Genomic DNA, 72,089 nt, shown 5'->3' on the forward strand with positions numbered 1-72,089 from the left:
TATATAAAATATACCAAGCATTAATATTGCATTTATTTATAAAATTTTAAAATGTATATTAATAAATAATAAAATAATGTATACTTTATAATAAAATAAAGGTAATGTAAGGAAATATAGTATAATATATGTAGTGTACAACATAATTTACAAATAAAAATATATAATAATATAAATTATATAATATAAAATGTATATATAATATAATATATAAAAATATTATGACAGATAGTAAAATATAATATGTAATAAAAATACATAAATAAATATAATAAAATATAATATGAAATATGTATAATAATAATAATAATGTAACAAATATTTTACATATATGAATATAATGAAATAAATAATAATAATATATAACATATAATAATATATATATATATTGTTACAAGTGATATAAATAAAATAATATATTATTATATACATAATTAATGTTTATTAAAATATATATAAAGTATTTTAAATAAATTAAATTAAAGGTATATAGGATTAAAATTAAATTTAATTAAGGAATTTAGGGTTAATTACAAATAAAAAATTGGGCCAAATTGGAACACGGACTAAAGCGAGGGACTCACTGGGCAATTTGCTTTAATCCCAAAATGACATCATTTTCTGGAATTGATTTTAAAAGTGCGCTAGGATTAAATTGAAATAAAATTAGAAAATTAGAGCTAAATTAAAAAATAGATAAGATGAAATTATAAAAATTAAAAATGCGAGAGGACCAATTGGGCAATTAACCCACTCTACGAAAACACGCGGATTCTCCCCGAGTAATTAGGTCAACACGCAGATCCTAGGCCCAGAAACGTCGTCGTTTTGTGCTTATTGAATTAAACTAAAACGCCACCGTTTCATTTAAGCTATATAAATAAAATTTTAGCTCAAAATTCATTTGAAACCCGAGTTTAAAAAAAAACCTAAAAGAATTCTCTGAGAGAGGGGAGAGGAGAGGCCCTCTGGGCTCTGGACTCCGTCAGGCCAAGCTCTGACCATCGGGCACACATGCGCCCACGCGCCGTCGCCGACTACGCAACACAGAGCAGTCGGGATCCGAAAAGCTTTGCTTTTCGCGACGAATCTAAGGGTACCTTTTTTCCTCTGTTTTTCCATGTATTATATGCATGAACTTGCAATAAAGAGAATGAAATAAAAAATATATCACCTTTGTTTCCTGTAAAAATCTCTAGTGTATTATTGCAAAAATATTCTGTGTACAGTATTTTGGTATATCTCTCTGGTGTTTTTTTTCTCTCTGTGTGTGTGTTCTTTTTTACAGATTTGAGAAAAGGCTTTATAGCCTTAATCTACTGCCTATTTTGGAAAGAAATATTTTGATTTCTTTCCAAACCCTGTTCTAATCTATTTGCTACAATTTTGCTTTGATTTCTTTCCTTTTCCTGCAGGTGACCGCGAGGATCTCGGTGATTCAAGGGCCGCTGGCGTGATGAGTGCTGAAGCGCCGATAGTGGCACAATCCAAGGCTAGGACTGCTACGGGGGCAATGATCTCGGTAGCGAAAAGGTCACTGGAACAGAGTCGATCCGGCCTTGATTCAGGAGCTGGACGATCGTGAGAGAGACAAGCTTCTGGACAGCGCATTAATGGTGTGTCAACAGTGCATTGATGGCCTCGATTTGGGGAGTTGAACAGATGCTCCCCGAGGCTTCCAGAAGATCCTGCGACGCTGCAATCTTCAGGAAACCCTAGGGTTTCCTGTTTCTCTTAAGTCATTTGGGCCTTTTGGGCTGCTTTTAGATTTGGGTTAGCCTGATAGGTGGATCAAGTGTTTTTAGGGGTCTGCTGTGTAACGGGTTTTAAAATTTGGGCCCGATGTAGGGTTTGGGTCAGTCTGTTATGTTTAGACATTGGACCCCAATGTTTGGGCTTTGTAACCTGGACTTCTTAATGGGCTATTTAATAAATAAATATTTATTTATTTATTTTCTTTTGTTTTATTTGAGCCCAGTCAAATTTGGGCTACTACAGTAGTCCTTAGTGAATCTCAAAGGAGTTAAATAATTTCAATACATTGTAGAGATCCAGGCCAAACACGAACTCTTGGCTTATAACGGAACTCTAATAAGGGAAACTCCAATAAACACATCACATAACCCAATACTCCTCTTCTAATCCCCCCTAACCCCTTCAACTCCAAAATCATCTTATTATCATATATCATATTTCCTCTGAGTTCATCTTATTACCACATGCACTACATTTTCACTTTATACATTGATTCACATAAACACTACCATATCACATATTGACAATACTTTACACTATATTTTAATTTTCTTTCATATAACACTTTGCTTCCATAGAACACTTCACTTAAATATTTATTTCACTATTTTAGCACACTTAAAAATTTTTGAACACTTTACAATTAATCCCTAAATTCATGAAAATTCAGATTTACTTTTATAACACTTTAATATCACTTTTCACTTCATTTAAATCTTTAATCACAATATTTATTTCACATGTTCTACATGTATTCACTTATCAATCAATGATAAATAAATAACTTTTCACTCTTTATAATTTAATCTTTAGTTTCATAAAATTCACTAATAACTAAATTCTCACTTTATCATTCCTTACATTAATAACACACATTTAATTACATATTCACTTCTAAATTTAATATACATATTCAATAATCTTAACAATATATTATTTAATTATTTCATATTAAAATTTAAATACTCAAATATTCAAATTAAAATAAACTAACTTGAATTCAATTAAGAACTTACTTATTTCTTCACTTGAAATTAGATGTGTCTATGGGCCGGGTTCAGGCCGAGCCCAACCAAAATTTTAGGCCTATTTGCTAGGCCCATGTTCAGTCCGGATCAAAAAATGGACCTAAGATTTTGCCCAAGCCCGGCCCAAATAAAAATGCTAAAACTCGGGTCCGACTCGACCTGCCCATATTAATTTTTTATATTATTTGTTATATGCTTTTTTTTAAAAATAATACATCAAAAATATTAAAAATATTAAAATAAATATTTCCCAATAAATTCAAAATAAATATATTTGTATATTTAAATAATACTAAGATAGGCGTAATTTAACGAGCAAATGCCTCTAAAATAGTAATAAAATTAAAAATAAAACAAGAGTTATACAATATCTAAACAATAACAACAAATTAGTACCAACATAAGAGTGAAATAGTGAAAAAATAACAAAAAATAGCAAAAAAAAAAGCAAGGAAAAGCAATAGTCTTTCTTTTTTTTTTTTTGCATATTCAGGTTGGACTGGGCCCAGGCAAAAAAAGGTCTTACTCGAGGCTTGGACTATTTTTTAAGCGGGCCTTATTTTTTACCCAAGCTCATTTTTCGAGCCTATATTTTTACTCATACTCTCTTACTTTTCGGGCGAACCTTCGAGTCAGACCAAGTCATGTACAAATCTACTTAAAATTAACCTTTCTCTTAACTTTTCCAAGCTTTTCTTCACTTCCATTTTCATCTAAGTTATTTCCATGATTGAAAATATTCCCGTAACATTTTAAGATATAAAATTAAACCTTGGTTTTCAAAAAAAAAAAAAACCCAAGAAAAATGTATGAGTGATTTTTTTTTTCTTTTTCCCTTCTTTCTTTCCCTTGCTACAGCCCCACTTTATCTCTCCTCTAGAAACTCCTCCATTTTTCTTTTCTTTAAATTTAATCCTTATTTCACCAACCAATCAAATTCCTCCACTTTTCATCCATAATTACTACATTTTTCCTTAAAACTTTACAACTCATGCGCTTAGGTGTTTTAACATCTTCATTGTGTCTCCAAATATCATTTAAAAATAGGAAATTTTCATTTAGGTCCTTCCTCTATAAAATGGGAAAATTACACTTTACTTCTTATACTTTTTCACTTTATTCAATTTAGTTCTTATCTCAATTTTCCAACTTCACATATCAATATATCTCCATTCACCCCTTTTCCAAAATGGTAAATTTACTTTTAATCCTTTTAAATTTTAAAATTTAAAATTAAGTTCCTACTAAATCTTATTATTCATACTTTCTCTCAAATACTTAATTTACCTTTAAAATACTTGTAGTTTCTAAAAACCAAAATTTTGAGATATTACACAAAACTACAATACATAATATGTAATATATTAAAATTGTAAATTAAATCAGTGATATAAACTATCTCCTTTCTCATTGCAAATCATACGTATGATCTTTTAAACTTCTTTGCAGGAAACAGAACATTGTTTCCTAAAACTGATCTTTCACACCATGCATATTTATTTATGCCGATGATGAGGCCCTACATTGTGATTTTTTTTTCCTTTTGGTCTTTTTAGAATATCATTTTTATATAAAAATAAATATTTGGTTAAAATATGCCATACGTCTCTTACTCTTTGCAAATTTTAAATTTAGTCTATATATTTTTATTTCTAGAAATTTAATCTCTTTATTTTTAAAATTTCAGGTCCAATTATTAATCTTGTTAAGATTATTTTGTTAAATTCATATTTGTTATAACGCCATTTTTAGTTGCATTTCTATCAAGTGAATTTTTTTATTTGAAATATCACATCAACCAATTTAACAAAAGAAAATAATGTTGATAATTAGACTTGGATTTTGAAATCTGAAAATAGAGTGACTAAATTTTTAAAGTAAAAGTTCAAAAATTAAATTCTAAAGTGAAGAGAACATGAAGTCAAGGACCTATGACATATTTTAACCTAAATATGAATGATAATTTTCATTTTTTTTACACATTTGATACTATTTTAAAGTAGATTTTTTATTGTAATTATAAAAAATTCTAATGATTTAGTTATTATTTTAATAGTTACTCTTTTTTCAATTGTAGTAGTATTGTAATAGCTTAATTAAGGGTGCGTTTGATAAACTAAAATTTTAAGTCTTGAAAAGCTAGATATTAATTTTTACTGCTGAATTTTATAAGTGCTAAATTTATATTAAAAAATTATTTAGTAAATTAATAAATATAAGTATTGAATATAATTATCTTATTTAATAAAACTAAATATTGATTCTAAAAATATTTATTTTTAATTTCAATTTTATTAATATAATATTTTATATTACGGTGATTTGAATATCTCATTTAAAAAAAAAAAATTTATTTTATTTTGTAATAAAATAAAATCAACTTAATATTTTTACTTAAGCACTACCTACCTATTCATTTTATTTAACACATTTTTTGTTGAAAATTTTATATTAAATAAAAATTAAAATGATTATTTGAAATAAAATTATCAATGGTTTTAAAAACACCTAAATCATTTTTATGATTTTTTCTATTGTAGCAAGTTATTATAATCTATTGTTTTAGTATTTTTTTGGAAATTATCTAATTAATTTTATTTAATTAAATATCTATCTAAATTTTAATTTATAAATGGATAATAAAAATTATAGAAATTATTTTTAAAAATAGATATTACCTAAAAAATATAATTACGAAATACTAACATTTAAAATAAATAGGCAATATATGCAATTATTTTTTTTTGTTATTGGTCAAACAGATTTTTTTTTAATTTAAATAAATAGGTCGATTATGGAGAGAAAGTGTGAAAGCACATCCAGTTGAGCGTGCTTTTTGCACAGGTGGTAGTAAAAGCACACATAACTGGATGCGCTTTTCCTTTTAAGTCGTATTGTTTTTTTACTTTTTTTAATATAATTAGTTTCTTTAGTTAGATGGTTAAATGAGTGATTTTGTCCTTAAGTCTTGAGTTTGATTCTCTCATACTTACATTTATATTTTTTATTTCATGTTGTTTCAAGGTTTTTATTATTTTAATTCCTTCTCTTCTAAACACATTTGTAATTTTTATTTCATGTTTGCTTTTTTTAATTAATAAATATATAATTTTCAAATTTTTATTTATAATTAATCTTTTAATTAATAAATATTTTACTTATAAAATCAAATAATTATTACAAATACCACTATTTTAGTAAATATAATTTTTATGTGTAATATTTATTTTTCAATCCATATCATGAGTGTAGTAAATTTCAGTATAATATATTTTTGTATGTGTATTTAAAATATTTCACATATAAAAATATTTGAAATATCATACCCACAATGTAGATGAAAAAATGATATTTGGAATATTTTTCATATAAAAATAATAATTATTTTATTTTATAATATTAGAAATCACGATACCTACAATACACATGGAGAAAATAAATATTTGACATATAAATATTATAAATATATATAAATAAATATACACAAAATTACATGATGTTTATAGTATATATAAACGAGTTATTAATTTCAAATATTTTTAACATAATGATATATGTAAAATACATATTTATTATATAATTACTTATTTATTATTTGATTTTATAAATAAAAGAGATATTAATTAAAAAATTGAAAACAATATATTTATTATTAAAAATAAAAACTTAAATATCATGAAATAAAAATTACAAATGTGTTTAAAAGAGGAGGAATTGAACTTAGAACTCAAATATAAAATTATTATTATTTAACTATTTAACCAAGAAGCTCGAATGTTAAAAATATTAATTAAAAATAATAAAAACTTAAAACAACATGAAATAAAAAATACGGATGTAGGTGCGAGAGAAATTAAATACAAGATTTAAGGACAAAACCACTAATATTTAACAATCTAACTAAAGGAATTAATTATTTTAAAAAAAGTAAAAAAATGCAATTCGAAGGGAAAGCGCGGCCGACTTCTCTCCATAATCAACTTATTTTTCTAAATCTTCCAAAAAAAAAGCGACTTATTTAACCAATTAATAAAAAAAAACATATATTACCTATTTAGCCCCCAAATACACCCTAAAGCAAGAAAGGTAAACTACTAAAATAATCACTTTTATTTATCTTAGGTTACATTTTAGTCACTTTTGTTTGAAATATTATGTTTTAGTCACTTACGTTAACGCGTTATAACATTTTAGTCACTAAGCCGTTAATTGCCGTTAACAATATAACGGTAAGCTGACGTGGCACGATAAATCATCATTTCAAACAAAAAATTTAGGTTAAATTGTACAATTGGTCCCCATAATTTTCTGTTTTGAGCATTTTTTTGTTCTTTTAACTTTCCCTTTTTTTTCATTCTCTTCTACTTCTTCTTCTATTTTTCTCTCATTCTCCATATCTTTTAATATAGTTTTTCTATGTTTTTCTTTTGTTAAACTAAGGGGGAAGAAGAAGAGGAAAAAAAAAATTATTCAAAAAAAAATATAGAGACTAGTTTTAATAAATGAAAAACATAAAAAAAATAACGTTAAAAAAGATGAAGAAGAGAGGATAACAAAAGGAGAAGCAGAACATAATAAAAAAAAGAAAAAAAAGTAAATAGAACATAAAAGAAAAAATTAAATTACTTAAAACAAAAAATATGGGGACTAATTGTACAATTTAATCTAAATTTTTTGTTTGAAATGATGATTTAACGTGTCATGTTAGCTTACCGTTATACTGTTAACGACATTTAACGATTCAATGACCGGAAATGTTAACACAATTAACTAAAACGTAATATTTTAAATATAAATAATTAAAATATAATTTAAAGTAAAAAAATTACTATTTTAATAGTTTATTCAATAAAAAATATTAACTAACCCCTCGTAGTAAACCTTCAAAATTATACACTAAATTTACATCCTAACCATAAATCTTAGAAATAATAAAAATAAAATAAAAATAAAAATAAAAATAAAAATAAAATCTAACGGTAGAGATTTGTCGGTGAAACCTAAAGGAAACACTGACAGCGAGATAATGTTTTTTTTCCTATAATTTGAAAAAAGCCTCTCCCCTTCGCTTCGGAGTCTGAGATCTGATCCCAATAACACCCAAACAAGCAAAGGTGAGCCTAAGAGCTAAGCTAATATTAAGAACAAAAAAGAAAAGAAAATCTCTCATCATTTCTCTCTTTTGTGTTTGTTTCTTGAGAAAATGGGTGTTTTTTCTTTTGTTTCTGATGTAACATTGAGTAAAGCTCTTAAAAAGTTTTAGGTTTGGTCATTCGATTCATTTTGAATGCCATTATGTAAAACTGCATGTTGATTTTTTCTCAGTGATGATGCTTTTGAATGTCATTATGTAAATTTGCGGTTGTCCGGCTTTATATCTTTTATCGACGATTTGCTTTGTTAGTTTCCCATTAAACTGAAAGTCATCTGAGTGTGAGATTTTATATCTTTCGCTGTCTCCGCTCAGGGTTTTGAGTTTGGGTTTTTTGCTTTGCCCACTTATGATCTATAGCGTTACTCTTGGTTGCTTAAACAATGGATGTTTTCTTTGTTAAATTGCATATCTTTCGGGTTTCAGAGGATGAAATGGGAGAATCCCCTGCATTATCTGCCGCGTTTTACTTGATCTAAAATGTAGTTAGGTTCATTTCATCAGATTTTTTTTTTCTTTTGCTTCAATTTCATTAGTGGAACTGAAATTTGGAAACTTTACATGGTATGGTACTGAGCTATGTTACTGGAATCTGGTGACTGTAATACAGATTTGTTTTTGCATGTTTGAGTATGTGCTGGGCTTGGGTGTTTTAAGCAAGATGAATAGTTTTAACATAGGTGACAATTACTTTTGGGATTCATGAATCATACCCATAGTAGTTTTGTTATTTACTGGAATATTTGTTCCTTTAATACTTGCTTAGAAGTCCAAGATAGATATCATGGGCCGTGGAGTTAGCAGTGGGGGGGGACAGAGTTCTTTGGGTTACCTTTTTGGGAGTGGAGAATCCCCCAAACCCACCCCCAAAAATGTCAGTCCTAGCACTGGCACCGTCAATGAAGTCCCTCAGACACAGAATGAGGTTGTCAAGGAAACCCCACCACCAGCTGTTGTCCCTAAGGATATTCCTGCAGGCATTCCTGGGAACAACGCAAACAATTATTTCCGTGCTGATGGCCAGAACTGTGGCAACTTTCTTACGGTAGGAACCCTAGTCAGAGTTTTTTTCTAATAGTAGCTTGGTAATGTTTGAACAAATGTCTACTGTTGATCTAAACGATATCTGAAATGAACTTGTGATAACTTTTTGCTTATTTTTCTGGCTTTTTAGTATCATGCTCACATTCAGATGATGTTAACAAAGCTGTCACATAGAAACATTGATGAAGAATTTTATTATACATGATTTACCTTCAGGATAGCAAGTATCATCTGCCTTGTTTATAATGTAATTTCAATATATGAATGTTGTCAGTTTTGCAACCAATGCTTGAGCTCCTAGATGAGTCTTTGATTTGGCATGGCTGGAAATAATATGTTGGTATTTTGTGAGAGCATTTCTTTTCCTTTGTCAGAGTTCTGAAAGTATTGTGTCATTATCTTGTTGGGAGCTGTTTGATTAACTCTTCATTTCTCTTAAGCACTTCTGTTGACACATGTTTGTATGTGGGTATCGGGACATGGCCTCCAAATATGTTGAAGTTAAAAAAAATTAACATATCCACGTCGGGACACATCTGGCACTTACACTCGAGTCTGAGTTACATAGTTAGGGAGATTAATCTCTTTTATTCTAAATTCTGCAGCTTGAGTTAGGGAATCAATTTTCCTTTCTTAAGCTGCAATTTATGTTGAAGCTAGTCTTGTAAGAACATGAGCCTCGAGTGAATCCTTTGCATGTATATTAATGTCATGTGAATTATAGGAGATAACATGCTGGGATGTTCCTTTGAATTGTATGTAATATTTTCTTGTTGAATTTCTTCTGCAAAATCATGCATGCATCCATGTGTTCAAATAACATTTGTCCTTCAAGTTTAGACATGTCTGGACGAACTTTTTATTTTCATCCCTATCCCAAGTTGCTGTTGAGCCTAAGTGGCCAAACTAAATACTTTGATAAATTTATGCTAACAGGATCGGCCTACAACAAAGGTTCATGCAGCACCCGGCGGAGGATCTTCCTTGGATTACCTGTTTGGCGGCAACCCTAAGTGAGGCATTGAATCTTAAATCTTGGAACTGCTTATAATTGTTGTCCTAAAGCCCCAGAAGTTTATGGGACAAGCAATATTACCCTCTATTGTTGAATGTGAAGACATTTAGTTTTAGTGCAGTGTAATAGTGCTGGGCAAATTTCTTACTTGTTCCTATGTGGGGTCTTCGTAAATTAAGCAACTGCTTACTGTCAATTGGACAAACAAACTTATGCTATACTTGTATTAAATGTCTTATTTATTTATACAAGTGGAACTATTTTATGTTGTAATAGTTTATTTGTTACTTTTCCCCCTCTAATGTGGTTTTGTAGGCCCTTTTTGGAACAGCAAGAATTAATCAAGCAAATCTCATGTAGGAACTCCATTTGTGCTGATTAACATAGGGCAGCATTTCTCTTAGTGCCATTTGGGGTTTTTTTGAAACGTTTTTGGTTTTTTGGTAGATATGCATTTGAATATAAATAATAGAGAACAATCTTCCAAAATACGAGATACCATCAATGGTTTTAGGCGAATTAGTTGGGTCATCCGTTTGGTTAACTAATTTGAGTTGTTGGATTAAAAATTATTAAAAATTGACTTAATTAATTCAATTATCAATTCAATTGATTTTTTAGCTAATTTGTTTGGTTTGTATTGGTTTTTTGTATAATCGGTTCAATATCATTCTTTGGACCATTAACTTGGTTGATTTTGATTCAATTGATCCAATTGGTCGGTTTTTGGTATTCATATATTTGTATTTATATAGCTAAAGAAATTAGAGGTATGAGTGGCATCTTATTTCATTTTGGAATTAATCTAAATAAAAATAAAATATGAACTTTACAAACTTATTTTCTGAGGGTTTGTTTATGAAAATATTTGCATTATGTCATATTTTAAGAATAAAAATGATAATAAGAAGCCAAACTTTGTCTATTTATTTTTCGTAGAAAAATCCCAACGGTAAACCCTAATCAAAGTAACTTATAGGCTCATTCCTAGGAAAAAAAGTTCGAAAGGCTGAACAATTTGGTACCCGAACTCTCAGAAACAGAGTTGAAGTGGGCAACACTATCTACGAACCATGCAACTCAAACCAAGGACGAGTCATCGAGGAGCGTCACAAGCATAGTCATGATGAACGGCCAGAACCACCATGACAAAACAAACAAGATCATAAATAAGGACTGCCATTACATCGCCAAGAGAAAATGCTTGACGGCCGAACAACCTAGAACCCAAGCTCCTTCTACAAATAGCTATTAACGCATTGGGATTGAAATTCAAGTCAAATCAAATTCAATTGATGTTAAAAATTGAAGTTTAGATTCGATAATTTAATACTTAAAATTATAAATTCTTAATACTAATTAAAACCATGCATTACTCAATTCAAATATTATGATTTTTAAATTCAGCTAGCTTGGTGTCGGTACATAAGGTTGGAGGAAGAGGAAAAGGGATGGTGTTGAGGACAGTCACTTGCCTAGAATTGGAAAAGTTACATAGTATCAATGAGGATGGAGGATGAGAAAAAGGGATGGTGTTGAGGACAGTCACTTGCCTAGAATTGGAAAAGTCAGGGATTGAAGAGAAGACTATTAGAACATGTAGAGAAGGAAGGAGAGAGTCCTCCCTCTATATTGTGTTTCAGAGTGTTTATAGATAAGTCATGGTCTTCGGGTGATCTCCTCTTGAGGAGAACACACCCATTAATAGTGGGTGGCCTAGAGGATGATCTAATTGAGTGGTTAAGGATGGATGGTCCCGAATGGTACGAAGCACGCAGGTGATTTGTCATTAAACGACCATTTGGACAGTATAAGGTGAGGGTTATCGTGAGCCTCTTCGGTTGGTTCTTATGTCCCAATTGGGGCAAGGGTATAACAATGACTTGTCTTATGCCTTGATTGGTGGTTCAATCCATATTGCACAGACTTCTACAATTTATTATACATGTGTCCTTTAGGTACGTAATCTCTTCACCAATCGAGGCGTTCCATACTTTGTGAACTCATTGGACTTTTCGTAGAGTTGGGAGACAAAACCCGAGTCTTGGGACAATACCTACGGTTATTGGGGGTCATATCAACTACCTGATGGATGGCACTTTGGAGACTTCTCCCTAAGGGATTAATCCCCCTCAACAAAAAATGCTAGTTTCCTCAAAAAGGCTAGTTATGCCTTGGTTGGTGATTCAATTCACATCACGCGCAACTTTAACAATTAGTTATCTATGTGTCTTTCAGGTATGTACTCTCTCCACCAATCGAGGCGCTCCCACTCCATAAACCATCGAGGCTCTTTGCAAAGTTAGAAGACAAAATTCAAGTCTTGGAATAATACCTACAATTGTTGAGGGCTGTATTGACTATTTAATAGACAACACTTTAAAAACTTTTCTCGAAAGAGTTAATCTCCCTCAACACTTGGTAACTAAAATTAGAATGAAAATCCTTTATTGTTGTTATTATTATTATTATTACCCACTATTTGTATTGGGTTAATTATTGATTTTTATTAAATTATAAAGTAAAATGCTACAATATACTTAAACTTTTGTACTGTTCGTGTAACGTTTTGAAAAAAAAAACACTTGAAATCATTTAACAAAAGAAATCAAATTTAATAGAAAATTTTGTTAATAATTTATAAAAATTCAAATGAATATTTTAATAAAAAATTAAACCACTTAACGAAGTTATACAAATTGAGATATCAATTTATGTAAATTAAAATATAAAAATAAATCTCAAATTTAACCATTATTTTTTATCTTCTCGGTACTTAGAGCTTTCCTTTTATAGATTATTATTATCTTCTCGGTACTTAAGCAGAAGCCGAAGCCAAATGCTCTGATAAGAACACCTAAATGCTCAAACATTTTTACACTGAAATCAACGAGGAAAAACCATTGGATTGCCATAAAAAAAGATGAGGTAGTTTCCAACATTCCACAGAAAAGACAAAGTAGTTAAAACGATTATGCACAGATCATTTATGCAAAGCTAAGTGTCTTTCTCATGCCGAAAAGGTTACAAACATCAGAACAATGTGACCCCAACACAGTTCTCCGATAGAATCTGCATTGTCCGCATTGTATGTCAGGAAAATCAGTAAGGTTTCTTCACAATAAGGTAAGATGCATTCTGCAGAAACTCGACCGATCCTTTTGCCAACTATTTCCTCTAAACCAGTTCAGTTGGAAGCAGATAATAAATTCTAAACAAACTACGCCAAACAGCAAAAGTCAATCAAGGATTTCAAGGCAGATATTAGTCGTTAGACAGCAAAAATGAAGAGTGAAAGTGGATTGGAGGCTCGTTACTTGTTAGAAACTAAGCTGAAGATCCAGTATTTATACAGCAGTAACATAACATGCATCAATTAACCACCTTAAAGCAATAAATGTACACATGGCTTGCTCGTTTCGGTTATGTCTTGTAGTCAATAATGGAGTTAAAGATTGTTCACTGGTCATATCGGTTTCTCGGGATTGTTGTGCTCCAAGGTTTTTGGTCTCCTCTCATCTGCCAGAAAAATATTATATGAATTAGTGATCAGCAGAAGATGAACTACCTTAAAATATGTAATAACAAATTTAAATGAGTTGCAAGAAAAATATTATTACATAGAGAATTCACAATAAACTTTAAATCACTCTTAAGAGGGAAACTTGTTTTTCCCTCTTGCATAGAGAAATCGCAAAAACAGGTAGTTTTAGATGATCCAAACGTAAAAGCTATGAACTAAAAGAATTTAGTTAAAAGCTATGTTACCCGGACACAGGTACTTGTTCAATACAGGCATTTTCAAAATTTTCAAAGTTCGTTTGGAAGGATCATATCTTTACGTCAAATGAAGAGTTGGAATAACAGAAAGGAAAAGAGAAAAAAAAGGTGCCACTATAATTAGCTGTAAATCAAATGAGTCTTCCATTCATTCATACCTTGCTTTGGAGAAAAGTTTACAGAGAAACCAGCACTCACAGCTTCAATTCCTTTCAGAACTTCAGTGCCAGAGTTCAATGTATTGCTTGCCTTATCATCGTTTAAGTTTAGATGAGCTGCCGATTGAGAAAAATCTTGTTTCACGGATTCCTGCTAAAACTCCAAAAACACAAACTTGCCATATCATACTTAAATATTCGGTGGGAGAGCTATATACTGACAAACCAAACCACATAATGAATAGCTATACTTGGACACAGATGTGTTAGATACAGATGGATATGTTCAATATTTTTACCAATACCCGATATGAGTTGGACAAGAGTATTGGACATGGGTAGTTCAAGAAAAATGAACAGCTGAAGTCACATAGGCTATAATCGGAACAACGATGAAGAGCCCTACAGAAACTAAAGATGGAGAACTTAAAACATTCATCAATGATTCTATGACAAAATGAACATAGAAATGCAGAGACTATTGAAAGGCCTAGCTGCTTAAGCAATGTCTGTTATGGATGGAAAGAATCATTAGAATCAAGAATGCAATCAGGAAGAAGATTGATTTGGATTGTAATTGTGATCACGATTTTTATTTTATTTCCTAAAGTTTTTCTATCAGCATAAATAAAACTTTCCTAGCATGCTAGAAAATTAGGGTTGCTCTTATTGTGAACCTATATTTAAGAGGAAAATTCACTAAGGGCTAAAACAAGTTGAATTTCTAGTAAATTAAGGTAGGCTTCTCTCTTAAGAGTTCCAAGGGAGGCAGCTCCCTTGGAGTTCCATCACCATAGGCAAAACTCGGAATCGAAACAAGGGCAAAGACACTTTCGTTGAATCTGGTTTTCTCGTTTATCGCCCAGTAACTCGATCTCAAACCTCTGATCATAACAATTTGGCCTCAGAGCCAAGTTCTATGGGAGATCCAAGCATCTGGATGAATCAAATTATGGAGATGATGAAGCTCATGTTGGAGGAACATAAAGCCCAACAGGAGGCTGGACTTGCTGCCTTGACCACTTGAATTGACAGTCTATCCCAAAGTCGGGAAGCATTGTCAAGCCAAAGGCATGAACTAGAAAACAGCAATAGCAACGCGCCAATGCTTGCGCGACCAGAATCTGTATTAGGGGGACAACTGGACAACAACTTTGTTCCTTGATATGCACAGCTTGATTTTCCCATCATATGATGGAAAGGAAGATCCACTAGGATGGCTAAACAGAGTTTTTTTGCAACCAGCAAACAACTGCAGAGGATAAGGTTGGACCCGCTTCATTCCACATGACCAAAGACGCCCAACTTTGGTTTTTTAATTTATTCAAAGAAAACCAAGATTTCTTTTGGGAATGTTTCAAAGGGTTATGCTATCTTCGTTTTGGACCACAAACACGAAGCAATCCTCTTGGAGAACTCATCACTTTGACAAACTGGGATGGTAGAAGAATACATGAGCAGCTTTCAGAGTTTGCTTGCGTGGGGCCACCACAATGCGTGCTAACCAATGTTTTTAAACTGGACCGGTGGTTGAACTCATCAAGCCACCGGTTCACTGGCCCGACCAGTCCAATTAAAAAATTAAAAATTCAAAAAAATTAAAAAACCTGGTTCAACTGGTTTTTTGCCAGTTCAATCGGTCCGAATTGGTTCCCAATCTAACCGGTTCAGAGCCACTCTCCGAATCAGTACTCCGGCTAATTTCTTGGTCCAATTAGTCCAACCGGCCAGGCCGATCCAGTTCAAATAACATTGGTGCTGACCAACACGTGGATATTTTCACAGCAGCGCTGTCCAACTCCATTCGCCTCAATGCAGAAATTCACCACCCTACAAATTTGGTGTTAGCCATGAGCCTTGCTAGAGCATACGAAAGAAAGCTCCAATCTACTGAAGGGGCACCCCAAATTTTCAATGAGGCAACATCAAGATGAACTCAGAATATTGTAGGAATTAAAAAAGAATACAAAAAAAAATAGCAATACAGAGGAAGGAGAACAAGCTCAACCGCCATTCTTCATCAAACGCTTGAACCGAGCTGAAATGGAAGGACTCTGGGACTGTGCTATAATTGCAATGAGACATAGACAAGTGGTCACAAATGTAAACGCCTCTTTTGGATGGAAATGGTAGATATGGGGCAAAATGAGGATGTGAATAATGTTGTCACTGCATCGGAGCTTTAAGTTTCTCTACATGCAATTTGAGCTTGACAACAAACTCGGGCTTGAGGAGGGTAGTAATGTTACGGATGGAGAGAATCATTAGAATCAAGCATGCAATCAAGGAGGAGATTCATTTGGATTATGATTTCTTTTTTATTTCCTAAAGTTCTCTATTAACTTAAATAAAACTTTCCTAGTATGCTAGGAAATTAGGGTTGCTTTCACTGTAAACCTTTATTTAAGAGGAAAATTTACTAAGGGATAAAACAAGTTGAATTTCCAGTAAATTACAGTAGGCTACTCTCTTAAGAGTTCCATCACCATAGGCAAAACACGGAATTGAAACAAGGGCAGAGACCCTTCCGTTGAATTTGTTTTTTCTCATTAATCGCTCAGTAACTTAATCTAAGACCCGCGATCATAACAATGCCAGTCAAGCAGATGTTTAAAGAAAACGACAATGGAAAGTGGACAAAGAATAATAAGCACAAGCATGTACCACAGATTCAAGTTCCAGATTTCCAGTAGCCAAACTGGATTGACAAGAACCAATATGATGGCTGTAAATAGCAAAATAGTCCAAATTTTGACAAAGAAATACTAGGATTTTGCTACAAGTTGTTGGCTGGTTAAAGGAAAACCAAATTCCATTTCTTGTGCAAGTTTTAGGGTGCCGTACATAAAGGAAAGCAAGTATTAACCTTGTGGGTCGATAGATCAGACTGTGCTGGATCCCTCGAACTTGGGGCAGGAACTTCTGTATCATGCAATAAATAATCCTTCTCATGGACATCAGCTTGTTTATGATCTCCAGAATCCTGCCTCACACTTCTTGATTTACTGTCGCAATCACCGTTTAGTACAGTACCCCCAACTTCCACAGAAGTCCTTTTTCTGAAATGAGTACGTAATATTAAGACAAGCCAAGAGGACCATAGAATTTATACAGCACCTGATGCTGGTTAAACCAGAATTATCCTAAAATAATGTTGCATCAATGACCAATGCTGGTTAAAGGAGAAAGGATTCAACAAGAAATTTCTACCTGCTGGGATTATGATTGTGTACATGTACAGAGCTAGGTGTGTTTGCAAAAAGTATTCCTCGAAGCGGCTTCCCATCTATAATAGTCTCAATAGTATATCCATGTGGGAAGCTCTCAGTAACCTTAGCCCGAAATGTCTTCTTTCCTTGATGCAGGACTTGGTTTAATGGAAAATTTTCTCTTCCTGCAGAATTGGATAGTACCGTAAGTGCACAGAAGATAACACTTTTCATACTAATGAGGCAATGTTCTATTGGCTGTTTACCAACTAAATAGAAACTAATAAATTGTTCATTGAAACCAAAGTTTAGGTTAGGTTTACAAGAACATCTCACCACCATGCAAACTGCAGAGTATAGCACAAAACATAAGTAATAAGTAATAACTAACCCAAAAGTCTGGAAATCTGTTTTTATAAGTAACAAGTAATCCAAAAGTCAGAAGGTCTGCTTTTTTTTTCTAAAGCTTATGTTTGGTGCTAAGTACAAGATAAAACATAAGTAATAAGTAACCCAAAAGTCTGTTTTTATCTTCTAAACTTTATTTTTTATGCAAAGTACAGCAAAAACCTAAGTAACAAGTAACACAAAGTCCGTCTTTATTTTCTATTATTACAGATGAAAAGACAAGCAAGATACAATAGCCAACCACACAAAGGCACGTCCATAGTTCAAAGACTAATTTCTTTGAGTGTCTGAGGTGAGGGCTTAGTGATATATGGATAAGACTAAGATATTAATATAACTCGGAGAAGAGCAACATAGTTCAAAGACTAATTTCTTTGTGTGTGCCTGGGTGTTTGGAGGAACACGGGGCAAAGTGAGGGCTCAGTAATATATGGATAAGACTAAGAACTTGAGGGAAAAAAAGCTTAAAGAATGTATTAATATAACTCTGAGAAGAGGAACATAGTGGTTATAAAATATACAAATTGGTCAGAAAGTGAGAAAGAGTTCTTACTTGGTTGGCCATAACTAGATAAAGGAATGGGTTGGTTCACGTCATTGCTGACTTCAATTCTAACAAGAGCTTTATCTTGTGCAAGATTGCTAAGATTTTGTTCTTGACACTTAAGCTTTAGCTGCTTTCTCAACGATAACTTCTCTAGCTTCCTTTCATCTCGTAAAATAAGTCCTGGGAGTCACATTAATCAGAACTTATATTCAGCTGAAGGCTGGCAAAAGATTTCCGGAGTTCCCCGAACCAAATCAAATATAAAAAGCAGCTTAGAATGAAACGTTTTTAAATCAAGGTAAAAAGCATATTTAGATTAAACCTGTGTGCAAGTAGTACATGTCATCCAATGCCTCAAGGGTCTTATTGCAGCCACCAATAAACACAAGAACACCGCTCTTCAGGGGATCTAAACAATCCCCAGCAACAGAAAATCGAGCAGAAGGGCCATCACCCATAGTTATCACCTTGGTCCAAATGCCAGTATCTGCACCATTAGAAACATAAATTATGAACAACTAACCACACTTGCACATTATTTCATCACAAAGCAACCCTTTTGGACCACAAAGGAAAGAAATATAAACAAATAAATAACTAAAATATTGCAATTTCCTACAACCTTCAACCTTAGATTTCTAAAATAGACTCACTAGATGATTTCAAGAAATAGAAAATTTGATTGAAGATAACACAATTAACAATTAAGACGTACCAACATCAAGCATGTAGAGATCGTCATAAAGATTCTGAGCGTCTGTAAATCCCCCAAAAACAAACAAGTTCTTGCCAAAAGCAACAGTAGAGTGGCCAGCACGAGGTGTCAACATCTGGCCTGAGGTATTCAACTCTTTCCATGCAAGAGTGTCTGGCAAAAATAAGAAAAATTCCAAGAAAAAAATTAAGCAGACATAAAAATCCAAGATTCATGTATTTTCAAGCAATGAAAACATGTAAAATGTACAGTAAGTTGAATATAACAAGGTAACAACCAAGGGCGTGTATGAAAGCATAGAAGAACAGTTAAATGCATGGACTCATGAGAAAGAAGAAAAATCAAACCTGCATCCAGGATATGGACATCAGACAAATAGTAATCGTGCCCATCTTCACCACCGATTACAATAATTTTATTCTTCCAAGATGAGCAAGTATGGCTATCACGAGCAGATGGTGGGTTCCCCAATGTTGCAGCACGTTTCCAGACAAAGGTCTCTACAAGCAAAAAGATGAGGGGAAAATAAGAATTCATATAAAACCCCAGAAAGAAAGAATAATAATAATAATAAAGAAACTTGTTCCTTCAGCCTAAGCTTTTCAAGACATTTTCAAAGCAAAAAAGATACCAAACAAAACTCAATTCCAATTTTTCAAGTGCAACAAGGAGTTCTGGCAAATGCATGAATTTGTAATTTTACCCCTCTATGTTGCATAAATGGAGATCACATTAATCAAACTGAAATCAGCCAATGCAATAAGAAGTTAAGAATAAAGCATTGTCAAGATATTTACCTGTATTTAAAATATAGAGGTCATTGTAATAAATTTCATCATTGTTATTAGAAGACTTTCCGCAGCCACCAAATATGAAGAGTCGTTTACCAACAAGAGCTGCGCTATGACCCTCACGTGCCTCTGGCCCTTCACCTCTTACACTTGGACAAATCCATGTGCATGTTGCTGCAAGAAAAGCATGTAACGAGTTAATGTATTTCACTATTGATAAGAAGCCCTCTGATGGTTTTCAAGGACGCCTTGGGCAAAATAACAGCAAACCACTTAATTTTATTTCCATGAAATGACTGAAAGGCAAAGGATTGTGATAATTTAATAATTAAAGTAACAAAAAGAAAGGGAATTTTAACGTCCTGGAATCGCTTCAACAGCCATCTAGTAATTGCCCTTAAGTGCCTCCCTATTTCTCTCTAACACTCCGAATATATATAGGGCTTCATTTTTAAATATATAATAAAATAATCATTAATTCATAAAATTGGTTCTTTATAAACCCTGTAGGATAGAAATAAAGAGCTTCAGAGTACATGACTGAGAATACAGTTCCCTCAGAGTTATGAGTGTCAAAAAATTACATGAAGACCATCTCAACAAGTTTTGTAATTATCTCCAAAGAACATTACTTCCTATAACAAAATTACATGAAGACAATCTCAACGAGTTTTGTGACTATCTCCAAAGAACATTAATTCCTATAACAAACTTAAAAGGGAAAAATATGTTGATTCTGTCACTGGTTCTAAAGTAGTATCACCCAACCATTCCACTTAAGCAAAATGATATCTTTCATGGAATTTGAAAGGAAAATCAAGGCAAATGCGGATAATGGGTAATAAGAGGTGAACAAAAGGAAATCGAATGTGAGGAATAACTCACCAGTGTCTAATATATGCAGATCCTTGAGAGGATTCATCCCATCAGTACCACCAAAGACAAATAGATTGTCACCAACAGTAGTACAACTATGACTATCCCTTGGAATTGGAGGTGTGCCTTTTGTTGCTAGTAGGCTCCATGTCAGACTAGCTGCAAAATCGCAATATCATAAATATAAGAGCCATTAAAGAGCCTCCAAACAAACTCCCAGGATTATAAATGTTATGAAAAAAAACCCACGTACCAAAATATAGATACAGGCAACTGAATTAACTATTATGAAAAATCAAGAAATGACATGTTATGTGGGGCAAACTGTTCCACAAAAACACGATAACAACAACTAATCAAATTTTTTTTAAACCAAACAAAAAGGGAAGCAAGAAAAAGTTTATGCTGAACCAGAAACCCAACAAATGTGCCTATGTAAAAATCCACCTAACAACTTTTTGAGTAGCACATGCCTATAATCATTAATACCGGCAATAAATGCTAAACCAAGCACATATCAGAAGCATAAATGCTTATAAAAAATTGTACCACAATAAACCCATAAAAACCCTAAGAAATGAGCTTCAATAACATACCCACTAAAAGAATCAATTAGCAAAACACATAAAACACATTCAAAATCCAAATTATATCTCAAAATACCAAATAAAAGTCAAAATGTAAAACCTCAAAAGTTCATTTGGAGATGAAACAAGTGAGAAAAATAATTAAAAATGAGAAAAGAGAAAAGAAACCCAGATTTTAGAAGACCCACCAGTGTCAAAGACATGAACTTGATTGGTTTGGCAATTATCTTTGCCATAACCACCAAAAACATAGAGAAATCTGCCTCCTTTAATGGCGTTACATGTATGTCCCCATCTTTTCCCTGGCCCCGCACATGCTTCTCCCACACCTCCTTCTTCTTTTGGGTATAACTGAACCTTTTCCCACCTCATTTTTCCTGGGAAAAGATGAAAAATTTTCAGTGGGAAAGTGAAGGAAAGTTTCAATATTTGAAGACAAAACAAAGGTTTTCTAGTTTCTTTTTTCAAATATCTTTTTGGGGTTTGGGGATTTGAGACCGAGTGGATTAAGAGTTCATGCAAATAAATAAAATGAAATATAAAATTTTCAAATAAGTTTTGTTTAATGAAAATATTTGAAAGAGGGATTAAGAAATTTTAGAACTGTAGAGAGAGAGAATCTGGTGGGCTTTGCATAGGAACTTGAAATACAGCTTTTGGACACGTGTCATTTGATGTAGGTCCACATCTTGGTGGGCCTATGATAGGATGGGTATCGAGACACGTTGCAAAAGAATCAGCCGTTGGTTTGGACACCTCTGAATGGTTTATTATCTGCCTTTTGTGCCTGTTTGGGTTTCCAGCTCTCAATGGCCCGGATTTATTTTGGGGAAAAATATTAATGAAACAAAAATTAATACATAAAGTATATACTACTTTTTATTTGATTAGGAAGGAGGGAAGGTCGTGTTTTCACCAGTATGCTTTGACACTCTTCAATCACTTAATAATTTAAACTTCTTTTTGTACTAACACAACTACATTATGATACAATAAAAATATCTATAGTAAGGTTATAGATTTGAGTTTTGTGGACAGGGGCGTAGCCAGGAGCTGGCATGGCCACGGCCCCCTAAAATAAAAAATTTTATTTTTGATTATTGAAATTTTTTAAAAATTTTAAATTAATAAAAGTAAAATTGCTCTTTGACCTCCCTAAAATTATAAAAATTTAATTTAATATTTTACAAATTATAAAAATATAAACTATAAAAAATTAAAATTTTATCCGGCCCCTAAAAAAATTTTCTGGCTTCGCCCTTGTTTGTGGACAATGAAAAAATATTATGAAAATTTATCTTCTATTCAGAGTTTCAATCCATTTTGACTTTAGATTTAATCAAGATCCAATATACTTATTTAATATCGAAAGGTTTCAAACTAAAAAAAAAATATTGTTATAACAAAACAACCTTAAGTTTGCTAAGGTAACCTCTCGACAGCATAACAACTCACCTCTGCTCTAGCAATGATTGCCTCCACCAAAATTCTAGTGATGGAGAACTTCTGTAATTGTGTTGGAAGACATGAAATGTGAAATATGTTTGATTTATTTTGTTATGATGTGTTTCAACGAGCTAGACATAGAATTTAGTTTGGCTAGAGTCCTTACTGATCAATTTTAGGATATGTGTGATTACTCACTTATGAATCTATTTAACTTTTGATTGATCCAGGTAAAACTTGAGGAAAATCCGAAAATGAACTAATTTGGTCTACTTTAACAATTTTAGGTTTAAGAGTTTGGTTGCGTGCCGGGAAGAATCAATACCCCTACAACTTATATTCTAAAGATAACATTATTTAGTCTTGAAGTTAGGGTTTTCCTTAATCATATACTTTATACAAATTTGGCTCTATTTTTATAAACTAGAGTTTCGTATAAGTTGATTTTACTTTGAAAATAAAAAGTTGTGATCTAATTTTATCTAGGTAAACTTAATTTTTGAGTCAATTTCCAATTAATTCGAATTCTATTTTGAGTTTAAAAGTTGACAAAATGCAAGTTATAAAATTTTGATATGTTGAACTTCAAATTTAATTTTGAATTTTAATTTGTAAATTTATTTTACTTTTATTTTTTCTTTTATTTCAATTTTCTTTCACAATACCAAACATGAATCTTATACTTGAAGTCTTATTAATGAGACACTGGGTGTCAATTTATTAATAGTGTTGGGCACAACTATTTGCTTCAAATTTATTCGATGAGGCACTGGATACTAAACTGATGTGCTGGTTGGATTCGTGTATTTGTTCGAGTTTAAGTCATGTTAATAGGGAAATAAATGATAAAATTGAAATATATGACATTGAAAAGGCAAGTGATGAGAAATGAAAATGAAATGTGAAATGGAATATATGTTTGTGAACTAAGTTGGAAAATGGAAATAGAATGTTAGTATGAGTTGAATTATTAAATGTCATATGTAATGGGATTGTTATATCCTATTGCTAATAAGATGTGTTATATGTGAGATAGATTATGTGACTTGGCATAAAAGACATACTTATTGCATATTATCATTCATCCTTAAATTATGCATCTAAATGTACTTACATTATGAATTATTGTTTGGATTATAAAAATATCGTTGAGTTATACTTAACGTACGGTTTTGTTTTTCCGTGCACAGGTTAAGTACTTAACATTTCGATCAACGATTCAGCATCTAACGACAATCCTAGACTCAAGAGTTGGTGATGTGTTCATTTTTGTTTTGGCATATACCTATGATCATTTTGATTATAATGCTTTAGTTTGGAATATAAGTTGGTATTTTGGAGTTCATGTAAATAATGTATATGGTAGGTTTGAAAATGGTCATGTTGATTTTGTTTTGCTAAAGTAGTTTTGGTTAATTGCATAATGGCTTGATGATTGTGGGAATAATAAGCTAGGTGATAGTTTTGGTTGTGCATGATTATAGAGTGATAAATGGTATGCATATGCTTACTTTGAATGATTTTGCTAATGCTTAGCTCCTGAGTTATATGATTGATAGGGAGCTAAATGTGAATTTATTTGAATGGTTGAATGAATGCATGTTTGGTTGTTGTTTGAGGAATGGTTGAATGAATGCATGTTTGATTGTTTTTTAAGGTGTCATTAAGAGCATATTGATATTATATGAATGTGATAAACTTTGGTATAAATAGTGTTGATAATGCTATAATAATTATTTCCAAAGGGTACCATTCGAGTTCTAGGTGCTTTAGGCATGAAATAGACATTTTAAAGGGATTTTTATCATTTCTAAACTTTAGTATCGATATTTTAGCATTTGGTATCTATACCTGACCATATGAACAGTTTTAAAACAAACAGAATGCCAAAATGGTATAGATGTTTATATGAGTATCGATAAATTTTCATAAAAATATCGATACCAGAAAATAAATATCGATAACATCGTTTTACAAAACAAACAATATCATGATTTAGCATGGATCTTAAACAATGTATCGATACGACATCAATACTAAGCTATTAAATATCGATACCAACACTAAATTTTAAAAATTTACATATTCAATCCTAATTCATGCATGAACTTCACAAATAGGTTCATATAGATTTTAAACTATTATTATATTTGATTACAAGTAATATGATTAAAGATTTATTTAGATTTTGATTATTAAATTGCATATAATTGATTTGTATTTGCTTGTACATCCTATTACTCGGGTTTGACGACCAAACCGAGTAAAGGGTGTTACAATCTAATCATCGTCACTATTGCACCACTCTCATCACTTACTTTTGCCTATCATTGTGCTACAACCACCTACCCATCATTCTCCCTTCTAATCACCGCCAATTACCATTGCCACAATCCCTCTCAGATACCACATTCTCCATAAAACATAACAAATAAAAAAATAGGGAGGCTTTGGAGGATCTCTATCTCGAATCCAACCTTTCATCTTCATTCACTTGCCATCGCCAAGTGCCATCTTTATCACTATTTCCCCCCTCTCTACTGAATGAATATCACATTTCTTTCACCAACTACACCTTCACAACTCCCTCTATCTTATTTTCACAATCATTAAACCTCGTCATTTCCACAAACTAACCTTACTCCTAGATCCACCAAGTTACACCTTCACAAAACCAAGTATTGCCTCTACTTTTGTCCAAGATACCATCACCATCAACCCATTACCTAACCACCACCTTTTTTTTTGGTAAAAACGAGAAAAATCTCTTTAATGTGGGTGTTTGTAAATTTAAGTTTTCTCAAATACACAAGTGTTTACGTACAAATTTTGAATATAAGAAAAATAAAAGAATAAATTTTGGAATATATATTATTTGATCTTTGAAATTTGTCTCATCTTCTTTGGAATTTTGAAGACTTTATTTATAGTCTCTCATTGATTTTTAGTTGTATGAGGTGGTTGAAGGATAAAAATAGTCATTGAAAGCATTAATTATTTATGTGAGTTTTAAGCAACCTTGCATAAGGGAGATCAATCTCTTAAGAACCAAAAGTAACCATTACAAAAGAGGATTGGTTTAGGGATCCCTTTAGAACATTTTAGCTATTGACTTTTTTCCTTAAATAAGGGATCAATCCTACATTGGGGAGATTGATCCATTTATATTTATATTTTGAAATTATTTTAAAACGCTTTCAAGACATTTTAATTAGCATAAAATATAATATATGAGTAAAATCAATTTAAACAAGTAAAATTTTAATTTGTTTTGGACTTAAAAATATTTTCTAAGATATTTATTTTTTATTGGGAAATGTGCCCATATTGTAGTAAACACGTAATTGTTTTCTATGTATTTGAACTATGAATAAATAAATTTCACATTTCACTGTTATGTCTTTTGTATTTCTATTTTTCATATTTTGCATGCATAGCAAAATTGTGACAAACAAATATTAACTCATTGATTGTCTAAGTTCAAATTGATGATAAGTGGCATTGTAAGAACATTTACATTGTTAGAAAGACAACTTACTTCAGTAGATAATCTAAACGAGTCTGTAATCCCGTAAAAGAATCAAAGTGAATATTTGATTCAAATACTGAGAAGAATTATTATGTCATTTACAATTCCAATTGAGGAGATGGCTAGTCTTAGCTATTAGAGTAGATGACTCCACGGGTAAATACATAGATGTATTCATTGGCGACAGAATGGTACATTGGATTGAAACTAAAATGTATTAATTCTGAATCCGTTTGTGAATTAGTTCACTTGTGACATTTATGGTATGATTTACCTAAATCCTGATTTAGTCATTGACCATGCGTATGTAACTCATGTGCTTTGATATAAGTGGAGGCTTATGCTCTAAACATGATCGAGTTGATAGCAGTATGTTGGGTACATGATTTGTGTATGACATGGCTTTACTAGCAACAATGAAATTCATGGCTTAATTAAAGAGTTAACGATATCCTCTCATTGGCATTGTGTAGATTGATAAATATGGAATGTGACCACGGGTTGCTTATTCTTGAATGAACAATTTATCATAGTCATTTGTTGACAGTGGTCATATTAATCATTAAGAAGACATAATGGCGACAATGAGATAAAATAGGATTTTATTAAGTGAACAGATTTAACTTAAAGGAATTAAGGATATCATATGAGGGTAACACACACATGACAAAGTCATTGGACAAAACAGTTGGATGAATTGTTTTCGTAAAGAGTATACAATAAGGAGTTTTCAATCATGATATTTCTTGTGGACGGACTCCATGATTATGTAATTGCGAATTATCGAAATGGTGCTTATAGACATAATTGCAATTATTAGAGCCTAATTGTTTTAAGTCTGATTGGTCCCTCCGTTAGCTCAACAAAAGCTCGATCGAACTGCATTTGAAATAGAAGAAAATTCTACGATTTTGGAAATAATTTAATTGAGTCGATTTATTCAATGTAGAGTTAAATTGGACGGTCGTAAGAATTGTTCAACTAGAGAATTTGATTAAAGATTTTTCTTGAAAAATTAGTTTGGAAAATCTAAGTGATTTTTGATAAAATTAATTTTGATAAAATAAAATAAAATTAATCAAATTAATTAAAGTTAATATGATATTTTTAAAATTAATTTTCAAGTTAGACAATTGGTCTAATGAATAATTGAACTTGAAAATTGGACCAGTAATTGTAAATTCACCCAATGGATAATTTGTTTTGGACTTAAAAATATTTTCTAAGATATATATTTTGTTTTCAACATAAATGAATTAAGGAATAAAATGAGTAAATAATATTAAATGTTGTTATATTAAAAGCTTTATAAATCAAAGCTAACAAAGTTGAATCAAAGTTAACAAGTACTTATGTGGTAATAAGAAATAAATTATTTCAAGAAATTTAATTATATCAAAGAATCTAATAATTAAAATATTAAATTAAAATTTTAATAGTGAAATTTTATATATACAAAATGAAAAATATAAAAGGATATGTTGATGAATCAAATTCAATAGTTTTGAAGTTCTTGATGTCCATTAAAATTGAACAAAAATCTCTTGTCTGTTTATTATGTCCCTATACTTACCTCTTTAATTTAATACTGACATGTGGAGGAAAAATTATCTTTAACTTTTAACCGTAGTTTTTGTTTACTCGACGTCAAATATCAAAAACATGTTAAACCATTTACTAAATGTTAAGATAATATATATACTAAATCTTGAATGGGATTCTTTTTAGAACCAATATAGTTTTCTTCGTTTTACCTTTTACCCGTTAAGTTCATAAAAATGTAACCTTTTTTCCTGCATTTTTATTGAATGAAAACTTTTTTATAGATAATTTGAATTAGAAGCTAAAAAAGAATTTGGGAAGAAGATTTATTGATTTTTTTGAATACTTTTAGAGCTTTTAACTTAATAATACTAAATGTAACACCCCATACTCGATCTAATTACCGAGTCTAAATTATGAGATGCCACATTCATTGCGGGAGCAACTATGACCAACTATAATTCAATTTCAGCCATTTACACATGCTATTAAGTATATAACACATTCACCATATGTTTTACAATCATATTCAAGTATTATACGAGCTTATGAAAGCTCTTTTGCTAACCCAAGGTTGAATAAGGACTAAAATGTAAAAATTTCAACTATCAAATTGACGTTGCGAGTTTAGGGATTTCAAGTCACGATGCAACTCACTGACTTATTCTTATCGCGACGTTAGCTACTTTGGATAGCATTTTTGTGAGTTTATTCTTGAAGTAATGTAATTTTTTTACTTAGCATAAAATATTTTTGATAATCAATGCAATTCTCTTTTTTTTTTTCCCTTTTTTACTTTGAAAAATGTACTAAATTTTACAATTAATATCTTAGATTTGTAGATAAACTTGTTAATAAGAAGTATAAAAGATGAGTTTGTTATTTTAGTTGTCAAATTTCTCTATTTCTTCAAGTGGTAGTGCTTACAGTTGAGATATTGCTAGCTTTGTTTTTCTGCACCTTCTCTAAAGACTTTATTATTTTGGATAATATTTACTTTATCAATCTCATTAGTTGATAATCCTTTTTCTTCCATAAATTATAGTACTTTTCAAACCCATTAATCATTATGAATTGATCATTTGCCATGTATGATCCAAAATCTTGGACTTGGAGAAAAAAATTGTAACAATCAACCTACATATTCTTTCTAGTAGGTACAGAAATAAAATATTAAGTGAGATGTACTTCGATCAACCGTATCGAAACACTAGATTAAAAAAACATGAGTAGTACAAGTAAAAACATAAAAGGTTTTATCAGTTCTTACTTCTAATGTTATTTTCTACCTAATTCCTTAATAACTACACTTCTTGCCCATTCACGTCATTTACGTCATCCTACAATCACTGCTAAACACGTGAATCTTACTTTTATTTGATAGATATCCTTTTGAATAGAACCTGGATCTGTAATCTATCCCCACACCAGAAGTTAAATTCTTTTATCCCTAACTGTATGAGTTTTGCCAATATCATTCATCAGTTTTTACTCACATGGGATTGAAAATGCTTCTTTCCAAATTTGTCTTCTGTTACCATCTTGTTTTTCCTCCATTCAAGAAAAAAGTTAAAGCTATCATTTATATTGTCTAGTTGTTTACTCTTTTCATTACCTTTGGTGTCAAGCCTCATTTTATCAAACTTATTCTTAAAAGCTGTGGTCGGTAACTCATAAACATCCTTTGCTTGCTTTATAGCAGCCACTGCATTTGGTTTAACTTTTTCAAACCATCTAAATGGACCAAAAGGTGCAAGCTATGATTCTAATAATGTTAGTCTCTAGCTCCCTTATTTGTCCATTCATTTATTGATCGAGTTCCCAGATTATGACTTCTCATTCCAACTTGTGAACCCAATCATACAGCTCTTGCGAAAGGATAGTGAAGAAAAATATGATCTGTTGTCTCACTCACTTCCTTGCACTTGTTCGATTCTTTTCTGAATTTCTCCTTTACTGGGCAGGCAATCATCAAGGACTTTCCATAGAAACAGAACAATTTTAAAAGACAGCTTTAACCTATAGTTTCCTACAATTGTTTATTTGATTTTCCTCTGGTCTAATGGCTTCTGATTCCTACTGGTTGATATCTAATTCATAAGTAGATTTGACACAGAAATTTCCATTAAAAGAATATTTCCAAATCATACAAACTTTATTCCCAAATATGCAACTGTCCTGGAACCATAAGTTCAACTCTCGAAAATAGGGATCCCCTAGGTTCTATATTAGACTTGACTCATTTACCAACCAAATTTCATTGTTTTGACAAATTAGTCCTTTAGCTACTTGTTAAGTAATATTTTTCACGTATCGTTTTAAGGGAAACATAAGGGGTGTTTATACATGTTCCTACTACTATTACAACTCACAATAGGGCCCACTATTTTGTCTCAGCCTTGGTGCCGGTGGTACTGACATTACTTGTCCCTGGTGCTGACATTCTCTAGGCGTCTCTTGGTTTATTGGACGCGTGTCTGCGAAGCACGCTGTCTTTTGTGATTTTGGGATTGACTCCTTCAGCGAGCTTCGTACCCGCTAGTCAAGAGCGAGGATCCCTTGCAGGGCTCGCAATCCTTTCTGCGAATATAGCTTGCGATCTCGTTCTTGTGAGGCTTAATAAGCTCTTCCCTCGCGACCTTATTCCTATGAGGCTTCTATGAGCTCTCCTTGCATGCTTTTCGTGCGAGCTATCTTCTCGAGGTCCTCAGCTAACTATGCCTATAGGAGAACATTCTTCTTTCAGATTGGAGATCCAGATCTTATCGGGTCACTTGGGCTTGCTGTTCCCAAATTCTAACAATCCAGTCCCCTCTTTGTAGGCCTATAGGATGTTATAAAGAGGCAGGCCTTAGGTCCATTTCTGATGAGGCTTACTAAGTACGTCATGGGCTGTGGCGTATGGCAGCTGGCTTACAATGTGTGAATCTGGATATTGGGTGCGCATATCTGGTCGTTAAGAACCATTTTTTCTTGCTCGTATTTGGGTCGCTGGTCTTTTGGTCATCTAAACAGTTTAAGGAACCTCTCTTTAAAAGGGGATCATCAGGTTTTAGATTTCTTCACTATTTGGCATTTTCTGCAAATTGGAATTGAAGTCAAATTCACAAATCTTTTCTGCTTCTTAGTTTCCATTTATGTTTTCTTTTTTACTCGAAACATAGTGAAGATGAGAGAAGCCCACAACCAAATTATCTCGGCCCGTCCAGTTCTAATTGTTGTGACTGAAATGCCCTATATCTATACTACCATACCAGAGGAGATGGAACAGGCTCTAGCTATATGGGGAATCTAGCTTCCCCACTTTGCCTACGAGTTTTCCATTCTCTCGGGGTCATACCATGTATGTGAGGCAACGGAGGATAGTTTTCTTCTCCCGTTGCATGTTCTGGAGGCAGGATTCCACCTCTCACTGCATCATTTTTTCTGCCATCTCCTCAAGGACTACCGCTTCGCTCCTAGCCAACTCTTTGGTTTCTCCTGGTGGTTAGTCATGATGTACTTTCTCGACAACTGTGAGCGTGGTGAAGTGTCAATACTTTCTATCTTTAAGCAGCTATATCAGTTGAAAGAGACTGATGTGAGGGAATCATCGAGGTTCTACTACTTCTCCTCCTGTTGAAAGGTGCAAACGATTATAAGGAATCAGTGCAAGAATATTCACTTGAAATGGTATTCAGGTCCGTAGCATACTTGGTGAAGACTTTGGATTCCTAACGAGGCGGTTATCCCCTAGTGAAGACTTACACCCCTTTCAGAGGAGTTTTGCCACTGATGAGGCTCTAAAGGCGGTTCTAATTGCAAACAATATCTTTAGATTCTGTCTAGAGGATTTTAGTCCAAATGGTTAGAGGGCTGGCGATAATAAAGAAGTCGCACGGTTAGTTGATGGGCGACTAGTGAAGAACATTTAGGCTAGCGATTCCCTCAACCAGCTAGGTATTGATGGGGCATTTAGAGGAGTCTGCAAACTTCTTTTATCACTATTATGGGATGGTGCTTCGTCCATATGCCCTTTTTGAGTTCGTGTGAAAGGAGAGGGTTAGAGGAGGTTCTAACTTGTTAATTACTTATACTGATTGTAGGGTTTTTGATGGTGTAGGAGGCAATCAGGGATGCGAGGGTAGTTTCAGTGATAGTGACAACATTTCATGTAAGCTTAACGAAGCTATGGATACTGATACTTTGATAGTCAGTGATAGCAAGAAACGTAAAACTTCTGCTGGACCGTGCATATCAACCCTTCCAGTGAGGAGGAGAAGAGTGGTGCTCAATTGGAGCATCGCCAAAAAATGAGATTTGATCGCGGGGGCCCTGTTAATGTGGTTACCCTCATTCACTATTCTATGTGGCGAGCTTGCCAACTGTTGTCCAAGCAGACTCACTCATTAGCATTAATAAGGACACCCCATTCCTTTGCTCATTGGAACTCTCTAGTGGCCTTTGCAGTTAAAAGAGTGCCTATTGAGGTTGAGGAGGACTTCCTTTCATCTCTACGTCACTTATTATTTAAGGTTGGTACGCTTAGTGTGAGGTATGCGAGGGCCCTTGATAAGGAGCTCATTGATACCAAGGTTGAGCTAAAGAGGGTGCGCGATCTGTATCACAAGGTGAAGGAAGAAAGTGAGGTAATAAATAAGAAACAGCGGGTCCTCACCTAGCACCTTGTGATTATTGAGATAAAGGTAAAGGAGTGCGGAGTTAAGCTTGCTGTAGAGAAAGAAAGGCGTATAACTGCGGAAGTGAAGCTGAGGACGGCCACTGCGAGGTACTCCACAGAGCTGGAAAAGATTATTAGGAAGTGCCAAGAGTAGGTGAATAATACCCTTCGGAAGTAAGAGGAGGCATTGACAACTTTCAAGCAACAGACATCCCAAAACATCTTGGGTTCCCTCTAGAAGTTCAAGGAGAACTTACTTCTTCATACCCAGGTTGCTTGCGGTCCTTTTGATGTTTGCAAGGTAGATTTCGATTCAATTGCTAATATGGACATGAGTAATTTAGGTTTTGATGTCTTCAACAATTTTGGGCCTGTTTGGGACTCCTTCGCTGCTACTTGGAAAAGTGAGTTTTTTGTGGAGGAGGGGGAGGGCTCTGGTACTGCGGACATGGCTTTATCTATTATTGGTGATACTGTAAATTCGATTCCTCCTTCAGTAACTGGGGGTGTTACCGTTGCTTCCTCAGCTGTTGAAGCTGTTGCTCTTATCGATGCAGACCAGAGTGTTAAGGGTGATGATGTATTTGAATAATAATATTATATTCTTATTTTTCTTGAATAAATAAATATTTATCTTTATTTCCTGTTGTTTTCTTTCTGTTGTTTGCGAGCTTTTATCATGTAGTATGCTTAGATAATGCATTGATGATCTTTGTTTATTTTTTTATTCACGAACTGTTTCATACTTAAGAAATTTTTAGAAATTTTCGTCTGTAAACCTTAATTGTACAGTTGGGAGCTTTGCTCTCGCTAACTATTTTGGAGGTCGCGGCTCTTCACATACGAACCTTGATTTTATAGCTAAGAGCTTTGCTTTCGCTAACTATTTTGGAGGTCGCAGCTCTTTGCCTATAAACCTTGATTTTACATCTGGGAGCTTTGCTCTCACTAACTATTTTAGAGGTTGTGGCTTTTTGTCCACAAACCTTGATTTTACAGCTAGGAGCTTTGCTCTTGCTAACTGTTTTGGAGGTTACAACTTTTCATCTACAAACCTTGATTTTACAGTTGGAAGTTTTGCTCTAGCTAACTGTTTTTGAGGTCACGACTTTTCACTTGTAAACCTTGATTTTACCAACAATAGTTTTGTTGGAAAGAAATTTTATTCATATGATGGGTATTCAGACATAGTATTTTTTAAGGTGTCAGACATTTCAAGTTCACGGTACTATCGTACCCTCCACTCTTGCCAACTTATACGCTCCATAGCTTATCTTCTTTACCACTTTGTATGGTCCCTCCCAGTTTGGGGCCATTTTCCCATGTTGGAAAGTAAGTAAGCTAGCTTCAATGTTTCTCAGCACAAGGTCGTCTACTTGAAACTATTTTCCTCTAACCTTGGAGTTATAGTAGCGAGCTACTTGTTGAGCTTGGGTTGTATTTTTAATCTCAGCCATTTATCTTAGTTCATTAACTAAGTTCAGGTTGAGTCTTAGGGCCTTATGGTTAGCTTCTTCGTTAAGAGTTGTGTTCTATGCGATCTTAGACCTATCCTTGAAGGGATGACGACTTCTATGCCATAGACGAGTGAGAAGGTCGTTTCACCTGTCGTAGTGTGGAACATGGTTCGTAATGCCCACCGAATATCTAGCAACTCTTTTAACCAAGCCCCTTTTAGTTCACCCACTTTCTTTTTGAGAGTGGCTATAATTTTCTTGTTTATAGCCACCACTTGGCCATTGGTTTGTGCGGCTTTCATTGAGCTTTAAGACAATGATATCTGAAGGTCTATGCAAAATTTTATGAACTTCATTTGAAATTGTGTGTCATTGTCTGTGATAACAGTGCAAGGTATTCCAAATCTGTAAATAATCGACTTCCACATGAACGACTCTACTTTCTTTTCTGTTATAGTTGCCAGAGCTTTTGCCTCGATCTACTTGGTGAAGTAGTCAATAGCTACTATAATAAATTTTTTCTGTGTCGTGGCTATGGGGAATGGTCTGAGGATATCAACCTCCCACGTTGCAAAAGGCCAAGGTCCTATCATGATTTGAAGGGGTTTTAGCTGGTTGTCACTGTATTCTTGTATTTTTTTAATAGGAATCGCAATTGCGGACCATGTGTTAGTTGTCTTTGTAGATAGTAGGTCAACAATATCCCTGCCTAAGTATTTTTTGCGCTAGCAATCTGTTTCCTTAGTGATCACCGCAAATACCCTTATGGATTTCTCTCATGATATATTCAACTTCCGAGGGAGAGAGGCATCGCTGTAATGGGTGTGAAAACCCTTTTCTATATAACACACCCTCTAGGAGGGTGTATCTTTTTGCCTTGCATTGTTATTTTGTGTGCTATTTTTGGTCTTGGCTTTCCTTTTTACCCTATAGTATGTGGATTATAAGGGTCATCCATGTTTCTTCTTGGGTCGCAGAGAGTACTTGGGGGCATCATAGCTTGGCGTTTCCTTATGTTCAAGTAGGATTTTTCTCTCTGCTTAATGGTGATGGAGAATGCTAACTTTGATAAAGCATCTGTATGCATGTTTTCATTCCTTGGGAGTTGCCTGACTTCAACTTTGTTGAAACCCACTAGTAATTAGACTGCCATTGTGTGATACCGTTTTAGTGTTGCTTCTTTAACCTCATACTCGTCATGTATTTACTTTGCCACAAGCTACGAGTTGGTGTGTATGGTCAAGTCCTTAGTGCCCAACTGGCGTGCTAATTGTAGTTCAGAGATCAACGCTTTGTACTCGACGGTGTTGTTCAATGTTTGGAATCCAAATGACAATCCATATTGCCATTCGTTGCTTTCTAGGTCTATCACAAGCGCACTTGCCTCGAATCCTATTTTGGTTGCAGAATTATCGATGTAAACCATCCAACCTTTCAATTTATCTATTGTACATGCAATTTTTGGAGGTGTGTTTAATATTAGTGGTGCCCAACAATAAAAAGCAGCTTTAGTACAAAATGCAAAGTGAGTATTGCTTTTCTGCAAAATATGAGAATCGTTAAAGTGGTACTTTTCATTATACAATGTACCGTAAATTAAATTGCTAACTTTCATTAATAGTCACAAATTACATTATCTCTGCAAGGTATTTCACTATTTAATGCATCAAATTACAATCTATGTTACATGTCGTGTCTTCACTTCTTTCAAACGAGTATTCTATCATGAAATCTACCAACACATGCCTTTTTATCGCTGTCTGCGAGTGAAATCTATCTTGAATTCTGCAAGTTCGATGTTCCATTTTGTTATCCTTCCAGGGTGTCTGCATTGGTGAGCACTTCTTTCATTGGCTGGTTTGTGACTATGACAATTGGGTGGGCCTGAAAGTATAGTCGTAGCTTGCGAGCTACAATGATTAGAGCATAGATGCATTTTTCTATTTCTGTGTACCTCAGCTCGCCATGCTGAAGGACCTTACAAACATAGTACACCAAAAATTAAAGGGTACCTTCGGACTTGACTAAGACGACCACGATTATTTCCTTTGAGGCTGCTAAGTATAGGTGTAGCGCTTCTCCTGTGGGGAGAAGGTATTGTTTTAGTTGTTCGAAGATAGTTTGGTATTCTTTGGTCCACAAAAGGGTTTCCTTAAAGCTTTGAAAGATGGTAGGCACTTGTCTGCCATTCTGGAGATAAACTTGTTCAATACCACCATCCTACCTCTGGGGTGTTGGATTTCTTTTATAGTTCGCGGGGAGGGGGCATCTCCGTAATGGCTTGAATTTTTTTGGGTTCACCTATATTCCTCTTTCTGAAATTATGAAGCCCAAGAACTTTCCATCTCGCATACCGAAGGCACATTTCTCAGGATTAAGTTTCATGTTGTGGGCCCTCAACATCTAGATAGCGAGCTATCTGCTCCATGAATATCTTGTTTACCAACCTTTGGTAAGTTTCACCCATGTTTTTTAGTCCAAATAGTATGACCTGGTAACAAAAGAGACCTTCTGTGATGAAAGTTGTCTTTTCCTGGTCGTCACGGTCCAGTAGGATCTGATTGTAGCCCAAAAAGGCATCCACTAAACGATCTATTGATGGTAAAAGGAAGCTATCCTTAGGGCATGGCTTATTCAGGTCATGAAGTCAATGCACATCTTCCACTTACCTGTCACCTTTTTCACCATCACTACGTTTGATATCCAATTTGGGTACTTTACCTCCTTGATAAATTTGATGGCCAATAACTTGGAGACTTCCTACCTCACTGCCTCTATTACGTATGGTGTGAATTTTCTCTTTTTCTATTTTATGGGCTTTATTTCTAAGAGTACATTCTACCTATACATTATTACCCGCGGACCTACGCCTAGTGTATCTGTTGTGGACCATGTGAACACGTCCAAATTCCCCCTCAAGTATTTGACCAGTATCATCTTTTCTTCCTCGTTTAGTGCTGACGATATTTGAACTGTCTTTTCTTTATTATCGTAGAATAGTTGTAAGGTCTCGGTGTGCTCTATTGCCTTGAGTTTCTTATCCCTATGTTCTTTTCTTACATCTAGATCATCTATGTTGATTACTTAGCTTGATGAACTCTGTTTCTCAGTCAGAGGTTACTTTACCCACCTGAGAGATAAAATGTGGCACTACCTTGCCATGCGTAGGTCGGATCGCTAGAAGCCGACACTGGTACTTGTTAGGAACTTGATCTTCATTCAATAGGTTACCATCATCATCATCACCATCCTCATGATTGGTCTACGAAGTTATATGCCATCGGGTGGTCGACCAAATAGGATTAGACGCATTGTATGGTCGTATATTCACCGTCATCTAAGGTGAACGACAACGTGATAGCGCCCTTTACCTCGACAGGGTGGTTTGCGAAGTGTTATAGAGGGTTGGCTGCAGATAAGGACTGTTCTTTTAAACCCATTTTCTTATATGCTTTCTAATGTAGGACTTCCACTACGCTACCACTATCAACAAGTATCCTCTTAACTGTGAAGCTTGCTACCGCAGTTGAAACTACCATTGCATCGTTCCTTTCTTCATCACGGATTAGCTTATCGTCATCACTTCTGAACTCCACATTTTTTCCTAGTGTCGCGGCCTCTTCAAGGCACTAAGTGACATCATACCCCTTTTGTTTGCTCGTCCTTTGTGCTTGATTGTATCCACTCATCGTTGGTGCCTATGATTACATGAATGGTGCATCACACCCTTTGTTTTTCCTTGGGATCCAGTCCTTGCAAACTTTGGCCTTATTGCGGACCTCCCCAATTTATGAACTCAACAAGTTCATCATTTTGGACCACTACTTCTATGGCATCGTTTAGCGTGAAATAGTCCTCGATCTTATGCCTCATGTTATCATGGAAGGCCCATCGGTCCTTAAAATTCATCTTTCATTCAGTACTTCGCATCGGAGGTGGTTTGGGAAGGATTCTCAAGCTCTTTACTTGGTTAATAATGTAAACTCATGTAGCATTCAATAGGGTGTAAGCCTTAAACCTGCCCTAGAGGGTTAATGCCTTACATGCTCTTACTGGTACCTCTACGGGTTTTTAAGTGCATTGCTTGGGTTAAGGTCCTAGTGCATTGCCCTTCTCTACTTTTGGGTTGTTTATCCTCCCTTTGAAAGCTGACCCGCGATGCTCTCTTAGTTACTTTCGACTCTATGAACTTATGGGCCCACTCGTACAGGTCGGCTAGGCTTTACAGTCTATTGTCTGTGAATGAGTATTGTACGTTGTCATTCTAAACGTCAATAATGAAGGCATCTGTTTTACCACTTATCTTTTATTTTTTTGTGTTGAGTGTAGCTAATTAAACCTCTTTACATTGTCTTGAAGGGACTCACCTTCTTTCTGTTTTACAAATATCAGCCCCATGAGTGTGTTCATATTGTGTTCATGATTGCTTAATGGGCCCTAAACCTTTCCAAGAACATTTTCCCCAGTTGTGAGAAGTTGCGAACTGAGCCTTGCTGAGGGAGAGATACCAGTCCTTGACACTTGCTTTCAGCATAGTAGAGAAGGCCTTGTATTTGGCTGAGTCTGATGCCCTTAACACATTCATATAATCATTATATTGTATTATACGGGCTCGTGGATCCTTTCTTCCCTCAAACATATCCTTAGGTACCTTGGAATCGAGGGGAAAGCTTACTGGCACGATTTTGAGGGCTAACGGGTTGTTAAAACAGAACAACCAATCCATGTTTCGTGACTTAGTGTGCAAAGCTCGTACATCACGATGAAGCTCGTCCATTTCGTTCAGCCACTCCTTCACCTGGGTACCGGGGGCTTCATCTTCGGTGTTGGCAATTCCTTGGGATCACAAGTTGTAAGAATATGCCTTTTTGCATAGTTCCTCATTTTACCTTAGTAACTCTTGTTGAAAGGCTTACTATTCTACAAATTGTGCTTCTTGTACAACCATCTGTTCATGAACTTTATCTGCTTCTAGAAGGCCAAGAACTATGGCGGGGGGTTGTTCTTGGTTAAGGGAAGAGGACATTCCTTGGCCCGATGAGAGATTAAGGTCCAAGGGAGGAGAAGGCCCTTGATATACTGTATTGTTGAGGTTTTCAGGTCTGTCAGTATACTAAGCTGCAAACAAGTTTGTCTCGTCATGTTAGGGGTCGGAACCCAACGCTCCTACTTGACCAAAGGAGGGGATAAAGGGAAAAGTCTCATTTAGGTGAGTCATTTTTTTTTTGCTTTAAGTTGAAGAGAACTGAATCAAACTGGGGAAAATCTACCAGTCGCAAGTAGTCTACGTCACCGCACTAATTTTTAAGTAATATTTTTCTTGTGTCTTATTAAGGGTAACATATAGGGTATTTATACATGTTTCTACTGCTACTATTGCAGCTCACAATAAGGCCCAATAGTTTTTCGATTTTGGGCCCAATGGTACTGACATTTTCTGGGCGTCCCTTAGCTTATTGGATGTGTGTCCATAGAGCACGCGGTCTTTTCTGAACTTAGGACTAACTCCCCCAATGAGCCTCTTACCCTCTAGTCACGAGTAGGGATCTCTTACAGGGCTCGTGATCCCCTCTATGGACATAGCTTGTGACCTCGTTCTTGTGAGGCATATGCGAGCTTTCCTTGTAGGCTTTTCGTGAGAGTTATCTTTGTGAACATCCAATATTCTCGAGAGGTCCTCAACTAACTATGCCTATAGGTGAACGTTCTTCTTTCGGGTCAGGCCCATCCGAGTCAGAGATCCAGATCCTATCGGGTCACTTGGGCTGGCGGTTCCCAAATTCTAACACTACCAAATATTTTCCGCACCCATGATTGATTCTTTTTCGGGTTAGCATTCGTGAAATTAGAATTGCCATAATATTTCTTTACTAATGTATCTTAAATAATTCTATTCTCCTCATTAGAAACTCTTTATGCTTGCTTTGCTAGCATCGCTCTATTCATATTTTCTGTTTTCTTGAATCTTAAAACAACCTTCATCTTCAATCTAAAAATGTTGTTCTGACTTATAAAATGTAATTTTCTTTCATTTTCACCTTGGCTCCACCAAAAATTTCTTATGATTTGGTCAATCTTTGAGCAAACTTTTTTGAGGGCTTAATAAGACAGATTTGATAAGGTTGTACTTATCTCTGTTTATGCTAATTTTGTTTCCATCTTACTGACGAATTTGCTCTATCGAAGGTTTAATCCCAAATATCTCCTTGCTTCCTTAGTAACTTTTACTTGTAAAATGTTCCTGAGCATTCTTTTTCAACTTCAGATGGCAATTGTTTCTAACTATGAGCTTGGATTTTTCTAAGTTGATTTTTAGTCTAGACTATTCATAAAATTTCTTGAGAATGTCTCTCAGTTTAATTTAAAGAATATATAGCAGTCGTCTGCAAACAAGAGATGCAAGATAGGAGTACTTTGCCTACTCATTTTCAAACCCTGTAGTTTTTCTTCCCTAATGAAAGAACATTTTGACATAAAATGAAAACATACGGTGATAGTGGATCACCTTGTGTATTACAAAGGGCCTTGTAAGACATTGATATAACACATTTCACAGTTATGTTAGTCCAATAATCGCTAGATCCACTGATTCTCAATATAGCTTCTAGTAACTTCTAATTAATTCTATCCAATTTTAAGGCCCCAAAGAATTCTTTGCCCTTTAATTTCTTTTTCACCACTTGAATTAGTTGAACTCTAATAGGGCTATTATCACTAATTTTTCTTCTCCCAACAAATGCATTTTGATACGAAGAAATAAGATAATCTATTATTTGCTTCATCCTTGCAACAATAACCTTTGCAATTGTTTTATAAACAACATTGTAGAGACTTATTAGTCTAAATTGGTTTACCTTTTATGGGTTATTAGTTTTTAGAATTAGAGCAATAAAAGTTCTTCTCATTTCTTTAAGAACTTTACGCTTTTGAAAGAATGAGAAACAAGCTTCAATAAGAAGTGATCCCACTGTGTCCTAATTTTCCTAAAAAAATATTGTTGGCTTTTCGTTAGGGCCAGGAGCCCTGAAAAATCTGATACTAAATACTGCTTCCTTAATCTCAAGATTAGTAACTGGATCTAATTATCTGTCTTGAAGTCTTTTAGGGATGTACAACAATTTTAATGGTTGAAGCTCAACCATGATTGCTTCCATGGATTTGGAGCAACCATCCATGTAAAGATCATTAAAAAATTCCTGAAATAATCATTTCAAATATGCTTGAGTCTTTACCAAATTACCATCTTTATCATTAATATCCAGGATTCTATTTTTGGCTCTTTTCCTATTAACAATAGCATGGTAATATTAAGTGTTCCTCTCACTGTGACAGCCCAAAATTGACCCTAGTCGGAATGTGGTTTCGGGACCACAAAAATGAGGCATAAAAATAATTTAAAATTTATTTTGATGCCTATAATATGTGTATGCTCATGTATGACATTTTTTTTTATGATTGATTTAGTGTTATAAAGGTGAATTCCACTAGAAAGGACTTAGTAGTGAACTTAGAAAGTACGATAGGGAAATGTGTGATGACTAATTAAAGCATGCATGCAAAATAATGGACTTGCATGTCAAATTCCCCCTTTTATAGGTGGTGGCCGGCCATGACATGGGTTATGGGCAAAGAAAACATGTTGAAACATGTTTTGTTAATAGAGCATGAAAGAAATGATTAATAATTAGATGTGGGAAGAGAAACAAAAAAAAATGTGTGTGAGAGTGTAGCATTCCCCCATTGCCGTGCAACTAAGAAGGAAAACAAAAATTTTTGTTCATCCTTGTTCTCTCCTTTTGGCCGAAAATACTAAGGGAAGAAGAGATTTTTGCTTCATTTTATTTGTTTAGAAGAGATCTAGAAGGAGATTTGGCTAAACTTGCACCAAGATTAAGGTATGTATGAGGTTGTGTCATGAGATTCATGCATGTTTTAGTTGCCAACTTGATGTTCATGTTAGCCATGGTTCAAATCCTTGTTATGCCATGGAAGTGGTATTTGGTCAAAGTTGATATTGTGATAAAGCCATTGCATGCTAAGTGTGAAGCTTGATGATGATGCATGCAATGATGGATTGTCTACTCTTGAAATTTCTTTGTAGCCATCTTGAGTAAGACATTGAGTTTTCTTTTGTTTAACCATGATTGAAGTTGAAAAGGGCATGATTGTGATGTATTCGCCATGATGCATTCATGAGCATGGTTCATGCTTCTTGCATGTTAGTTAAAATTTGTGTTTTGGATGGCTAGGGACACCTTGAAATTGACCATGCACATATATGTATATATATGTTTGCACATGATGTTTTGGTTATGAAGTAAGTGATGAATATGTTTGTTTAAAGAAGAAAATGTTGAAGAATGTTTGTGAAATTGCAAGTACATTCGCCTAGTACACATATGATGTGGAAATTTTGGAATTTATTGTTGATTTGGTGCAAGTATGACTAAGTATAATCGGCCATATGAGTGCTTGATGCTATATTATAAGTATTGAGCCACAATATGTAAAACATTAACTAGTAAAATGCATGCTGTTTTTGTGTGGTATTAAGTGTACAATTGGCCTCAAATTGGACAAGTATATTCGCCTTAGGTAGCCTATTGATGGCCTTAGCTTTTCCTTGATGCTTGAATGAATTGTATTGAATTGCTTGATGTAGTATAAAATGTGCATGACCATTGTGTATTCAAGCTAAAGGGTGGCCATATGACCATTTAAACTCCTTGTCATATTCGCCATAAGCTAGCATAATGAGGTTTTAATAAATTGAATTTGTTTGAATTAGCTCAAGAGCTTAGACGGCCACAATTGGACAAGGGAAGGAAAAGTGATCGAATAGCCGTAAAAGCCGCTTCGACAACATCCGAGGTAAGTCCTCAAGAAGTGACCCTACTTGAATTATGTGAAATGAAATATGGATGTGTAATGATTATTGATTTATGTGTGTATGAGTATTTGAATGATACCCGGCTAAGTCCCAAGGCGATTATGCTAGTGATTACATTTGTGTTTGAGCCTTAGTAACGAAAATGAAACATGAATGTCTAATGATTATTGATGTATGTGTGCATGAGCAATTGAATGATATCCGGCTAAGTCCCGACGACATTTATGCTGGAAATTATATCCGGTTAAGACCGAAGGCAATTGTGCTAGTGGCTACATCCGGCTAAGACCAAGGCATTCGTGCAAGTCGTTCTATCCGGGCTAAGACCAAGGCATTCGTGCACGTGGTTATATCCGGTTGTATTCTGAAGAAGCTTGGGCTGGAGGTGAGTGTTGGCTGCTGTAATAAATTCCATTAGTACGCTCGAAAAGCCCAAAGAATAAGGTATGATTATATGTGCATTGGAAAAGTCGACATGCTTGAGCAACATTCGCTCAATCGACTAACGAATTTCAGCTATTGAATTGGTTGATACCTTGTGAAAGTATATAATGATGAAGTGTGAAGTAAGAATGATTATGTGAATGCGTATTAATGAAATGATGCATTTGGCTATGTGAATGTATTGCTTTAATTAAAGCTGATTTTATTCCTTGAGGCTTACTAAGCATAAAAATGCTTACCCCGTTACTTTGGCTCTCTGTTTTATAGATTTTGCTCGATAGCAATCGGATTCGGGATCATTAAAGTCGAAGTCATCTACACTATCAAAGCCTCCATTTTGGTATAAATTTTTGGTTGAACCTTGAAATGGCATGTATAGGACTACCCCTTGTTGGTTCAAATATGTTGTGATGTATATGTGTACGGCCATGCGAAAATGGCTCGTAAAAGTGAAGTACGAACTTAGACTATTTGCGGTTTGTATATATATATATGGTGTCATGATGTGATTATGGATTGGAAATGGGAGTGTTGGTCACATGATCAGCCATTGGTATGGTTAAAATGATCATATGTGAACCTATGTATGGCAAGACTAGTTGGTTCATGGAGACTACAAAATAGGTAAGACCTACCTTAAAACAGATGCTGCCAGCTGCAGTGACGTGAATGTGAAAATCACCAAAATTTGTAGGAGTGGTATTAAATAGTGAATAAGCTATGTAAATGAACCTTGATGAGTCTACTTTCATATGGAAGAAACGAAACGGTCATAGGAGTCACATGTTAAGAGATATTAAAGCTATTGTGAGACAGGGCCAGAACGGTTTCTGGGTCCCCTGTCGCAACTTTAAAAATTTACTATAAATTATCCAGAAAGAATTAGGAGTCATGCCTTATATGTACAGATTCCATTTTGAGTCTAGTTTCATTAGAAACAAACAGCACCAGTATTAAAGCCCTGTACAGAGAGATATTCAAGTTGTAACGCGCGGAGGTCAGAGCAGCCGATCCCTGTAACATGGGTGACTTTAACTAATAAAATGTACCAATTGGCCCGACCAAAAATTATAGAAATAAATCCATGGATGGATATATGAGTCTAAATTCAGGGAAAATTTACGAAACCAGTTTCCGAGTTTTGAAACTCGAGATATGATTTTTAAGGCGACAGTGACGCAGTTTTCCAGCCTGACTGGAAATGTCAATTGGTGGGCGAAATATGTGGATTTGGCTTGTTAACCCTCGTGTCCGACAATCGCGATGGTCTCGGTTCAGGGTGTTACAATTTTATTGGTATCGAGCCACGGTTTAGTCGATTCTAGGACTACCGTAATGCGTTTGGGGTCTAGCTATACATGTCATTTTATGTGATTATATGATAGTGTGGTGATTTACGGCGTTTGAACTTGTGTTTATTTATAGTAATGGATCCCGATCCCAACCGAGCGATAGCTGATGATGTGGAGAGTGTGGCGCTGCTCCCGCAAGAAGGGACAAAACGCGGACTCTCAACCTATGGCCAACAATCCGAATGATGAGGCTAGGCAAGCCTTTTATAGTGTGATGAATGATTGGTTTAACCAATACATTCGAACTAACACTACTGTTCCACAACCTCCATTCCCGACAAATGAAACCCCGCACCTATAATACCTCCGTGGAATCGACCAAATAAGGTCAAGTAAGCCCCAAATCGATGAGATTCAAAACATGGGGCCACCGAATTTAAAGCTACGGATGATGATGATGCCGAAGCGAGCTGAATTTTGGTTGGACAACACTATCCGGTGCTCGATGAGCTATCTTGTACACCGATGAGTGCTTAAAGTGTACCATCTCCTTGCTACGTGATTCCGCCTACTATTGGTGGAGTACTCGACTGTGGTGCCTAGAGAGCAAGTGACTTGGGAATTCTTTCAAACCGAGTTCAAAAAGTATATTAGTCGAGATTCATCGACCAAAAGCGAAGGAATTTCTTGATCTTAAGCAAGGTTCTATGTCGATTCTGACTATGAACGAAAATTTGTGAGGCTTAGCCGATCTGGCGAGAATGCATTTCGTCCAAGCTATTATGTGTAATAGAGATAATTAGGAGTCATGCCATATATGTATAGATTTCTATTTGAGTCTAGTTTCTATAGAAACAAACGGCATCAATATTGAAGCCCCATGTGGAGATATCCAAGTCGTAATCTGCGAAGGTCGGTGTAGTCGATCCTCATGAATCGGGAGAATTTAACTAATAAACTGTACTAATTGGTTGGACCAAAATTCTAGAAAAAAATATTTATATGGACATATGAGTCTAATTTCAGGGAAAAATTACGAAATTGATTTTAAAGCTTTGAAACTCAAGATATGATTTTTAAAAGCGATAAAGGACGTGAAAGAACAAACTTTTCCGGAAATTTTTAAATGGACTGTGAAAATAATTAAGTTAAGTCTGTGTGCACCTTGTGTTCGACTCCGGTAACGGACTCGGGTACGGGGTGTTACAAGTTTGGTTGAGTCTGGAAATTTAGGTGATACTGTTAGAATTTCATCTATTTCTGCTCAGAAATTGTTGCGTACAGGAAATGAGGCATATTTAGCCTACATTCTCAATAATCATAGTTTTAGATCAAAGTTAGAACAATTACTGGTTGTGAATGAATTCATGGATGTATTTCCTGAAGAATTACCAGGTTTACCACCCGATAGAGAGGTTGAGTTTGTGATAGATCTGCTTCCGGGAACAGCTCCCATATCAGTGACACCGTATAAAATGACTCCAGCAGAATTAAAAGAGTTGAAGACACTGTTACAAGAGTTGTTGGACAAAGAGTTTATCAGACCAAGTATGTCGCCATGGGGTTCACCTGTCTTATTTGTGAAAAAAAAGGATGGTTCATTAAGGTTGTGTATAGATTACAGGCAGTTGAATCAGGTAACGATTAAAAATAAATATCCTTTGCCTCGTATTGATGATTTATTCGATCAGCTTAAGGATGCTGTGGTGTTTTTGAAAATAGATCTCAAATCTGGGTATTGTCAGTTAAAGGTAAAGGAATATGATGTGCCTAAAATAGCTTTTAGAACTCGATATGGTCATTACAAGTTCTTAGTTATGCCATTTGGTTTGACAAATGCTCCTGCTGCTTTCATGGATTTAATGAAACGAATTTTTTAGTCTTAACTGGATAGATTTTTGGTTATGTTTATTAACGATATATTGATCTATTCAAAGATAGCATTCGAGCATGCTCAGCACTTGAGAATTGTACTGCAGATTTTGAGGGAAAAACAATTATATGTAAAATTCAAAAAATGTGAATTTTGACTTCATGAAGTGGGATTCTTAGGTCACATTGTGTCGGCTGATAGTATACGAGTAGATCTGAGCAAGATGTCAGTAGTGATTAATTGGAAAACTCGAAAGAATGTTATGGAAGTCAAAGTTTTCTTGGATTAGCCGGTTACTACCATCGATTTGTGAAAGACTTTTCAATGATTGCTTCACTGATAACACAGTTACTACAGAAGAATGTTAAATTTGTATGGTCTGATGAGTGTCAACGAAGTTTTGATCAGTTGAAGAAAATATTGATAGAGCCTCAAGTGTTAACTCAGCCTGAATTAGGTGTGTCGTATGTGGTATATAATGATGCATCTTAGAATGGTTTAGGCTGTGTACTGATGCAATCAAGAAAAGTGGTAGCATATGCTTCTCAAAAATTGAAATCACATGAGAGAAACTACCCTACATATGATCTTGAGTTAGCTGCTATTGTATTTGCTTTAAAAATCTGGAGACACTACTTATATGGGGAGAAATGTTATGTGTATACAGACCATAAAAGTTTGAAGTATTTAATGTCGCAGAAAGAGCTGAGCTTGAGACAGAGGCGATGGCTAGAGCTATTGAAAGACTACGATCTTGTCATTGACTACCATCCGGGAAAGGCAAATGTAGTAGCAGATGCACTTAGTCGAAAATCGTCATTATTTGCTCTTCGGGCATTAAATGCTCATTTGTCGGTTAATGAAGATGGTTTTGTGGTAGCAGAATTAAAGTCAAAACCAGTATTCTTTCAACGAATTCGGGAGTTGCAAGATGAAGACCCGAATTTGGTGTTGAAACGACAGATGGTTCAAGACAACTTGAACTCAGAATACTCTATTGATGATAGTGGTATGTTATACTATCGCAATAGAATTTGTGTTTCGAATAATTCAAATTTGAAAAATGACATTTTATCAGAAGCTTATAGTAGCATGTACTCGATTCATCCGGGTAGTACAAAGATGTATTGTGATTTGAAGAAAATGTATTGGTGGCCTGGTATGAAATGGGAAATTTGTGAATTTGTGGCTAAATGTTTGATCTGTCAACAACTAAAAGCAAAACATTAGGTACCTACAGGTAATTACAACCTATAATGATTCCAGAATAGAAGTGGGAACATGTGACGATGGATTTTGTATCTAGGTTGCCTGTGACTCCGAAGAAGAAAGATTCAATTTGGGTGATAGTGGACAGATTGACTAAATCAGCGCATTTTATTCCGGTTAGAACAGATTTTCAGCTTGAAAAATTAGCGGAATTATATGTGTCAGAAATTGTGAGATTACATGGAGTGCTGACGTCTATTATTTCTAATCGAGATCCGAGGTTTACTTCGAGATTTTGGGGTAAATTACAAGAAGCTTTGGGCACCAAGTTAAACTTCAGCATAGCTTTTCATCCTCAGACCGACGGGCAATCAAAGTGAGTGATTCAGATTTTGGAAGATATGTTGAGGTGTTGTATACTTGAGTTCGGTGGTAGTTGGGAAAGGTATTTACCTTTAGCTGAATTTTCTTATAATAATATTTATCAAGCTAGTATTAAAATGGCACCGTTTGAAGCTCTGTATGGAAGAAAATGTAAAACCCCGTTGTATTGGTCAGAATTAAGTGAATCGAAATTAATGGGAGTGGATTTGATTCGGGAAACTCAAGAGAAAATTTGGATTATTCGAGAAAGTATGAAAGCTGCTTCTAATCGTTAGAAGTCGTATGCAGATTTGAAAAGAAGAGATATAGAGTTCAATGTGGGTGATCGTGTGTTCTTAAAAGTTTCCCTGTGGAAGAAAGTTCTACGGTTTGGTAGAAAGGGAAAGCTTAGTCCACGATTTATTGGGCCGTATGAGGTCATTGAGAGAATTGATCCAGTAGCTTATAGATTGGCCTTGCCTCCGGAACTTGAGAAAGCCCATAATGTTTCATGTATCTATGTTGAGACGGTATAGATCAGACCCTTCACATGTGATTCCTCATACCGAGATAGAGTTATAATCAGATATGACTTATTTGGAGGAACTAGTGAAAATATTAGCTTGGGAAGTTAAAGAGCTACGGAATAAACAAGTACCGTTAGTAAAAGAATTACGGCATCGACATGGATTGGAAGAGGCAACCTGGGAAATGGAGGAATCTATGAGATCACAGTATCCGCATTTGTTTTTAGGTACGACATTTCGAGGATAAAATTTCCTGAAGGGGGGAGAGTTGTAACGGCCCAAATTTCAGTGATGTCGGAATAGTGATTTAAGATCACAAACTCCGACAAATGAGTAGAAAATATTACTAATTTAATAAAAATAAGTTAGATGTGAAGTTAGGAAAATGATTGAAATAGTGAATAATATTTTATAATAAATACTAAACAATTTGGAAGTGAAAAAGAGGTTTCGAGATCTCGAAATATTAAATCGAGCCATAAATATTTTTATAAATATTTATGGAGTGTTAATAAGTTAGTATTAAAGTTTCGTCAAGAAATTTTAAGGTTTCAGTAGTCAATTGGGTAAAAAGGACTAAATTGAATAAGTTTTAAAACTGTGGGAAATGATGAAATAGCATAAGTAATAAATAAGAAGGATTTGAGGCATAAATATGCCTAAAATAAAAGCATGACGCGGCATAAAAGAAGAAAAATCAGAAATTAGGTGTGAACTAAGGGTAAATTGGTAATTTAGTTAAAATTTAATAGTTAAAAATTGAATTAAATTATGAAATCTAGAGTTTTCTTCATTTTTCTTCATCCTCTCCAGCAAAAACACCATTGAAGGGTTATATTAAGCTGGTCTCTCATATTTTTATTATATGTAAGCTCAATTCTTGATTATTTCTTGTAATTTTTGTGTTTTTTAGACTTTTACAACTAGGTCCACTTGTTTAATTCATTAGTTATTGATTTCATTGATAATTTTGAAAGTTTCCAGGAATAAGTGTTGAAAGTTTATGATGATTTATCATGGAATTGAGGTTTTAATTTTATTATATGATGATTTTATGAAGAGATTTTTATAGAAATTGATTTTTAGGATTTAATTGTGAATGTTGTTGGAATTAGGGTTTTGTAATGAAATTTTGAGTGTTAAAGGCTTTGAAGTAGTTTATAATGTCTTGATAAAGTGTTATTTGAGAGGAATTAGCTCAATCGATGAATAAATTAAGCAGGACTAAATTGTAAAAATTAAAAAGTTTGGGGTAATAGTGTAATTTTAAAAATTTAAGGGCATAAATTGTGAAGTAGAATAGAATTGAAATAGATTCTAATGAGGGAACAATTTTATAATTATAGATCAAGAAAATGAAGTGAATCGTGGAAAGGAAAAATTACAAGAATAGTCCCTGAATTTCTACGACTTTTGCAAATTAGCTCAGGTAAGTTCATATGGAAAATTAAGTTCAATGTTTTATTATGAAAATCTTATGATTGCCAAGGTACCTTATTGTAGATGAATACTATCAAATTGTATTAATTACTAAATAATGTTTAACTAAAAGTACAAATTAGTTGGAACAATAGTTTTAAGTGCTTTCATTTTATGACCATGATGAATTGACGGAAAAGATGTGATATGTGTTCCCGTATAAGACCATAGTTGGGCTATGGCATCGGTACAATGTGATATGTGTTCCCGTATAAGACCAAAGCTGGGCTATGGCGTCGGTGTGATGTGATAATGTGATTTCTTATAAGATCATATCTGGGATATGGCATCGATATTATATATGATCCGTGTAAGACCATGGTAAGGCTATGGCTTCGGTGTGTGATATGTGACTATGTGCAAGTCCATGGTTTTACCATGGCAATGTGATAGTGAAGCACTCAATTCCATTACTGTTCCCTAATTTGACAATGGAAGTGATGAGAAATGGGCCCAAATGAGTTAAATTTGTGAATAGCAACATGGAAATTATTCAAACGAGTTTATTAATGAATTTGCGATTTACAGGATGAATTAGTTAAATTAAAAGATATATGTTTGTGTACAATGTTTGGTAAGATTTATATTTTATGCCTATGAGCTTACTAAGCTTCTATAAGCTTACTTGTGTATGTTATTTATTTTGTAGATTGACTTATATACATAGGAGGATCTGATCTACATCAAGTATCACACTATCCAGATTTACTTTGGTAGATTTTATTAAACAATTTTTTTTATTTATATGGCATGTATATGGGTTGATTTGTTAATGTAATTGCATGAATGATTAAGTATATATGTAAGTTGAATGTGTTAGTTATATTAGATAATGAAATCCGCATGTTTTGGTTTGAATTGGTTGATTGGTTGGACTGTATTAGTATATCAATATGTTTTTTTTTATGCAGGAGGTTAGTATGAGGGTGAGAAAAGTGGTCTTAAATGGTCTATTTTAGTCCACATGGCTAGACACACGGGCGTGTGTCTAGGCTGTGTCTGACACACGGTAAGCCCACGGCCGTGTGATATGACCGTGTGTCCCCTGCATCCTTAAATGTGAAGTCAGGATAGTACACGGGAAAAAGACACGGTCGTGTGTCATGGTCACGTGAAGGACACGGGTTTTAAGCATGGTTTTGTGTCAAAAATGTGTGAAAATGGCTTAAAAATGGTTAAAAATCAATTTACCACACGGCCTAGCCACATGGGCGTGTGCCCAGGCTGTGTGCCCCTCTAATACTTAAGAAATTGCAAGCCAGAATTCCACACGGGTTGGCTACACGGCCATGGGATTCCCACGGGCTGGCCACACAGCCATGTCCCAGGCCACACAGGCGTGTGCCCCTATCTTCAAGGAAAAATTCCAAAGTTGCTAGTTTTGTTCCGAAACATTTCCAAAGCATTTATTGGGCCCCGTAGGCCCATATTAGGGACTTTATGATGAAATTTAAAAAATAATTGATTTGGAATGCAAATTTTATGACTCTGTTTTGTATAAATGATAATGTATAAGTCTGGTAATACCTCGTAACCCTATTCCAGTGACGGATACGAGTTAGGGGCATTACAGAGACGTAAATTTCCATCCAAGTTTAAAACTTTTCATATACATTCATATTGTCCCTAAAACGAGCCTACGAGGCCCAAAACATACATTGAAAGTGGTTTGGGACTGAACCAAGAACTTTAGAAAATTTTACAATAGTTAGAAAAGTTTTCACTAAACAGGGGTCACACTCTCGTGTGGCTTTGGGACACGCCCTTGTGGGTAGGCCGTGTGGTCATACATGCTTGTGTCCCTAACCCGTGTAACTCTCTGTTTGTCACCCAAGAACAAATTGAAGTCACATGGCCAATACAGACGCTCCTGTGAATAGGTCGTGTGGTCGATTTAATTTTCATAATTTTTCATAAAATAGGTACAGGCTTCACACGCCCGTGCCTGGGGCCGTGTCATCCACACGGCTGAGGCACATAGCCATGTCTCTTCCTGTGTGCTCGATACTGAGCATACTATTTTACAACAATTAAGGTGCCAGGGACACACGACCAGAACACACGCCTATGGGGCAAGCCGTGTGTCACACATGGCCTAGGCACACACCTGTGTGTCTACCCGTGTGGACAAAAAAAAGGCTATTTACCAAGCCATTTTGTCATCCTTTAGTTCACACACCTACACAACAAAACATAGCACCAATCTAAGCAATTACATTCAGCCACAATCAAGACATTCACACATTATTCACATGCTACCATTTATCACATACTAACATCACATACTTATCAACTTAAACCATGCAAATTTCCACATCCATGAAGACATCATCATATGCATATATACTTAAACCAATATTAGCCAATTTCAATGGCCATTTACAAACTGAATTATCAACCAACATAAGCCAGCACATTTGGCCAAATCAATTATGACACATAACAAAATGACCAAGTCACTATACATGCCATAACTCAAAATGTCAAATTCATCGGTACCCAAAATAATCAGTTGATAGTGTGATGGAGTCTCCGACGATACCCAAATCCGAGCTAGTTTGGTAACACTATAAGACAAGGGAAAAGAAAAGGGAGTAAGCTATAAAGCTTAGTAAGTTCCTACGCAAATGAAAAGTATCATAAACACACATTTAACATACAATTAACATGAGGTAAACTAACATAAATGTTATTATAAATCTCATAGTCAAACTTACTCAATCATAACCTTACCGAGGGTTCATTATACAACGAGCTCATTAGGTATAAGTTTTACGTACATACCTGAGTCATCTCGAACTTGGATTTTCACACAATTCATCTTTGACATACTCGTTAAATTACCTATTGGACCACTTAGAATACTAACGGATACTCGGGAGTCCTATACACACAGTACTGTACCAATGCCATATCCCAGATATGGTCTTACATGTAATTTCCTATCGATGTCAATAGCCTAGCTATGGTCTTACACGAAGTCTCATATCGATGCCATATCTCAGATATGGTCTGACACATAGTCTCATTAACCCTAATGTCATGACATTTGTATCCTTCTTATTCCTAAGGTTCAACCGAGATTGCACGCTTTTCGAAACTTTATCGAATACGTCGAAGGGTCAATCGCAATTTATACAATAATAAATCATTTAAAACATAATTAAAACAATGCATTATTTACATACAAACTTACCTCAGTACAAAAATAATAGAAATAGGACCTAATCGTCAAACACTTTGGTTTTCCCCTGATCTAGGTCTGAACCTTGTTTCTCTTGACCTATAATAGCAAATTTAACTCATTTATTATTCACATTACTCAATTCAGTTCAAAAATAATATTATGGTAAAATTACATTTTTACCCCTAAACTTTAACATTTTTACACTTTGGTCTCTAGGCTCGTAATATGAAATGGATTCAATTTCTTCAATTCCCAAGCCTATCCAATCCTATTTCATACTTATAGCAACCCACATTTTTCATTTAATCACACTTTTACACATATTTTATAACCTTTTTACAAATAGGTCCTTTTGAGATTTTCATCAAAAATCACCTAGCAAAAGTTGTTTATCATATTCCAAACATACATTTTCTACCATTAGAAATAAAAATAAAAACATATCCAACATGGTTCAAACCCTAGACCTTAATCATTTCTCAAATTAATGGTAGAAATGGATAGATTGAGTGATAACGACTTCAAAAATGTAAAGAGCATTAAAAACGGGACAAGAACGGACTTACAATTGAGCTTGAAAAGTGAAAAAGCCCTAGCTATGTCTTATCCTTTCAAGTTTCGGCTAAGAAAGAAGAAGATGGGCTAAATTTTGGTTTTATTTTACTTATTTTTCTTTAATTGACAAATTACCAAAATGCCCTTTTTATAAAACATGAAATTTCACCTAATCCATGTCCATTTTTGCCCACTAACTTAATAGATGGTCTAATTACCATCTAAGACCTTCAATTTAAAATTTCATAGCAATTAGACATCTCTAGCATGTAGAACTCAAGTTTTGCACTTTTTACAATTTATTCTTTTTTTCTAAATTGAGTTCTCAAACGTCAAAATTTTCGAACGAAATTTTCACGAAATCATTCCATAAAACTATAGACCGTAAAAATGTAATAAAAAAAAGTTTTTCTATGCCAGATTCGTGGTCTCAAAACCACTGTTTCAACTAGGCCTAAAATCGGGTTGTTATAGCTTTAGCTCAAATTATTGAGCCTCGGATTGGTCTATCTCAGTCATCTATCACCCCATGAACATGAAGATTGGCACCTTGACCATTCAAATTATCATTCAGACCAAGTATCACTCTACAAATAGGAGGATTAGCATATTGACCAATCAAATTATCATTGAGGCTAGGATCATTCCTATTTCTAGCCAATTTTCATAGTTCTTTCTACTTTTTTTTAAAGTTCTTTCGATCTCTAGGTCAAAAGGATATTCTTTATTAATAGGAATGCCTCTTCTCATGCATTGATGGCAAACCTATAGAAATTAAGTGAAACTAAGTTAAATAAACTAATGAAATTAAGTAAAATAACCAAACCAAATTACACCAAAGATCCCTAGCAACAGCGCCAAAAACTTGTGGCTTGTGAATCTGATATGTGAATTGTGCAAGCATACAAGTCAAATCAAATAATAAAGTGATAAGTGAGACTGTCTCCACAGGGATCTGATTAGGTATAGAAATGGTCAAGTTATGATAATGATTAATATTATGGCAGAACCGAGTTAAGTATACAGTGGTAAATTAAAATAATAAGGAAGTACAAAATGTATACTGACTACTATTGGAAAATGTTAAGGCAAAGAAAGAGTAAAAATGAAATGGAAATTACAAGAATAATTAGGTGAATAAAATGCAAGCGAATAAATAAATAAGTAAAAAAGTTATGGCAAAGATACTACAACAAAGGATAAAATGTCTACGATGTTGATTGGAAGGTTAGGATTACTAATAATCTACCCTTACTTGCTATAATGCCTCAGCAAAATCGTACTTAACCTACTGCTTAGAAGAGGCCTAAAGTGACCTACTTCTTTTGAGAGCAAGATCTCAAGTTACATGGCCTGTGTATATAGGCGTTAGCACGGCACCCTGCACTATTTTGCCTTCATTCTATACAAATGCTATAACATTCCGAAATAGAGCCTAGTCGGAATAGTGGTTTCGGGACCACAAATCCGACATTAAAATATTTATTTTATGATTATTATGAGGTCTAGAATATGAGAATATGCATATGTTAAAGTTTCATGAAGAAATTTTTTGAGTAAAGTGTCCAATTGGAAATTAGGGACTGAATTGAATAAATTGCAAAACTTGGATTCTAGAAGCAATTTGTATGAAATTGCTTTATATTATTAATTAGAGGTCCTTAGAGAGTAATTTATCCAATTTCTAAGTTTTTGGACAAAAATGGGCTTGTATGGATGAAATTTTAAAGAAAGGGCATTTTGGTCATTTGGCATTTTAATGAAATAAAATGGAAATAATAAGCCAAAACTCAGCTCATTTTTTTCATGTTGCTGCCGAAAATTTGGGGTTCTCCATAGCTAGGGTTTTCAAGCTTTTCAAGCTCAATATTAAGTGCTCCCAAACCCCGTTTTTAATGTTCTTCATATTTTTGAAATCCCTGTAGCTTACTCTCTCTATTTCTACCCATATTTCATGCTAAGGTTCATGTTTAAAAATTTACCCATGCATGAGTTACTTGTATTTTGATGTTTTATGGAAGAATATGAAAGTTGGATGTGTGATAAACATCTTTTCCTAGGTGATTTTCATGAAAAACCCCTAAAAAGACCTTTTTACAAAAGGTGTAAAGTATGAGGTAGAAATGTGAAATAATGGAAAAATATGGGCTGCCATAAGAGGGAAAAGTGTTCGGCTAGGCTTGGGTAAGGTAGAAATAGCATGTATTTCAGTATACGAGCCTAGGGACTAAAACATAAAAATATGAAAGGGTAGGGGCAAACGGTCATTTGGACCGGGGGTGAAATACACTTGAAAAGGTATAATGTGAGGTGTTAATAATTTAATTTTATTTTTATAGACCCTGAGGAACAAATTCTGGAGGTTGATCAAGGAAAACAAAAAGTTTCATAATAACCAAAACACAATTCCGAGATGAATACAAGGTAAGTTTAGATAACTTAAAGTAAATTCATAGTATGCTTAATTGCATGATTTATGAATGTATGGTAATTGCATTTGATGATGGCATGAAAATCTATGAAATACATCCTTGATAATGACATGTTGATAAATGTCCCGGTTGAGGTTGAAAAGGGAATCTGATGGATAAACCATGGCTTACATGACTTGAAATCCTGCATGTGTTGTAGAAAGGATTTAGCTCGGACGGGTAATCCTTTGATCTCAAATATAAAAAGGATCTAGTTCGGACGGGTGTTCCTTGAGTGATCGAGCCTCCCGAAGAATATGTGTGCATATTGGATTTATCCCGGACAGGTAATCCGATTAGGGTCTGAATTTAGCCTGGACTGGTATTTTAGATCCGAGCTCATTAAGGGTGTTTGTCGCTAGAAGGGATTTAGCCTGGACTGGTAATCCTGACATCACCTTATGAGTTTAAATACGGGGGATTTAGCTTGGATTGGTAATCCTGCTGTAAGATGTGAGGTTCGTGGGAGTGTGTACATAAGATGATCGCTTTTATGACTTGACGGTAAATGGATAATCCATCGAGATTTCCAAGAAACTCAACGGGATTAACATGAGATATAAAAATGAAAATATTGGATGATGAGCTCATCTAAGACAAATTACATGGTGTATTATTATTGTGACTAACTTGTTGATTGAGTGCATGTGATAGGGAAGCCATTTCATTCTTGTTGGTATATTTGCTAAATATGGTTGTATGCTAATTACTTGGTAAGTTTACTTTCCAGTTATTCGGGCTTACTAAGCATGTAAATGCTTACCCCTATTTTTTCCCTGTCTTACAGAGCTCGAGGACTCGTAAAGATTGGAAGATGGTTGAAAAATCAACACACTATCAGTTAGTTCAGCTTTGGTATATAGATACTCTTATTTTGTTTAATGGCATGTATAGGGCTTTAGTTCACTTTGTGATATGTTTCATTTGAATTGCCCATATGAAAACTTGTAAAAGTTTACATATCTTTTTGTATTTGGCCATGGAAATTGGCTTATTTTGAAGTAGGCTATGACCTACAAATCTATGCATGTTTATGTTTACATGGAGTGGCTTGCCCATAATTGTCAATGAGTTACAATAATGAGCCAATCTTAAAGGTGTTAATGAGGCATGGAAAATCCTTAATATAAAGGAAATAACCTAGCATGTATAAAACCGATGATATGAGGTTTACATGCAATGAGGTTTATCAAGGATATATGTAAGTATATAATCTGGACTTATTATGTATTAAGGTAACCTATAAGTGTGATTGGTTGATAGAGGGTGACCAAAGGCTTAGAAAACAGCCTAACAAGGTCCACACAGGTAGACACACGGGCGTGTGTCTAGGCCGTGTGTGACACACGGATTGCCACCATGGGCGTGTGGTATGGTCGTGCGTCCCCTGCATCTAAAATTTTAAGTCAGTGTCGAGCACAGCTAGACACACGGGCGTGTGTCTTGGCCATGTGCCCCTAAATGTATGCTGACATCATAAATAGAGAGTTACACGGGCTGAGGGCAAGGGTGTGTCCCAAGCCACACGGGCGTGTGCGACCACACGGCCCCACCCACACGGGCGTGTGACTCACTAAAGCAAGGAAATTTAACAAGTTGCCCAAAGTTTATCGAATGTTCTCAGTTTTTTCCCGAACCGCCCTGATGTATGCTTTAGGTCTCGAAGGCCTGTATAAGAGACAATATGCGTGTGTTTGAAAATTTTTAATTTTGGGTGAAATTTGGTGACCCGATTTAGTGTGTTTGTGAATGTGTAAGCCCGGTAGCACCTCGAACCCTATCCCGGCGTTGGGTACAGGTGAGGGTTGTTACCAACGCTGCTCTATGTCTAGAGTCATCCAATCTAACCTTTTCAGAATTAGATTTAGTTTATGGGCATACTGCACACTCATCTATGTCTAGGGAATGTACGCATAAAATTAGGAAATAAAAGCAATTGATGAAATAGTAGATTAAATCAAATATATGCTTCAACCATTAAAGAAAATAAAAGTTTCATCATATAATCCTAACCCTATGAGATTTAATTCATGGGTTGGTGATTAAAATTCAAGTTCAAAATAACATCCATCGTTTTGATCAAGTAAATTCAAGTGAGAACGAATTAAGAAATAATGGAAAAACTTAAGAAGATGGTTGTCACCAAACCAATCCACAATTCAACAATACAGTGTCCTATGGTTGCTGAGAGGACTGCCTTCAGCTTCCTCTTTCCGTCTCTACTCAACCATTACCCTCTATTGTTGCCTCTGGATTTCTTCATCTTTTAGGTTTTCCTCCTTTAGCTTTTTATAAGCATTTCCTCCTAGGATAGCTCCAACAAACCACGATATCCTCTCCTCTTTTCTAGGCAATTTTTTCTAGTACAAGTAGAGTTGGGCTAAGACTGGTATGCATTGATTATTGACTCGGTCATCTTCTTTAATTACTACGGCATACAAGGTGGCAAACTGTACAACCTTTGGTCCTAGTAAACCTTCACTCATTTATTTCTTTCTCCGTATCCTACACTTTTCAAACCACCAAAAACAACCCTTTCACACGTAATTAAAAGTATCTAACATGTAAACACAGTCCAACCTCCTAATAACAATGATAAAATTACTATAGAAATGTCCTAACACACCACTAAATGTACTCATGTACAAGCAATTAGATAGGTCTAAAGGAATGAAATATAATTTTTTTCAAAAGTTATAAAGAAGTTGCATTAAAACTTGACATGATAGACCTAAGGTGCACCACTTTATAGCACACCCTAGGCCTGCTAAGAGGGGGAATAGACTATTATACATCAGTACTTACCGACTCGAGCCCTACTAGGGATCCAGGTCTTCGACCCATGACCCAGAAGATTAAGTGCGAAGCAAGCCACAAGAGGATAGCAAGGTGATTTCGTAGATCCTACTTGCAAAGTGAGCTCAAAGACTTAGCTCGCAATGCAAGGCCATAGATCCATCTCGCAGGGACCTAGGGAGCTCACAAAAAGGGGATGCGTGATCCGCAAGCCTTATAACAGCCTATTTTTACTAAAATCAGAACAGTTATTTTGGGACCATAAATCTGGCCAGAAAGAAAATTTATTTTAATATTATTGCATGGTCTGCATAATGATAGGAATGTTATATGAAAATTCTGATATAATGTGTTTAATTATGGAAATGACCAAATTGCATAAAATACAAAAGTTGAGTTTTAGTAGCTATAAGTACCAAATAGCTATGGGATTCAAAACTTGAGGTCCTTATAAGGTAACTAGACCATTAAACAAAATTTAGTAGATATTTTTTATGAATCATCCATGGAAAATTAGAAATGGGCAAGGACTAAATTGAAAAATGGAAAAAATTAAAAGATGATAATTAAATTAATAGAAAATATCATCTTATTTCCATCATCTTCCCTAAAATTTGTATGGAAACCCTAGGAAAGAGAAAACAAGCTTTCTTGGCTTAATTGGGTAAGTATTCTTGTCCAGTTTTTAGTAATTTTTATATTTTTGAGATCGGAATAGCTTAATCTATCTATTTTGGGGATTAATTTGAAAAGTTATCAAAGTATAGAAGTTTTTTCATGGATGAATATGCTGAAATTTTGAAATATATGGTAGAAAATGAAAGGTTGTTGATAGATAAACAACTTTTACAAAGAGAATTTTGATGAAATTATTATTTAGGGACTAAATTGTAAACATGTAAAAGTTATTGAAAAATTTTGAATTTTGATACATGTGCTGTAAAAGTTATATGAAAATTTTGGTTAGGATTGGAATAAGGATTAAATTGCATGAATTTCATTTTTCAAGCCTAGGGACGAAATCGTCATCTATGAAAAGTATAGGGGCAAAATGGTAATTTTACCTAGGATGTGAATTGAATTAAATTGAGTATGAAATGGATTAAATTGATGTTAATTCATTTATATAGATCATAAAAGACCTAATACTGAGTTGGATAGAGAAAAACAAAAAGTTCGGATTAGTAGATTTCGTATACGAACAAGTATCGAGGTAGTTCGTGTAACTAAATTGTGTACATTTATATGTTTGCATTAAATGTTGTATATGTGAATTGTATAATTGTCATGTATGTGAAATTGATTGAATATTCGATAATGCCTGATAAATGTCAAATCCCGTTTGAATAAATGAAAGTCGATGGATACAGGATTTCCGTATTGGTTGTAGTCTAGCATATGTTGCGGACACACCACAGCTCTTATGAGCGTCCCGTTATAAGCCCTCTCGAGCTTCCCATATAAGGTTCATGCGAGCTTCCTGATAATAGCTCTTCGGAGCGTCCTGGTAGTTTGTGATCCTACATTTGTTGTGGACACACCTTAGCTCTTATGAGCATCCTGATTAAAGGTTTTTTGTGAACTTCCTGTTAAATTGGCTCTTTGTGAGCTTTCTGATAGTGCTCGCTTGAACTTCCAGATATGGTTCTTTGTGAACTTCCCAATATGGTTCTTTGTGAACTTCCTGATAAGGTTATTTGTGAACTTTCCAATTATGGCTCTTATGAGCTTCCCATTATATAGCCCGGATAAGTTTCCCGATAGGCTCTTTATGAGCTTCTAGAAATGGCTCTGTATGAGCTTTCAATTACAAGGCTCGAGAGTGTGCTTCTTGATTATGTGCCCTAATTGGTTACTCCTGGAAATGAATTAACGAATTATAGTAGTGTACACTAAAGTGTACTATATGATCATATCCATCGATATTTCAAATAAATTCAACAGGTAATGTTCTGACATGGCTAAACTGAACTTGAAATGATTTGTTATTAAAGTGTACATGTAATATAGAATAATGATATAGAAAGCATATGTATATGAAAGACATTAAATGATGAGCTCATCCATGTTCTTGGTATATGTGAGTTACATGACTAACATGATTGGTGAAGTTGTGTTTTAGGCTATAAGCCAAATTGCTGGGATGCATTATTGTATGCTTATTTTAAATGTAAATATATCATAAGTTAAATTCCTGTTATACAAACTTATTAAGCATTAACTGCTTACTAGGTTTTATTTTCTCTGTATTATAGTGCTCGGAAGCTCGTAAAGGTTAGAGATTGGTCGGAGTATCATCACACTATCCTCCAGCTTGTTTTGGTATAAATAGAAAACTTATTTTGATATAATGGCATGTATAAGCTAATTTTACCAATGATGATAAGTAAATGGATGTTTGTAATCAAGCCATTGGAATGGCTAGTAATGGTATATTTTGGTATGATAATGTAAAGTTATATCATGTTTAATACATACATTATAAGGTATGGTTAGATTGAATTAGGGTAATATATATATTCTTGCAAAAAGGTAAGTTTGACTATATGAATGTATGTAACGTTATACTATACATATTAATGATGTTTGCTTAGTTTCATGCTTGAAATTGGTTGGTATATATGTACAAGTATTGTTGTAGGTTATTGGCAAATTTGGGTGAGAAATAAGGCTAGAAAATGGTTGTATTTTGTCCACACAGGTAGACACATAAGCGTGTGTCATATGGGCATGTAGTTTGGCTGTGTGTCCCCTACATCCTAAAATTTAAGAAACAGAATGCTCAAAATTGGGCACACGGAAGAGACAAGGGTGTCTATCTTGACCGTTCGAAACACACACAAAATTTATGAAAATTAAATTGACCACACAACCTAGTACACGGGCATGTGGCAAGCCGTGTGGCACAAGTTAGAGATTTACACGAGTAAGGACACGGGCTGGAACACGGCTGTGCACCTCACATCGAATGCCAACACGGCTTGAGACATGAGGATGTCATTTGGCCGTGTGAGCCACACAACCTACTCAAACGAGCATGTGACCCATGTATATGAGAAAAATTTTAAATTTTGTGAAAAATTCTCTGAGATCTTGGTTTAGTCCCGACTTGTTTCTAAAGCTTAAATTGGGCCTCGAGGATCTATTCAAGGGACGATATGATTATTTTCGAATATGAATAGTAAATGACATGAAATGTTTCTAATTTTTTTGTAAATTTAGGTAATACTTTGTAACCCTGTTCTAGCAATGGATACGGGTTAGGGGTGTTATATTTATTGGAATCAGAGCTACGGTGTAATCTATTCTCGGACTAACTTAGAAAGTATGAGTTTAACTATACATGCCATTATAATTTGTGATAGTGTGATATCTCCTGACCATTTGAAATGTGTTTTTCATATAGTAATGTCATCCAACCAAGCTAGAGTTGAATCCGAGGAAGTTGAGAGCAATGCTCCAGATTTAGTTCAAAGAGCTGCATCTAATAGTAGAAGGCTCGAATCTGAGGGCCGAGGTGAGGAGGCAAAAGAAGTCTTCTTCCAAATGATGAATGAGTGGTTTACAAAATTCATAAGAACACAACCTTCTGTACAACAACCTCCCTCTCCTACTCCTCAACCGGTTCCTGAGATGCCACAAGGTGCTGAACCTGTTAGAACTAGTAAGCCTCCGGTAAATAAAATTTGTAAATATGAGGTAGAAGAATTTAGGACTACTGTTGAAGATGATCCGGAAAGGGCTGAGTTTTGGTTAGGAAATACCATCAAGAGTTTTAGATGAATTATCATGTACACCAGTTGAATGCCTGAAATGTGTTGTATCATTGTTAAAAGATTCGGCTTATCGGTGGTGGAATACTCTGATTTCTGTTGTACCGAGAGAAAATGTTACATGTGAGTTTTTCCAAACGAAATTCAGAAAGAAGTACATTAGCTAGAGATTTCTATATTAGAAAAAGAAAGAATTTTTAGAATTCAAACAGGGAAGTATGACAGCATCTGAATATGAATGAGAATTAGTTAGATAGAGCAAATATGCCAGAGAATGGGTTCTGATTGAGGCTGATATGTACAAATGTTTCGAAGAAGGTTTAAATGAAGATATCAAGCGGTTGATTTGAATTCTAGAATTAAGGGAATTTGTGGTATTGGTTGATCGAGCACACAAAGCTAAGGAATTAAGTAAAGAAAAGAAGCAAGCAGAGAAAGAAGTCTGAATTTCTGGTAAGAGATTTATGGGCAAGTCACAATCAACTACTTCAAAGAAATCAAAGAAGTACCATGATCATTTTACTGTATCTGCAGGGGATTCTGGAAAAGAAGGAGGCTCACAACACTCTAATCCAAGATCTCCGTCTCCATCCGTTACAAGTGTAGGGAGTATTGGAAATTCTAAGCCAAGATGCAAACATTGCAATAAATTGCATTTCGATGAATGTCGCATAAAAAGTAGAGCTTGTTTTAGATGTGGTTCTTTTGACCACTATCTAAGAGACTGCCCAGAAAAGCCTGTAAAAGATACTGTTCAGACCTCTAGGCCGAGTAATCCTGTATTGAGAGGCAGACCATCCTGACACCTTAGCAATGTTAGTGGTACCTGAGGTGTGACAAATTATTCAGCAGACAAATCTGAAGCCAGAGCACCGACAAGGACATATGCTATACATGCAAGAGAGGATGCTTCTACACCTGATGTTATTACTGGTACATTTTCTCTTCTTGACACTGATATTACTACTTTGATTGATCTTGGTTCAACACATTCATATATATGCACGAATTTAGTGTCTGTTTGAAACACCCCAAACCCGGCCTGGACGTTATGACCGAACCGAGCGATGTCACATGAGAGTGTTTTTGAAAATACATCGACCTTAAATCCGTCCTAATTATTAATCTTACTTAGTTTGGGAAAATGTGTTTTAATTGATTTGTTTTAAAACATTTCTTTTGCGTGGAAACTTTTGAAAACCCAATAAGTTTTTGGGAATCGCTTCTTCTATGAAAACATTAGCTTTTAGGAAAACCGAGTTTAGTCTAAAATCTCATAAACAGTTTAAAAATCCAAATAAAGTTTCGAATTCATCAACCAACTGAGCACATAACTAAAAAGAAATGAATACCGGAACTGAGTTTAAAACAATCTAAATATGTGTGGCCACCATCGATTCCTCCGCTGCACTGAACCGTCAAGTTTGTGGATTACCTACACAGATTAAACAGAAAAGGGTGAGTTTTCGCAAACTCAGTGTCTAATCCCCTCAAAAAATATACACAATAGGCAAAATCAAGCACATCCAAATGTCATATAGCTCGGGCCTGAACCCTTTACAGAACCGGTGTGAACCTTAGTCCACTCAGATACAGAATCAGATACGATTGGGCCTTAGCCCTTCTTAGATATATCATGCATAACAGAGCAAAATAACAAAGTCCTACCCACGAGCCTCTACACACCAACTTCGTCAAACCCTACACACCATGTGAGAATAAAATCGACCCACCCATCCTTACACACCACGCTGTATCAAAATGTGACACATAATCAGATAATTGTAGCTGTGCTGCCAGATATCAGGCTTAGGAGCCTTTCAGAATACTTCCTCCATATACAATAACCCAACCCTGATGCAATGTAGCATACAATACATGACGTGCAAATATGCAATTCACAGATCATACATACAAATTAGTCTACATGCTAAAAGTAACATGCTAGAGTACACATATCACATAGTCAGATCATGTAATCAGGGGTCAAGTAACTCTTACCGATCCTACGGTAGGTCCCAATCGACTTGGGCGACCCGAGCAACCTTTCAGAGTATTTCAGAAAATTGGGCTCACACGCCCATGTGGCCTGCCCATGTGGGCTCACACGGCCCAAATTGGCCTTGGTTGTGTGGATCACACGGCCTGCCCCAGAATTCCACATGCTTATATGGTTCATCCGTGTGGCCCCACACGGCCTAATTGGTCGAGCCCGTGTCTCGTACACGGCTTAGCCAGTCTTCACACGGCTGTGTCATGTGCCTATGTCACGTGTGCACGGCCTAGTTCATCGATCACACACCCGTGTGCTGCCACACAGCCTACTATACACCTATGTGGCGTCAACAGTTTCATTTTTCGGCTTTTGTCGATTCACGTTTTCTGTGTTTCCAGGTACACACCTATATCATTTTTGTCATAGAAACACTCCTGAGATATCTATCACCTAAAATTGACCAATATGTACCCAATTTAGCTACTTAAATTGTTATTTGATCGAAACTTGATGAGGTATTCTAACTTAAAACCATTAAAATCCCTTACCTTTGAACGATCACTAGTAATTCGCACTTCCACAACACCGATTGCAAACTTCAGACTCTTTAATTCCCTTAAACACAAAACAACCTCTATTAGAAAAGATTTAACCTTCTAACACGAAACTATATTCACAAAACTTACCAAAGGATCGGAACAACATTGTACACCGAAAGATACCGGAGAAGGAATCGCAAAAAGAATGAGAGAAGGGAACCAAAACTTTCGGCTAAATAGGAAGAAGAAAAAGAAAAAAACAGAGAGTTGGAGAGAAAGTTGCCAGTTTTTTTCTGGAAAGAAAATTTGGGAACTAATTATCCAAATTCGACTACCCATACTATCTCAACCACCCACTACTCAGATTCCCATTACAACTCAAACTCCTAGCCACCAAACCGAGCAAAAATATTCACTCATGCTCATGAAGTGATTCGAACACTAGACCTTCAGCAACTTAACACACCACTTAACCACCAGACCAGCAGGCACATTCTAATATTTTCTTATCAAACATTAAACTTAAGCCTACTGAGGAAGGTTAAGGCTTATATTAGAAAAAATACCAAAATTTTTCAAACGAAAGGCTTGAACTTGGGACATCTCACACACACCCAGAACACTTAACCACTGAAGCAAATACAGATTTGTGTCAATTAATAGTAAAAGTAGACACATAAAATTTGGGGCGTTATAACTCTACCCCCTAAAAGAAAATTTCGTCCTCAAAATTTACCTGATCAGAATAGATGAGGATATTGCTGACGCATCGCATCCTCAAGCTCACACGTGGCCTCTTCAGAGCTATGATTCCGCCAAAGCACCTTTACTAAGGGGATGGTCTTTCTTCACAGAACCTTATCGTCACGATCTAAAATCTAAATCGGCTCTTCCTTAAACATTAGACCTGGCCTAATCTTAATCTCTTCCACAGGAACAAAGTGCATGGGATCAGAGCGGTAGAGTCTCAACATTAAGACATGAAACACATCGTGTATGCGATCTAACTCTGGAAGTAGCTCCAACTAGTATGCAACTAGCCCCACTCATCTAAGAATCCGGTACGGCCCAATAAACCGAGGGCTTACTTGCCCTTACGACCGAACCTCAATACCTTCTTCTATGGTAAGACCTTGAGGAAAATGAAGTCTCCTACAGAATACTCTATCTCTCGACACTTCAGATTTGCATAGGACTTCTACCTATCAGAAGCTGCTTTCAGTCTGTCCCAAATCAATCTAACTTTATCCTCAGTTTCAGAAACTAATTCCGAACCCAGAACATGCCGTTCACCCAACTTAGTCCAGTACAAGGGAGACGAGACTTACGAGCATACAGTGCCTCGTAAGGTGCCATCTGTATACTACACTGATAACTATTATTGTAGTCGAACTCTACCAAAGGTAAGTACTCCTCCCAACTGCCTCAAAAATCGATAACACAGCTCCTCAACATATCCTCCAGCACTTGAATCACCCTCTCTAACTGACCATCTGTTTGAGATGGAAAGCAGTACCGAAGTCTAACCTTGAACCTAAAGCCTCATGCAGTTTCTTCCAGAATCGAGACGTGAAAGGAGGATCCCTATCAGAGATGATCGAGACAGGTACCCCATGCAACCTCACTATTTGAGAAATATAGAGCTTGGCCAACTTTTGCAGAGAAAAGTCTATCCTGATTGGGATGAAGTGCACAAAATTGGTCAATCGATCCACGATAACCCAGACAGAATCCTTCTTAGTGGGTGTTAGAGGTAACCCACTAATGAAGTCCATCGTTACTCGCTCCCATTTCTACAACGGTATCTTAACCGGCTGTAGCAAACCCGAAGGTAACTTATGCTTGGCCTTAACCTGCTGACACGTCAAGCAGCGAGCAACGAAGTCAGTAACCTCACGCTTCAACCTTGGCCACCAGTATAATTCTTGCAAATCTCGGTACATCTTGCTCCCACCGGGATGCATAGCATAAGGGTTACTATGAACTTCCCTCAGAATCGACTGTCTCAAGTCCTCATCATTTGGTACACAAATCTGACCGCGAAAACACAATACGCCATCCTTAGTAATCCTAAAATTCATAATAACACCACTCTCTACCTAATGAAAACGCAACTCCAAAGACTTGTCCCCCATCTTTTTATCTCTGATTTGATCAATCCATGTCGGTCTCACTTGAAGTTTAGCTAGCAGACTCTCATTATCGAAAAGACTCAATCGAGCGAACATCGCTCTTAGATTGGTCATAGCCCTACTACTTAACGCATCGGCCACCACATTGGCCTTACCAGAATGGTACTCGATAGTGCAGTCGTAATCTTTAAGCAATTCAACCCATCTATGCTGCCTAAGGTTTAACTCCTTCTGAGTGAGGAGATACTTGAGGCTCTTGTGATTGGTGTCGATGACACACTTCTCACCATACAAGTAATGCCTCTAGATTTTCAGTGCGAATACCACTACGGCCAACTCCAAGTCGTGCGTCAGATAGTTTGCTTCATGAGTCTTGAGCTGTCAGATACATACACAAGTACCTTTCCGTCTTGCATCAGAACACAACCCAGACCCACATGCGACGCATCATTGTATACCATAAAGTCTTTACCGGGCTCAGGCTATATCAGAACAAGAGCCTGAGTTAAAACTATCTTGAGCTTATCAAAGCTCTTCTGCTATGCATCAGTCCAAATGAAAGGAACTACCTTACGTAGTAGCTTAGTCATCGAAGCTGCGATCAAGGAGAACCCTTCTACGAAATGTCAATAATATCCTGCCAGCCCCAGAAAACTGCGAATCTCAGACACATTCTTCAGCTGTTTCCAATCCAACACAGCCTCAATCTTACGACAATCGACTTGTATCCCCTCAACAGAAGATACATGTCCCAGAAATGTCACTTCCCGAAGCCAGAACTCACACTTGTTGAACTTCGTATAAAACTGTTTCTCACGAAGAATCTGTAGAACCACTCTGAGATGCTCATCGTGCTAATTCTCTGTATTAGAATACACCAAATTATCATCAATGAACACCACTACAAATTGATCCAGGAAGGGCTGAAATACTCGGTTCATTAAATCCATAAATGCAGCCGGTGCATTAGTCAAACCAAAGGGCATAACTAGGAACTCGTAATGTCCATAACGAGTCCTAAATGCCATCTTATGCACGTCGGCCTCTTTAACTCTCAACTGATAATAGCCCGAACGAAGATCAATCTTAGAAAACACAGAGGCCCCTCTGAACTGATCAAATAAGCCATCTATCCTTGGAAGTGGATACTTATTCTTGATCGTTAGCTTGTTCAACTGACGGCAGTCGATACACATCATCATTGTCCCATCTTTCTTTTTTATAAACAGAACAGGTGCTCCTTACGAAGACACACTGGGACGAATAAACCCACGATCCAACAACTTCTGAATCTAAATTTTAAGTTCCGTCAGCTCTTTCGGTGCAATTCGGTAAGGGGCGATAGACACCAGAGCTGTACTAGGAATCAACTCAATCCCAAACTCTACCTCACGGCACGGAGGCAACCTCGGTAACTCCTCATGAAAGACATCCAGAAAATCTCTTACAGTTCTGATATCCTTAACAGAAGAGTCCTTAGAATCCGAAACACTCACATAAGCCAGATAAGCCTCACATACTTTCCAGAATAATTTTTCTGCCACTAACGCAAAGATCAAATTAGTCAAAAAATCTCGATGTTCCCCAATCACAACTATCTCGACGCCCTCATCGGTTCTCAGAATAACCCTCTTAGAAGCACAGTCAAGACTTACTCGGTGTTTGACTAACCAGTTCATCCCTAAAATTAAATTGAACTCCCCAAATAGAAGCTCCATCAAATCTGCCAGAAACACTGTCCCTTGGACCTCCAACAGAACATCTCTATACAATTTGCTGACTCGGATAGACTGCCCTAAAGGACTCACAATAGTCACCTCACTACCAGTACTCACAATCAGAATCCCCAAAGTTTCAGACATAGTACTAGCTACATATAAATGTGTAGAGCCTATGTCTATCAGTGCAAGATAATATACATTATAAATTAAAAACGTATATAAAATGACATCTGAAGCATCTCATTCCTCTCGACGACGAGAAGCATAAACCAGAGCAAGCTGCCTCACCTCAGTACGCCTAGCACCTCTTCCCGGTGCTCTCTATCCATGGCCCATGCCGTTACCACCCCTAACCTCACCATGGCCTCTAGGTGGCTACTGAACTACCCTTGGCGGCTGTATAGTACTAATACTTGTAGCTTGCATCTACTAGGTCCTCAATGAACAATCCCAAACACGATGCTCAGTCGAATCACACCTCAAGCATGCCCCAGTAGTCCTCCAACACTCGCTCGGATGGCATCTATCACAGTGTCCATAGAGCGCACCCTAGAAGGTGTAGTAAGAGGCCACTCTCACTGGCCCATCAGATCTGACCTTTTTCTTAGGCCTCATCGCAGCACTCGAAGGCTCTGATTCCCTCTTATTCTTTCCTTTCTCTCGGTTCTAACGCTCAGCGCGCTTAACCTCCTCTACGATCTTCACCTTCTCAACTAGAACAGAGAAATCACGCTCCCTCTACGGAGCTATCAGAACTCGCAAACTATCCCTGAGACCATCCCCAAACCAAACACAACACTCATACTCAATCGCCACTATGCCCCACACATAACGGCTTAACCTTAAGAACTCGGCCTCATACTCGGCCATTGAACTGTCTCCCTAGGTGAGATTAAGGAACTCGTGCCTCCTAGCATCAATGTAGCTGGGCCCAACATACTTACCCTGGAACGTAGTCTTAAAATAATCCCAAGTCAACAGGTCGGGCTGAGAGCCCTCTTTAACCGTGAGCCACCACTAGTCTACCTCATTACGTAACAGAGAAACAACCCCCTTAAGCTTCTGCTCGGCAGTAAAATCTAGGTCGTCCATAATTCTCTCTGTAGCCTCCATCCAATATTCAACCATATTAGGGTCAACTCCAGCGACACCCCTGAATAACTCAGCCCCATTGGACCGGAGTCGTTCGTAACCTACCTTCGGCCCCTAGAACTAGTACTGGGCCCAGTAACCCTCTCTAAAATCTGTGGCATGGCCTAGGACAGTGCGTCGTCTCTAACCGAACGATCATGAGACCCTGACCCAGTCTTTGTAATAGGCGACACCAGTGTCTCGCTAGTATCCAGATTCAGAATAGTATCAGATGCCAAGAACTCAGTTCGAGCCCCTCTACGGCTCCTACCCTAGCCTCTAGTACCCCGTTCACGAGTACCACGTGTGCTCATCGTAAATTTTGAAATTTATCTGTTTTAACTGTTTCATGCATTAGTTAACAGTTTCGATATTTTATTAACAGATATTTTATGTAATACAGTATCAGAATGTTCAGAGGCTGTTATTGCGAGTAGTAGTCTCACTACAATTTTTGTTTTACACTTCCTAGAGTGTTTTCAGTGTAATATACTACTTAAAGTAGTTTCAAAATATTCTAATCATATTTTCAGACAATTCTAAATAAAGTTTCAAAAAACTTACAGGATCGGCGCCGGAGACTCAATGTGCCACATATTTATTCCAAAAAAAATATTTCAAATTATTTACAAATCATTTCTTTAAAACCAACATTTAACACCAAAATTTACAGCCGAATTTTATAACCTGGCTCTGATACCACTAAATATAACACTTCAAACCTAGCCTGGACGTTATGGCTGAATCGGATGATGTTACATGAGAATGTTTTTGAAAATGTATTGACCTTAAACTGTCTCAATTATTGATCTTACTTAGTTCGGGAAAACATGTTTTAATTTATTTATTTTAAAACATTTCTTTCGCGCGGAAACTTTTGAAAACCCAATAAGTTTTTGGGAACCATTTTGTGTATAAAAATATTAGCTTTTAGGAAAATCGAGTTTAGTCTAAAACCCCATAAATGGTTTTAAAATCCAAATAAATTCATGAATTACATCAACCAACCCAGCACACAATTAAAAAGAAATGAATACCTGAACTGAGTTTAAAACAGTCTAAATATGTGTAGCCACCGTCGAGTCCTCCGCTGCACTGAACCGTCAAGTCTGAGGATTACCTACACTGATTAAACAGAAAAGGGTGAGTTTTTGCAAACTCAGTGTGTAATCCCCTCACAAAATATACACAATAGCAGAAATCAAGCATACATCCAAATGTGAGATAACTCGGGCTTGAACCCTTTATAGAACCAGCGTGAGCCTTAGTCCACTCAAATACTGAATCAGTTATGAACGGGTGTTAGCCCTTCTCAGATATATCATGCATAATAGAGAAGAATAATAAAGTCCTACCTACGAGCCTCTACACACCAACTCTGTCTAACCCTACACTGTACCGAAATACGACACATAATCAGATAATTATAGCTCTGCCGTCAGATATCAAGCTTAGGAGCTTTTCAGAATACTTCCTCCATATACAACAACCTAACCCCGATGTAATGCAGTATACAATACATGACGTGCAAATATGCAATTCATAGATCATACATACAAATCAGTCTACATGCTAAAAGTAACATGCTAGAGCACACATATCACATAGTCAGATCACGTGATCAAAGGTCAAATAAATCTTACCGACCCTATGGTAGGTCCCAGTCGACTTGGGTGACCCGAGTAATCTTTCAGAATATTTTAGAAAATTGGGCTCACACGCTCATGTGGCCTGCCCGTATAGGCCTACACGCCCGTGTGGCCCACACGACCTAAATTGGCCTTAGCCGTGTATCACACAGCCTGGCCCAAAATTCTACATACCCATGTGGCCCATACGGCCCAATTGTCGAGCCCGTGTGTTGCACACAACCTAACCAATCCTCATATGGTCGTGTCATGCGCCCGTGTCACACGGGCACTGCCTAGTTCGTCAATCACATGCCCGTGTGTTACCACACGGCCTATCATATGGGCGACCACACGCTCGTGTGGCATCGACAGTTTCATTTT

The 72,089-nt window shown here is 35.5% G+C and overlaps 2 protein-coding genes across 4 annotated transcripts; one reads left to right on the top strand and one right to left on the bottom strand.

The window, feature by feature from the left end:
• Window positions 1-7,772: 7,772 nt before the first annotated feature.
• LOC108474206 (protein SPIRAL1-like 3) lies at window positions 7,773-10,267 on the top strand. Its single transcript, XM_017776136.2, has 3 exons — window positions 7,773-7,897; window positions 8,702-8,980; window positions 9,916-10,267. The coding sequence occupies exons 2-3, from the start codon at window positions 8,720-8,722 to the stop codon at window positions 9,994-9,996; spliced, it is 342 nt and encodes a 113-aa protein (XP_017631625.1). The 5' UTR covers window positions 7,773-7,897; window positions 8,702-8,719; the 3' UTR covers window positions 9,997-10,267.
• A 2,977-nt stretch (window positions 10,268-13,244) lies between these two features.
• LOC108474187 (uncharacterized) lies at window positions 13,245-21,963 on the bottom strand. Of its 3 annotated transcripts, none has more exons than XM_017776114.2 (11): window positions 21,254-21,963; window positions 20,488-20,637; window positions 19,609-19,776; window positions 19,159-19,311; window positions 18,812-18,964; window positions 18,419-18,583; window positions 18,103-18,276; window positions 17,143-17,326; window positions 16,799-16,991; window positions 13,933-14,086; window positions 13,245-13,513 (listed from the first exon to the last, which is right to left on the bottom strand). In XM_017776114.2, exons 1-11 carry the CDS (start codon window positions 21,435-21,437, stop codon window positions 13,461-13,463), a joined length of 1,731 nt encoding a protein of 576 aa, XP_017631603.1. In that variant the 5' UTR covers window positions 21,438-21,963; the 3' UTR covers window positions 13,245-13,460. The 3 variants fall into 3 exon arrangements, with proteins under 3 accessions (XP_017631603.1, XP_017631604.1, XP_052883786.1); XM_017776115.2 differs by having other exon boundaries at window positions 13,933-14,083; window positions 21,254-21,921; XM_053027826.1 differs by lacking the exon at window positions 21,254-21,963 and adding an exon at window positions 20,732-21,085.
• Between the last annotated feature and the right edge of the window lie 50,126 nt (window positions 21,964-72,089).

Source organism: Gossypium arboreum, chromosome 1 (genome assembly GCF_025698485.1).
Source record: "Gossypium arboreum isolate Shixiya-1 chromosome 1, ASM2569848v2, whole genome shotgun sequence".
Taxonomy (NCBI): Eukaryota; Viridiplantae; Streptophyta; class Magnoliopsida; order Malvales; family Malvaceae; genus Gossypium; species Gossypium arboreum.

Coding starts and splice junctions, on each gene's coding strand:
- LOC108474206 (XM_017776136.2), top strand. CDS start 8,720: ATGGGCCGTGGAGTTAGCAGTGGGGGGGGACAGAGTTCTTTGGGTTAC. Junction 8,981..9,915: donor ACTGTGGCAACTTTCTTACG/GTAGGAACCCTA, acceptor TTATGCTAACAG/GATCGGCCTACAACAAAGGT.
- LOC108474187 (XM_017776114.2), bottom strand. CDS start 21,437: ATGAGGTGGGAAAAGGTTCAGTTATACCCAAAAGAAGAAGGAGGTGTG. Junction 19,312..19,608: donor CCTCTATATTTTAAATACAG/GTAAATATCTTG, acceptor TTTTGCTTGTAG/AGACCTTTGTCTGGAAACGT. Junction 17,327..18,102: donor ATCTAGTTATGGCCAACCAA/GTAAGAACTCTT, acceptor CCAATTCTGCAG/GAAGAGAAAATTTTCCATTA.